This window comes from Callospermophilus lateralis, chromosome 12 (genome assembly GCF_048772815.1).
Source record: "Callospermophilus lateralis isolate mCalLat2 chromosome 12, mCalLat2.hap1, whole genome shotgun sequence".
In the NCBI taxonomy this organism is placed as follows: Eukaryota; Metazoa; Chordata; class Mammalia; order Rodentia; family Sciuridae; genus Callospermophilus; species Callospermophilus lateralis.
This window is the reverse complement of record NC_135316.1, coordinates 85,988,632-86,060,720: the sequence shown is the minus strand read 5'-3', so window position 1 is coordinate 86,060,720 and position 72,089 is coordinate 85,988,632. Positions and strand designations below refer to the sequence as shown.

Here is a 72,089-nt window from a genome sequence, read left to right as displayed (position 1 = left end):
TGGCAAAAAAAAAAAAAAAAAAAAAAAAAATGCGTGATTGTTTCAGAGGCAAGGAAACGTTTCTGTGGTATATTTCAGTGTCATGGGAGCCGAATATTCAAACAAGATCTATAGAAATGCAGATAAAACAATACTTATTTCTCATTTTGCAGTCACATTAAATTTACCTTAAAAATAATGTATGTTATCATTTAAGTGATCAGAATAGGCCACCTTTCATTAAGATGAAAGTAATTTTATGATATCATATAGGTGATTTAAACACACACACACAAACACACACATTTTTTGGTGTGTGTGATGGTGCACACCCATAATCCCAGCTACTCAAGAGGCAGGAGGATCAGAGTTCAAGGCCAGCCTGGGCAACTGAGCCAGACCCTGTCTCGAAAAATAAAAAACAAAAAGGGCCAGAGATGTAACTCAGTGGTAGAACACCTGTAGGTCTATCCCAGGTACCAGGGTGGGGGTTGGGGGGAGGAACAGCAACATGGGAAGAAGTGAAGAATTTCTCTCCAAGGAGCAAGGGTCATACCTGCTTACATGTGTGTTTGTTTTTACAATGTGCATGTTTGTTCTGTATCACGGGACTGCTTAAGGACAGGTACTTCATAAGTGTTTCTGCTGAATTTGATGATTCTCCTTCCCTTATACCCATATCCGATCAGCTCTACCACCCAAGTATATCCTGAATCTAACCATCTCCCATCATCTATATTGCTACAACGTCAAAGTCAGTCTGAACGACCTTCGTCTGTCACATGGACTACTACTATGGATGCTTCACAGTGTCTTCCTTTCCACATAGCATCTAAATTGATCTATGCATTAAACTAATTATGTCCCTATGATTAACCCCTTCAGTGAATTCTCATTAAGAAAAAAACCAAATCTGATGTCCTTACCCTAAACAAGGCTCAAACAGGCTCTGTGACCCTTACCTACCATGCTGCTCCTATCCCTCCCAGTCCCAGCCAGGCCAGAGTTTTTAATCTTCCTATTGTCAAACATAGTCCTGCCTCAGGGCTTTCTTTTCTTTTCAGTTCTTTTCTCAACCTTGAATCTCCTCCACCCATTATTCCCTCTCAACTAAAAAGCCAGTGCAAAGAGGCTTTTCTTGACTACCAGTCACTCTCCACTACATGATTCCATTTTACTTTCTTCAAGGTACTTTTCTGTACATAAAAATCACCTTAGTTGTCTTCCACTGGCTCCTAAAATTTAAGCATTCCTTGAGGGCATGGTCTATTTCACTCCTGCATCAGACCAAAACAGTGCTTGGAACACGGCAGGTACTGAAGAAAAATCTGCTTATGGACTAGCTATGACACAATTCATCTATATATTTTCATTTTATCAAGAAAACCTATACACTTTGAAATTTAATGAAGTTTTGATGTTTTATAGGCATTTTCTAATTATTTAAATAAAATGCTTAACTAAGCATTGTGGCTCACACCTATAATTTCAGTGACTTGGGGGGATTCAGAGGCAGGAGGATTGCAAGTTCTCAGTCAGCCTCAGTGACTGAGCAAGACCCTGGCTTGAAATTAAAAATAAAAAGGATTGGGGATGTAGTTCAGTGGTAAAATGCCCCTGGGTTCCATCCCTAGAACCAAAAGTAGATAAATAAACCATTTTGGCCAACTGTAAGTATTATGTTGGAAAGTGTTTGAGCAATTGAATAGCTTCTAAAAATGCTTCCAATGAACACAAGCTTCTCTAGCAAATTGTACTTATCACTAGACTGATACAGAAAACACTTCCATGAATAAAAACCAATGCTGAAACTTTAAATCCAATATAAAGAAAAGCATACAGATGATACTGTGGGAAGTTTTACAGTATGAATATTTCCTTTAATATCACAAAACCAAAATCTAGCTGGGCACAGTGCTGCACATCCGTAATCCCGGCTACTGGGAAGCTGAGACGGGAGAATCACAACTTCCAGGCCTGTCTGGGCAATTTAGTGAGACCCTGTCGCAAAATAAAAAAAATAAAAAAGGGCTCAGTGGTAAAGTGCCCCTGGGCTCAGTTTTCAGTATCACAGATTCAATCAATCAATCAATCACAAACACACAGGTTGAAGACTGCCTGCTCACTCCATTCCTACCTGAGTAATTAATATGCAAATCTGCTCTGTTTGATCCCCACCTAAGGAAAAAACTGTCCAGTGACTTGTCTCCAACCCTCTGCCCACTTCTCCCCTTTTCATGACAACAAAACCTCTCAAGATAGTTGTGTGTTTCCTTCTGATCCACTCACCTTCTGCTCACTCCAATCTGACGTCAGTTCTCAGTAGCTCTCCACTAAAGCTGCTTTTAGGAAGGCCATCAGTGACGTCTGTGTAGCCAAATCCGGTGGACATCTCCTGTCCTCATCTTACCCACTCTTACACAGAAACATTAGCTAATAATGTCCTCTTTGAAACACTTTCCTCTCCACCTTTCCGATACTCAATTCTGCTATTTTCCTCCTTCTTCCTCCCAGTTCTTCTATTGGCTTCTATTTTCTACTGACTCTATTTTTTTTTTTTTTTAATACTGGGGATTGAACCCAGGGGCACTTAACCAATAAGCCAGCCCTTTTTATTTTTTAATTTTGAAACAGGTTCTTGCTAAGTTGCTGGGGACCTTGCTAAGTTGCTGGGGCTGGCCTCAAACTTGAGATCCTCCTGCCTCAGCCTCCAGAGTATCTGAGATTACAGGTATGCACTACCATGCTTGGCCTGACTTTAAATATTAAGAGTGTTAAGAAGGACTGAAGGGTTGGGGTTGTAGAGCACTTGTATTTCTATTGTAGTTTAGAGCACTTGCCTAGCATGTGTGAGGTACTGGTTTGATCCCCAGCATGACATAAAAATAAATAAAATAAAGGTATTGTGTCCATCTACAACAACGACAAAATATATATATATATATATATATATATATATATATATATATTTTTTTTTTTTTTTTTTTTAAAAAAAGGACTTGGCTCAGTGGCAGAGCACTTGCCTCACACATGTGAGGCACTGGGTTCAATCCTCAGCACCACATTAAAAAAACAAAGACATTGTGTCCATATATAATTTTTAAAAATTTCTTAAAAAAAGGACTAAAATCTAGTTCCTTTTTCTTCACTGTACTGATACTTAATAAAAATATAATCTCTACTTTGTTGAAACTAGGGCGTCCCTTTGTACCCAGTTATGATTCTTCATAAAAATAATAAGCCAAATCAATATTGGTGTCAAAAATAATAATCTTATAACTTTATGAACATGGTATTCCATAAGAGATTTTCCCATCTTATGTTGCAATAAAAATTTTAGCTGGTCCATGGCTGGTGTGAATAATTACATCTCTGACTCCCTTACAAGGAAGTAAAGGCGAGTCATTAAATTCTGGCCAATGACACATAGGCTAACACCCCCAAAAGTCAGATCACATGCATAGTATTGTCTTTTTTTTCTATTCCTTTCTCTATCCTGATGCCTCAAGTGCACATGCCACCAGCTTTAACCATGAGTTGGAGACCTACAACAGCCAAGCAACAAGATGCAAGTTTGGTTCCCTGCCAATTTGGGATGTGATCCTGGTCTTGGATCATGAGCCAGTTGTGTGGTCAGAGGTTTTCTGATACCCAGAACTGAATCTTTTTTATACAATTCATCACAACATCTACCTTCCATGCTCCATGGTGATAGATATCTTCCATATGCATGTCACATAAGCCTAACTGCAACCTCGAGTGAATACACCTTCCCCATTTGATAAAGAAATAATCACTCAGAAGAACATGAACAAGGTCATCCATCCCTAAGGGTAAAACCAATCAATGCCCATACTGTTCATCTACAGGCACTAGACACAACTCTGGTAACCTTCTAGTTATCAATGATTCCAAAAGCAATACTGTAGGAAAACAGCTGATACCAAATTTCCATAATTCTGTCATTCACACCATACTGTTTAATACCTAATGCCTTTGCTAATGCTATCCCCACAGTCTATTCCTCAGCCTTTCCCAGCCGTAACACACCCCCGAACAAGGATGGATGAAGTGTCCTTTCTGTGTACTCCTGGAGAACAACACATACCTCTAGTAATACTCAGGCAGTAGTTTTAGCCCAGTAATTAAAGGCAATAGTTTTGGAGTGAAGAGACTTGATTTTGAAGTCTGTTCTATTACTTAGGGGTTGAGATTTTAGGGAAAGTCAAAATTTTCTAAATCTCAGCTTCTTTACCTATAAAACAGGGATAATATCCTCAGATTTTGAGGATTAAATGAGATCATGAAAAATTTAGTATTTTCCTATAATACTGTATTTGATCTATGAATAGTAACCATTATATGATACAGTGGTTCAGTTAACTACAAATTGCACTAACCAAGTTAGAATTTTAAATATCCAGCTTTCTAAATTTCTTATCTATATGAGACTGGTAGGGTCCTTAAAATTTACACAAATTCACTAATGAGATTCTAGCAATTTATTAAGTAACAGATTCATATCTATCAGAATATTATTTGGAATACAGGTAAATCTTTTATGTCTCCCAATATAGTTCATTACAGTGCTAAGCACTAAGGTATGAAGTTCATATACCACAGAACAGCCAAGAAGATTAACTACTTATTCTTGTAGGGCTATTGCAATGTCAATTTTTACATCACTCTGTCATTATCAATGACAAACTTGATAGGATTTTCTTTTATCTTGAAAAGGAGAGTCTGGAAAAATACTGAGAGAGATTGTGAGGAATAAACTGATAATGAGGGACCTATTGACTGCCCAGTTCAACACTTTTTCTAGAAGCTCAGTAAGGGATGGTAATTTCTCAAAATGATGAAAATGAGACAATAAGAGGCTACTCTGCAATCCATGTAAAATAAGCCAATCAGTGGAGAATAGCATTTATGAGGTAACAAAAATCCTACTAAAATTACCTTCATATGCTGTCATGTATATCTGTCCCTCTACTCATCATAAATACTATTTAATGAACAGATATTCATTAAAGATTTATCATGTGCTCAGCAATGGCAAATACAGAGAAAATACAGTGTAGTATGTTTATTCTTACAGTAATAATATCAACACAAATTAGAGAACAGAAAATAAGAGGCCAGATAATGTTAAAAACATCACACAGCATTATTGAAAGACAACATATGATTACATACACAAAGATAATTGTGAAGTATAGAAAAGTTAGATTCTAAAAACTAATCAGGAAAAGTTTAAGGAAGAGAGGTAATCTGGGTTAGATATATATATTTTTTCTTTCTGGTGCTGGGAATTGAGCACATGCTAGGCAAGTACTCCACTCCTGAGTGGTACTCCCAGCCCCTGGGTTAGATCTTGAAGGACAGGTAGATAGAATAGGTACAAGCAGGGGAAAGCAGTTGCCTATCAGGGATGTAACATAAAGACGAGGAGACAGGATTAGGTACAGCACATTAGTGGGATAGTAAAAAAGTTCTCTCTCTGAGAACTTGAAAAATAATGGGAGGCTGTATGGCTAAAATATTTGACATTTAACACACAGCCAGAACATTAGAAGTCTTGAAGTAAGGCAACAAAAGGGTACACTGAGAACATAAGGAATAGATTAAAAAAAAACAATTAGATAAGGGAGTAACATATTTGTAAAACTGGCATAGAAGATGGATTAAAACAGGGAGAACACAGATTCAGTGAAGACGGTAGAAGGCTGTATAGAATTGTAAGGGCTTGGATTAAGATGATGGCAGCAGATATCCAAGAGCAAATGTCAAGTGGCTGATCATCTTGGCTATGAAGTACTTATATAAGAAAATATTTTGGGGGCCCAGGTTGTGGCTCAGTGGTAGACCACTTGCTTAGCATGTGTGAGGCACTAGGTTCGATTCCTGGCACCACATAAAAATAAAAACAAATAAAATAAAGGTATTAAAAAAAAAGAAGAAGAAAATATTCTGGCCAGTTGTAGTGGCGCACTCTATAATCACAATGATTCAGGAGGCTGGGACAGGAATAGCAAGTTTGAGGCCAGCCTAGGAGATCCTGTCTCAAAGTAACAAACGGAAAAGGGCTGGGGATATAGCACTGTGGTAGAGGACCCCGAGTACAAACCCCAATAAAAATAATCAAAACCATCATCATCATCTATCCTGGGATCATCTTCAGATTGCAAAGGGAGTTTCTCTAGACCCCAAATTTCTTGAGAATCCCTCTTTTCGTGAAACTCAAAAGAACTGAGGAGGTTATCCAGAAGTTTATTAGTTTAATAAAAATTACTTAAAAATAAATCAGAAAGAAGAAAAATATCAGGTTATGTGACTCTGAAAATTATGAGCTTTTCCTTTCTTTGATATAGTTTTATCTTTTAAAAAAACCATTTACTGGGCTGGGGATGTGGCTCAAGCGGTAGCATGCTCGCCTGGCACGCGTGTGGCCCAGGTTCGATCCTCAGCACCACATACAAACAAAGATGTTGTGTTCGCCGAAAACTAAAAAATAAATATTAAAAAAATTCTTTCTCTCTCTCTAAAAAAAAAAAAAAAAAAAAAAAAAAAAAAAAAAACAAAAAAAAACCATTTACTGTTCTTTTCCTATTATGTTTATATAATTTATAATCATTAAGTCAAATGTCTGGTTTACCCTTCCAATACATGAGGAAACAAAACTCATCAAGACTCAAGCTGACAAAGATGGTCAGGATCCCATCTACGTCTGTCCTATTTCTACTATATTTAGAGTGAAGTGAATGAACTGAAATATTTAGAAGGTGACATAAAAGTGCACAGTCCAGAAGGAAAGACATAAATGTAAACTTAAATGGAGGATTCTAATCCAGAAGTTGGGAATGTATAGGATTGGAAGAACTATTTCTTGCATTAAATGACACTTGATATAAATCTTGAGAATAAATTAACTTTAAATAGTAAGAAAGAAAGGTATGGAGGATAAGAGTGGAGACAGAATAAAAGGCTCTAAGGCAACAATATCCAGTAGAACTCTATGATTATGGAAATTATGTCCAATAAAATAGCTACTAGTCACATGTGGCTATTGCATACCTGAAATGTGTCTAGTACAGGTAAGGGACTGAATTACGAACTTAATTTTAGGGGCTGGAGATGTGGCTCAGTGGTAGAGTGCTTTGCATGCACAGGCATGGGTTCAATACCTAGCATTAAAAGAAAAAATAACAAAAGTTTAATTTAAATGAATTTAAACTTAAAATGGCCACATGCAGGTAGTGGCTACCATACTGCACACGATGCAACTCTAAGGTGTGAAAGTTAGATGTAAGCAAGCAAATGACAAGTTGTTCAATGTTAAGAGGATGAAGTTCAAGATTAATATGGTCTGAAAGTTTGTGCCCCCCACCCCACTTTATATGTTGAAATTCTAATCATCAGTATAATGGTATTAGATGTGAGAGGACTTTGGGGAGACATCAGGTCCTAAGGATGGAGCCCTCATGAATGGACTGGCTCTTAATAAGAGGCCTCCCCATGTGAGGACACAGTAAGAAGGTCGCATCTTGGAAGCAGACAAAGCCCTCACTAGAAACAATTCATCTGCTATTTTTTTTTTTTTATCTCAAGACTTCCTATCTTCCAGAACTGTGAGCGATGAATTCTGTTGTTTTATAAATTACTGTTTTGTTATAGTAGCTTGAATGGACTGACACAAAGATGAGGCAAGACAGCAGGCTAGAGATGGAGGTGGAAGCCTTCTTACAAAGAAACCTGTTTAAGATAGAATTGTGAAAATTTCAATATCCAGTTTGAAATAAAAAAGAAACACCTGGCTGGGTGCAGTGGCACATGCTTGTAATCCTAGTGGCTAGGGAGGCTGAGGCAGGAGGATGGCAAGTTCAAAGCCATCCTCAGCAATGGTGAGGGGCTAAGGAACTCAGTGAGACCCTGTCGCTAAATAAAATACGAAATAGGGCTGGGGATGTGGCTCAGTGGTTAAGCACCCCTGGGTTTAATCTCTGGTACTAAAAAGAAAAAAAAAAGAAACACCTGAAATTTTATATAATATAGAAACTTAAAACACATTGTATTCTGCTAAGTTTTGTGCAAATCAACAAGCATTTTCAAATTTAAAACTTAGCTGATTCTTATTTAATATTATATTGAGGAATGAGCTGGGCATGATGGTATAATACCAGAAATTTGGGAGACTGAGGCAGGAAGGTAGCAGTGGGAGGCCAACCTCAGGGACTTGTCAAGACCCTTGGTGAGACTGTTTCCAAAAAAACAAAAACAAAACCAAAAATATAAGAATGAACTTCTGAGCAACATATGTTCATTTATAATCAGATTCAGAGCTTCCTTACACTTTACAATACTATCCTATTGTAGCCCAACTAAGGTAATTCGAAATACTTATTATATTGTATATTATAGTTAACTGCCTTTAATTTTTTTTTTTTTTTTTTTGGTTACTGGGGATCGAACAGTAAGTGAGTCACAACCCCAGTCCTTTTTACTTTTTATTTTGAAACAGAGTCTAAGTTGCTGAGGCTAGTCTTGAACTTGGTGATTGCCCTCTGTCAGCCTCACAAATTGCAGGGATCATAGGGTGCCGAGTCTACAATATAGAATTTAGAAAATTATTACATCATCTTTATTCTTATTTTGTGAATGACATGAGTATTATCAATCTTCCTGGGTAATACAATCTTTAAAAACATCTTCTATAAAATGCAGCCATACCCATTCATCTACATTATGTGAAAAATTAAAATTATATTCAGTGGTACTCTTATTAGAAATTATCTACCTTCAGCACATTAGTATTTTATTTCCAGGCTTAAGTTAAGTATTTCTCGCAGCTCATGTACATTGACATTTCTCAACAGAAATCAGATACACAAAGTGGCTGAGAAGGCATTAGTCTTGGGATGAAATGAATTGCCTAAGATCTTGTCATGGGGAGTCAAGCAATGCCTTGTCTTACAGACTTAAACACACTCTCCATTTTAAAATAATATTTACGAATTCATCTATGATACTGTTGGGAAAATGCATAAACAAACAGACATTGAAAATTCGGTGTTGTTATTTAAAGAAGTGAGTCCCTAGGGCAGATCATATCGTACAAAACTGCAACCATTCAAAAATTCAAGCATTAAAAGAAATAATCTATCTTATCTCTCTGCTTCTGAAAAGAATTTCTTGTACTATTCAATGTAGGTTAGTCATTCTTAATGCACCAGAATAGGTAAAAATGTTAAGCGTCTCATAGGAGCAACAGGGATTGCCCTCTTGGGGCAGAAAGGGGCTTTTAGGCAGTCCCCCTTTTGCACAGTTAGACTATCCCCCAGAGGGAGCTCCTCCAGTCCTCTGCGGGCACATGAACTTCTCTGATGATCTTTTAATACAGAGTCTGTGTTATATTCTCCTTTGTATTCCCAGGGTCCACCCCAATGTCTGGCAGATAATAAGAATTTAATAATGTTTGTTGAATAAATTTAGTGGAAGTTGGAAGAAAATTTTTTGTTTCTTAAAGATACCATTAGTTTTCTAGGAAGCAGAATTCATGATGAAGTAAAATAAAACCACCTAAGATCACTTCAGCACCAAGAGACAATTCTTAATTTTTTATTTTTAATTAATTAATTTTGTTACTGGGGATTAAAACCAAGGGTGCTTTACCACTGAGCCATATATCTATCTCTTTAATTTTTTTATTTTCAGACAGAGTCTTTCTAGGTTGCTGAGGCTGGCCTCAAACTTGGCAATTATACAACTTCAACCTCCCAAGTCGACAGTACTGTGGGTATGTACCACCATGCTCAGCTCTTGATTTTTTAAAATCTAGTTATTAAACCAACCATATACAGTAACTTGAAAGACTGAAAATGATCTTAAATATTTTCTACAGAAATTATTCTATGGCATAGTTTGGTTTTCCATTTTGATTTCTAATAACTCATATACTTTTTTTTTAACCTAAATTTTGTTTTGAATTGATCTTTTGGACAGAATACTATTCTCACATTTTAGACAATTTAAAAGGGAATTTTGTAGATTGTATAATCTGAATCTAATCAGAAGGAAATATCAGCAATATGTGGAACATTCTGCTAAAAAGGGAGAGGCATGGTGTCTTTTTCTTCCCATAACAATGCCATAAAAGACACAGAAAAGCTATGGACATGTTATAGGTTGAAAGAATCCAAAGATACACACATAACTGCATGATCTTAGACCGGATCCTGGACTAGGAAGGGGGGAAATGCCTTAAGGGACATTATTGGATCAACTGACGAAACTGGATTACAAATAACAAAGGATCACTATTAAACTTCAAGTTGTTTATGTAATTCTTAGGAATTACATATGACGTACTGAAGATATGCGTAAATGACTTTAAAATATTACATATGAGTACATATATTCAGGTACATCTATATCTAGAGACACATATTCAGAGAGTGAGCAAGAGTCGTCATGAGCATAAGTAATAAAGCAAATGAGACAAAATTTTAATGACAGGAGAATCTAGGTAAAATGTATATAGGTGTTGTATTTTTTTTTTTTTTACTTATCTGTGTTTGAACTTATTTTAAAATAAGGAACAAAAGCAAGCAGTCAGTTTTTCAAAGATTACCAGCTCCTTCCTTTTTTTTTGGTTCTATTATCTTTCCCATTTGTTTAGATCTTTGTTAAAATTTTGTCTCATGATTAACTATTTTTGTACCACATATTTCAAATACTCTAGATTCTTTTTAAGAAAGCTCTTTTAAAATATTGCCTTTGTTTCTAAATAAAATGGAAGTAATTTTCACCTTTCCAAACAGAAGCAATAGGAGCAACCCAGGTTTAGCCTTGATAGAAGCCAATCACATTCAATTTAAAAAGTATTGATAAAGCACAACAATCACCTCTGTAAGGCTTACAAAAATGAATTAAACACGACCCTGTCTGCCCTTAAGTAGATAAAAATCTAGTGAAATATAGTAATAGTGGTCTGAAAAAAAAGGGGCAGAATCGACAAAGATTATATTATCTATTGTTGCATATTTCTCCCAAATACAGTAGCTTAAAATAATAAACATTTATTATCCCATATAGTTCCTGTGGTCAGGACTCTAGGAGCAGCTTAAGCAGGTGGATCTGGCTTAGGGGCAGACAAGAAGTTGGTTGGGCCTGTAGTCTCTGCAGGCTGGACAAAGTCTTCAAGATCTACTTCCAATGTGGCTCTTTCAGATACCAGGCAAGTTACTGCTCTTTTAGGGGGAGGAGGCCTCAGTTTCGTAACACATGGACTTCCACAAGGCTACTTGAGTATCCTCACGAAATGGGAATTGACTTCCCGAGAGTGATCCAAGAGAGGGAAACGGAAGCCACAATTTTTTTTTTTTTTTTTTTTTTTATCACCTAGCCTCAAAATCACACACCATGTGTGTGTGATAAACACACTACTCCAGTAGTTACACAGTCATTGGGCATGAATTACAAGACAAAAGAATCATTGGGGGCTGGGCTGGGATTGTGGCTCAGCAGTAGAACGCTCGCCTTGCACAGGTGGGACCCGGGTTCGATCCTCAGCACCACATAAAAATAAAGGCATTGTGTTGTGTCCTTCTACACCTAAAAAATAAATAAATAAATATTAAAAAAAAAAAAAAAAAAGAATCATTGCGGGGGCTGGGTGTAGTGGCACTCGCCTTTAATCCCAACAACTCTGGAGGCTAAGGCAAGAGGGTTCCAAATTCAAGGCCAACCTCAGCAGCTTGATGAGATCTTATCTCAAAAAATAAAAAAGAAGTGGGGATGTAGCTCAATGGTAGAACACCCTTGCATTCTATCCCCAGGACCACACACACAAAATTTTAAACATTAAAAAATGCTAAGGGCCATCTTTGTAGCTGGCTATCACAAAAGGCTACATAAAAGACAGAAGATATCAAGGGAGAGCAAATGAGGTGTTCTTAAACCCAAATGCTTGGTATACCAATGGTAGTGAATATTAGGTGATCTCTAAAGTATAACCTTTTAGATTCAGTCCCTCATACATAACCTAGCCAATAATTGTATGGTAGTATCCCTTTATCCACGGGAGGTACCTTCCAAGGCTCCCACAGATAGTTTTGAATCTTGTATGTACTGTTTATTCCTATACACATATACCTATGATAAAGTTTAATTTATAAATTGGCACAGTAAGAGATTAATAATAATAGCTAAGGAATCTGAACAATTACACTGTAATAAGTTATATGATCGCTCAAAATATCTTATTGTCTATATTTGCTCTTCTTGTGATGGTGTGAGCTAATAACAATGCCTACATGCTGAGATGAAGCGAGGTGAATGGCGTAGGCTGTGTAACAGTGTGAGGTTGCTACTGACCTTTTGATGATGCATCATGAGGATCACTTAACCATGGAGGCTGAATGAGGGTAAATGAAACCAGTGAAAGCAAAACCACCTTAACTGGAAATATGCCAACATGGCAATATTACTTTTGTAAACAAGCACACACTAGACTATCTAAAGAGATTTACAAAGCATGAATAACCTGTTTGGTCTATGCTATGCTGTGCATGAAAGCTTAGATTCTCTCTAGCCAACAGCAGACCTTGGTAAATTCCTTTTTAAACTTAACATATGAAGTTCATCTTAACCTAATTCATGGATGATGCACTTAGCCTGTAATGGCAAAGACAGACTCTGATTCATCTTCTTATTGCTCTATGATTAATGAAAGGCCCATGAAAGAAACTGGCATGATGTTAACTAATATAAACAAGTACTATACTTGATTTGAACCTCACCACACTGTAGTTGTGTATTATGGTGTAAACTGTGTAGGTGAATAAATACTAGAGCTGTATTTTAACACTATATATATATATTTTTTTTTTTTTTTTTTCTGTAAAACAAAGGTTTAGAAGATGTGGGTGGAACTGCCTCACTAACAGAGGATTTTGTCCTAACCCCCAATACTTATGTGAATTTAGAAATAGGTTCTTAGCAGGGGATACTAAGATGAGATCATTGAGGTAACCTAATCCCATGTGACTAGTATCCTTATAAAAAAGCAAAATTTGAATACAGACACATACACAGGAGGGACATTACATGAACATAAACACAGAGACTGGCATGATATTTCAATAAGTGAAGGAACGCCAAAGATTGCTAGCGAATCAACAGAAGCAGGAAGAGGCATGGAACAGATTTTCCCCCACAATTCTCAGAAGGAACCAAGCATGTCAACATGTTCTTTTGGACTTCAAGTATCGAGAACTATGAGATAATAAATTTTTGTTGCTCAAGCTACTCAGCTTGTGGCACTTTGACACAGCAGCCCCAGCAAACTAATACAGAACAGATGATCTCTTAATGATAAGGTTTAGAATTGGATAATTCTATGAAACACTACAAATGTTTGGGAAGATTTCTCATATTCATCTGTTTACAGTATAGCTTAGTCTTCCAACTGAAAACACAAACAGGCCGAGTGTGATGGCACATAGCTGTAATCCCAGCACCTTGGGAGGCTAAGACAGGAGGAGTCCCAACTCCAGGCCAGTCTCAGGAACTTAGTGAATTCCTACGAAATTTAGTGAGACCCTAAGACCCTGTCTCAAAGATAAAAGGGCTGGGCATGTAGCTTAGTGGTAGACCTACCTGGGTTCAATCCCTAACACCATTAAGAAAAAAAAAAAAAAAAGAAGAAAACACAAATGGATTCTTTATAATTATAATGCAAAGGATTTCATACTTTTTCTGCAAAGGGTCAGATAAAAATATTTTAGGCTTTGTGGATTTATAAGGTCTTTGTCAAATATTCTTTTATAGTTCTTTAAAAATGTTAAAGCCATTCTCAACCAAGGGATGTATGAAAACAGGCCTCAGTCCAAGCCTAATGATCCACAACCTGATGATCCACAGCCTGAAGATCCCTTTTGTGTCAGACTAACTAGCTCCCTTTCCCTTGGGCTCCTTTTCTTCAGCATTCCAAGCCCAAGAAACTATTTCAAATTCTTTTCACTGTTAGGTGGTACTTACACTAGCCCAGGCATGCTTCCAATGTCCTCAGAGTAGTACCTTCCTCAGAATTATCATCCCACAGTCCAGAAGTTAGAAACTTTTTCCACTTTTCCTTTATTTACTCTTCATTAAGAAGGGAGCAAGCAAGCACATGCAACTTATGACATCAATGACATACCCTCAAACACGCTAGGGCCCCGAGCTGCTCGTGGCCCATTCTAATAGACACATGTCTCCAAAGTACAATGTTTTTACATCACAAATGGTTTACATCTAGAGATTTAAATAATTAAGAGTGCTCTTTCATAATCACCAGATACTGCAGACCCGACAATGGCAGGGCTAAGTACACAGAAACAGAGACTGAAAGTTCTAAAATGATGTTAGACAGCTACCACTGTCATTTTTCCTTCTTTTTCTAAATTGGGCCACTGCTGTTTTCTCAAAGCAGATTTTTTTTTTTAAAATATTTACTTTTTAGTTTAGGTGGACACAATACCTTTATTTATTTATTTTTATGTGGTGCTAAGGATTGAACTCAGGACCCTGCACGTGCTAGGTGAGCCCTCTACCATTGAGCCACAACCTCAACCCTAAAGCAGATGTTTTATACAAAGTGAATAACACAGTACCTACCAAAAAATAGTTGCTCAACGAATGTTAAAACATGTTCCCCTCTTTTCCAGTCCTAGAGATGAAAGCCAGGGCTTCACACATGCCAAGCAAGTGCTCTATCACTGAGCTATCACCTCAGCCCCCTACTTGTATTATTATTATTTTGGGAATACTGGGGATTGAACTCAGGGGTGCCTGAACACTAAGCCACATCCCCAGCACCCTATCATCTTTTGTTTTTCAGACAGGATCTCGCTAAGTTGCTTAGGGTTTCACTAAGTTGTTAAGGCTGATCTCAAAACTTGTGATCCTCCTGGCTCAGCCTCCCAAGTCACTGTGATTATAAAAGGCATGTGCCAACATGTCTAGCCCCTACTTGTATTTTTTTATGAAGCTACAAAACAACACAAACCAAGTGTGGTGGCACATGCCTATAATCCTAGCAACTCAGGAGGCTGAGTCAGGAGAATCGTGAGTTTAAAGTCAGCCTCAGCAACTTAGTGAGACCTTGTCTCAAGATAAAAAGGGTTGGGATGTGGCTCAGTGGTTAATCTCCCCTAGGTTCAATCCCCAGTAAAAGAAAAAAGAAACCCACACATTTTCCTGTTGCTTAGGAAATGATGAAAGCTTGTTAAAAATAAGGAAAGGAAGGTAAAAGAGCCAGCAATAAGAATGCACAGGGTGGATAGGAGGGTAGAGTGAAGAAGAAAGAGAAGAAGAAGGAAATATTTTATGGCCTTGGTGGCAAAATAAAGGATGAGAGGCTCTTCTAATTGGTTCTATTTCAAATACCCTATTGTATAACTTAGTTTGACTATATTATGAGAACAAACAAGCTTCTATAATTCATTCTCAGTTTGCTTTTTTATAATAAAAAATTTTGGTCTTGAAAAAAATAACAATATTAAACATCATGTGTAAAGGTGGATATTGGCCTCTGTATGGATTTGCTAGGGCTGCACTAACAAAATACCTACAAAAACAGATTTTTTTTCACAATTCTTGAGGCTATTAGTCTCAAGGTCTAAGTCTGATATCTGGTTTGATTTCTTCTGAGGCCTCTCTCCTCAGCTTGCAGATGGTTGCCCCTCTGCCTGTTTTGGATGTCTCACTCTGTATCCAAATTTCTTCTTTTTGTAGGGATACTAATAGTATTGGATAAGAGCCCACCCTAAATACCTCACTTTAATTTAATCTCTTTAAAGCCCTATTACCAAACACAGTCACATTCCAGGTACAGAGAATTATGGCTTCAACATATGAACTTTTTTTTGAGGGGGGCAATTCAGCTCATAACAGGCCCAAATCTTAATGTGTCAGCACTGCAGTTGGATTTATAGCAGGGTAACTGCATTTATGCTAATCTAAATGTCACACATCCAAATGAAATAATGTAGCAATGATGATCTGAATTTATTAAAAGGCATCTCTCTTTTTTCCCTACAGAAACCCAAATCTATAAATTATACACAAAATGTGGTGTGACTTGATAACTTGCCAGAGCAGGCCCATGGTGGCAGTCAGACCACAAGGAGCACCACTGAAAGATCCCTTTCCTAATCACAGCTTCCTCATCGGCTTGCCACAAAACCTAAAATTCTTTAGTTCTATTCCTTCTTTGGTACTTTATTTCCTCTGAAAATATAAGTAAATCACTGCAAGAGTAATATATTAAGAGATCATCAGCCACTAACACCTTAGGGTAGAACAGCTCAGATCACAGTCTTAAAATAACTAATTCTGTCAGAATGAAATTTTCTTTATAACTGCTCAGCTATTGGAATGTTAATCACTGTCTCCTTTAATAACAATTCAGTCTAGGTCACTTAGGTTTTGTTTAAGAAAATGAGACAAGTAACATATATGAAAAACATTTTCCCATCGTATAAAAGGAACCTGAGAAGGGTAAAAAGAAGATGTTGATATTAACATTTTTGAGTACCTGCTAGGTATCCAGCATTTAGCTAGGCATTTCAGAAATCATTTCATTCAATCCTAAAAATAATTCTGTGGAGTGGTATAAACTTCCACTTTACAGATGAGGAAATAACTTAGATAAATCAACATACCAGAGCTTGTTGATAGGAAAGGAGTGCCTGAAAGTATCTGGCTCGGTGGCTTGCCTGTCAGTGGACAAACTGATAATAAAGTCCCAAATTTTTATAGCATTGTTGTGAAATTTAAAGGAGTGAATGTGTAATCTTAAGTGTGGTAGAATGCAATAGGACTGACGTGTGGCTTCTGAGACTCGGCCTTAACAGTCCTCGCAGTCTTTCCTTTTGCCCTATTAGAACTCTGTGCTGCCATGTTAAAGCCCTGTGGGGAGACTGTGAGTGAAGAGGATGCCAGCAAAGAGGGAGAAGGAGCTGGCTGACACCCTGTACCACAGCCTCAGACATGTCATTGAAGCCACCTTAAGACTCTGTGGCCCTAAGCCAGCTGCCAACTGATTACAGCTGTGTGAGCAGGCCAAACTGAGACTGGGAGAAAAACTAGCCAGTGACCTACAGGATTAAGAAAGTATACAAATACAATGAAAAAAACTTCATAGTCCTCTTTTTTTACAGTTTTCCTCCAAAGATCTCCAAATTTGAAAGACTAAGTTTTCTGAAGCATAAAAATTAAAATCACCTTAGAACTTGTAAGAGTAGTGCAGTCCGTCAGCTTCATTTGTCTGATGTAATCACCACCTTGGTAATCCCTGAAGAAGAGCAATTATTTATCTTAAACCAGACTAAAGTAATGGGAAGAGTCCCAAAGTACAGAGGACCAAATGACCCACCTTCATTTGCTTTAGAGAAACACAATAAATAGTCTCCCATCTTGCTTCTCATTTTCCCTAATCTTCTCTGTGGCATTGGTTTAGGGAGTTTTTCTCCTCTACCACACTCAACTTCACGGCTTTTCTTGCAATTCTGATATGCAAATATTCTCTCATTTCTGCTTATTTCCAAATTATTCCTAAATCTGTACTTACCATCCAGATGTATACCTTGGGATCAAGTCCTGTCTCTATAACCACACTGACAGAAGGCTCCCCTCCTCGAGGTATTGCAAAATTAGTTCAAAATCAAACCTATCATTTGCTCCACTCCTCCTCTGCTTTAACAGGTTCCAGACTAAGACTTACTTAAGCATCATTTCTTCTGGGAGACCTTTACAGAATTTCTGAAGGTAGGTTAGGTGCTAAGCCTTTTTTTGACATTCTGATGGCATTATGTGCCCTTTAAGTAACTTGTCACTAAATACACATTATAATCCTTAGTTCCCACTTTACCATTCACTCAACAAACATAACATGTAAAGTGGTGACAGATGATGCAATGGAGAAAAGTAAAGCAGGGGAATGGGATGCATCCACTTAACGAAAGGGGTGCCCTTTCCAATTTGCACACACCCAAAAAGCCGTTCTGCAATTGAGTGGGGGAACAAATGTGTGTGTATGTGTGTGTGTGTGTGTGTGTGTGTGTGTGAGAGAGAGAGAAAGAGAGAGAGAGAGAGAGATGATAGAGAAGGAATCTGTAGGCTGCTAGACTGAACTAATGAGTTAGTAAGACACAGGAAGGTTTTAAACAAAGGAATGATATGTTTTAAATGACACACTGGTTGCTAGATGGAAAATAAAGTGAAGGGAGACAAGAAAAAAGCAGGGAGAACAAGGATATTACTATAACTCAGTGGTCCTCAATTGGGGGCAATTTTGCCTCACAGACAATATTTTGGCAATGGCTAGTTGACATTTCTGGTTGTCACAACTGTAGGGATGGGTGACTACATGCACCTAGTGGGTGAAGGCAAAGAATGCACTAAACATCCTACAGGGCACACAGCACAGGAAAGCCTGTTCCCCAGCATTACTGATCCCAAATGTCAATAGTGCCTAAATTGGGAAACTCTGCTATAACCTGTGATGGGATGTGGCTTGGATTAAGATAATAGTGTGACAATTGCAGAACTGCTTAGCTTATGGGTATATTTTAAAAGTAGGGCTGACTACATTTGCTGAGGGATGCAGTGTGAGGTACAAGGGAAAAAGAGGAATTAGAGCTGACCTAAAGATTTGTTGCCTGAGTAATTAGAATGAAGTTCAACACATGAGATGAGGAATAACGTGGGAATAGCAGGCAGAAAGAAGGTGCTTTGTAGAAAAGCAGATGAGATCGATGGGACTCAAGTGTTCTGTTTTGGACACACTGAATTTGAAGTGCATACTTGTCATCAAGAGAGTTTGTCAGGTAGGCAGATGGACACAGTCCCAAGATCAGGGAGAGGCTGATGCTGGAGATATTAACTTAGAAGTTTTAGCAGCCATACAGTGTTTAAAGCTATAAGACAAAATTATTTAGGGAACAAATGGAAACTGAGAAGCCATCTTGGCCCTAGGCATGCCACTGTTCAAAGAGGAGGAACCTGTAAAAGATACTAAGGGGAAGCCAGGAAGTAGGAGAACTTAGAGTACATGAGAGTGATGAATGGTACCAAGTGCTGCTCTGAGGTCAGGGAAAACAGAGACTAAGAAATGACCACCAGAGCTGGCTGCATGACAGTCAATGCTGATGTGGAAATGAGCACTCGCTGGGGAGATAGGAGTGAAGGCCTAACTGGCCTGGATTCACACAAGAATGGAGGGGAAGACAGAAACAACAGCACTAAACAGTGATTCACTTTTTTGGGGGTGGGCCTGGGGCTTTAACACAGAGGCACTCTACCACTGAGCCATATCCCCCAGCCCTTTCTAATTTTTACTTTTGAGATAGGGTCTTGCTACAATGCTGTGGCGGGCCTTGAACTTTCGATCTTCCTGCCTCAGCCCTCCAAGTTGCTGGGTTGACAGGCGTGTACCACCATACCTGGATAACAATGATCCACTTTTTTTCAGATCTTTTCCTACATTTAAAACTGTGAAAAGAGGATTCATTTCTTTTTCTCCCAATTTTTCATTTTATATATTTGAACATACAGAAAAATTAAAAGAACTGTTCGACAACTATCCTTACCATATACCGACCACAGACCCAACATTTAACAGTGTATCATATTTGTTTTACCTATATGTGCTTGGGTATGTATTTAAACTATTTAAAGATAACTTCATCTCTAAATAAACTTCAGGCATGTCTCCTATGTCCATTCATCTACATAAAGCCACCATTAGCACACCTAGGAAAATTAAAAACATGTTCTCCATTATATTCTACAGCTGGGCATCATATCCAAATTTTCCCAGCATGTATTCTACAATCCAGGATCCACAAAGTCCATGCACTGCGTTTGTCTGTCATGTTTCTTTGGTCTCTTAATGCTACTGATTTGCTGAAAAGACGCATCTATAGAAAGGATTTGACTGATTCTTGTCATGCCATTTAACTTGTTCTATTCTGAGAGTTTTTGAGGGTAATAAATATATTTGCTATATCTGGCATGATATTCTGAAATTACTATTTCCCAAATTCCCTATAATCTCTCTGCCCTTTATTTTCAGGAAATTCTCAATTTATTCCAAAAGTTTTTTTTTTTTTTTTTTTTTTTAAATTTAATCTCCACCTATTAGCTCTGAAGACTCAACTGAGTTACTATCCAGGTTTTATATACTCCATATTCAGAAAAAATGTACTAACACCCCTCATTTACAATAAGAATTCAGAGGAGAGCTCATTTTAAAGCTAATCAGTACTTAAGGCAAACATCATTTTATTGATTAATCATGACAAATTATATTTAGAAAGTAAAATGAATTTCCTAAAATTTCTTTCCTGATCAGTAAAATAGTGCCTCCTAATACTTGAGGGTGAAAGTTGCTGTCAACTACACCTGCATGACTGGAAATTATGACATCCAAACAAGTTCCAGGTCTGTGCAGCCACACTGTGTGTGCTCTTCCACATGGGGAACGGATACCCGAGAAAACCTATCATGCTAATAGCTGGGTTTCTGTTACTGGTCTTATGTATAAATTCTTCAAGCAACTTAAAATGCAAAGAAATCCAACAATGCTTACAGTTGGAGTCCCAAAGAACATTTAGACATTATCAGTTTATCTTAAGACACCTTCTGCCTTAATCTTCAAATTATTATCTGTTCCACTGTTGAAAAGCTATAAAATGGAAGGCAAATGAATTATATACTTTTAATTCAAATGAATATTTCAAGTTCCCTCTAACATTGCAATTATTATTTTTTGCTATCTTATGAAACCTAATATTATTTAGCATATTATATTTGTAATCATTTTTTCTTTTCTTTTTGGTACTGGGGATTGACCTGAGTGGTGTGTAACCACTGAGCCATAACCCCATCCCTTTTTATTTTTGAGACAGGGTCTCACTAAGTTGCTTAGGCTGGTCCAAACTTGCTATCCTCCTGCCTCAGACTCCTGAGTTGCTGGGATGACAGACATGCACCACTATGTCCAGCTAAAGGAAGGCATTTCTTTTCAAACTCTAAACTGAGTATTTCGTGCCCGCATGAAATGTGCAGTAAATTTGGGATACAAAGCAAAGACCCTGAAAGGTTATTTAAGAATTACATAATAAATGTAAACTATAATGGGCATGTGACTATTAACAAATAGGTGAGCAATTGTGATTATTAGTAGGAGAAAATTTGATGAAGAAAAATACAGATGATCAATCCCCATTCCATGTTCATGGAATCATGAATGGGACCCACACAATTACAGTTTTAACAAGTTCCCAATGTACTGCCATCCGTATCTATCTAGGAACCCAGGCATATAGGGCAAGCACAACTTTGGAAGGAGAGGCTGCTAAGAACTAGCAACTGAAAGGTTACAGCGAATTTTGAAGGACAGGCAAAGTTTAGATGAGGAGAAACCAACATTTGTTGTGAGGGCTTATTAACTGCCAGACACTGCTGTACATATTACCTCATTTAAGAGAATTTCATTCATATATAGAAAACTGAACTCAAAAGAGGATAAATAATTAGCCTGAAGTCACAAAACTAGTTAAATAACAAAAATAGGACTAGTAGATATTTTCATTTTATAGATGAAACTGAGCCTCAGGGAAGTTAATGTCTAGAGAAACAAATTCAACAGCAGCAGCACCAGAGTTAATAAGTGGCCAAGTTGAAATCAGATCTCTGAATCTATAACCTGTACTTTTTTTGGCATGGTTTTTAAAGAGTAGATGGAGGTCTATATTGCTTAGGAAAACATAGAAGTAAAAATAAACAAGAAATCAGATTAGATCACAAAAACTCAGTCTACATTCTTACTTATTATGTGATTAGAGAATCATACATTAAATACCATCAGTGGTTTTGTTCTTTAAAATATATGAGTCTATTCTTACCATTCCATAGTTGGATTACAAATATTAGCCCCCAAATAACAGTAAGAAAACAATCAATCCAATCATTAGACTGCACTTAGCTACTATTTGGGAACTGCCAACCTAGTCAAACTGATTTTACAGTTAGCCTCAATTTAGAAATATAAAGTTTAAGGCTGGAGTTATTTATTTATTGGTGGTACTGGGGATTCAATCTAGGGCCTTGCACATACTAAGCAAGCACTCCAGTACTGGGCTACATCCCCACGTCTCAGCCCTTATTAATATTTTTGTGGTACTGGGGATTGAACACCTGGGTGCTCTACTACTGAGTTATATCCCCAGCCCTTTTGATTCTGAGACAGGGTCTTGCTAAGCTGCCCATATTATTATCAAACTTGTGGTACTCTTGCCTCAGCTTCCTAAGTAGCCGGGGAACACGGGCATGTGCTAGTGTGCCCAGCTAAGATCAGGGGCCTCTATAACTGAGATTTTAAAAGAACAAATGCTTTGTGGTCAATATTAATATTTCAAGAACTTTTTTTAAAAAGTGAAGTTAAACATTCATTCACCTCTCTTCTCTATTTATGGGTCAGTTCCATTTTCAATGGGTCAAGACCAAAGTAAAAATTCAACTAATTGAGGTTCTGCCTATAATTAATTTTTTCTCCATTGTGCCTATAGAATATTGCTTTGCAACTCTAGTAATTAAAATTTCATTCTGCTTTGTGTGACAGGACAGTCACCTGTTTACATGTTTCAACCCTCTAGAAATAAGGACCATGCATTATTCACCTTGTATTCTCCCTATATTTAGTACAGTGCCTTGCATATTTAAGGGACACTTGTTGACAAATTTAATGTTTTTCTCAATGACATATACACTGAAACTAATACATACAAAAACATAGGGAACTATACTATCGAAAATATTCCATCTTAAGTGGCCAGAGCTGTAGTTCATTTTTAAGAGTGCTTGTTTAACATGCACAAGGCTCTGGGTTCAATCCCCAACACCATCCCCCAAAAAAGAAAACAAAAAAGAAAAGAAAACAAAACAAAACAAAACTGGACAATATTCCATTTTAAAAGTCTACCATTTTAATTGGAAATTGGAAGTTACCAAGATCATCATTCAAGTCCATACTATGTATGTACTGGGCACTATATGAACAAAATAGATGTAGTCCATGTTCTCACAGAACCTAATACAGAGAAAGTAAATATATATGTATTTATTACACATTCATTCCATGAGGAAAACAGCAGTAAGTGGTAATAAAAAATTAGAGTGGGTATAAAGGACAGAGGGCTTCTGTAACAGGGTGGACAACTTGATATAAGATACTGAAGCTGAGATCAAAAGCTTGAGAAGAGCAAGTTCTACAAAGACAAGGAATAGCATTGCCATGTGATGCAATGCCATTACTACAGCACATCTTCCAACCTTCTACTTTTTTTTTTCGATTATTTTTCTATTGTTTCTATTATCTCTCTTCTGGTTATGTTTTTTGTTTGTTTGTTTGTTTGTTTTTATTTTCTTAGTGATTTCTTGTTTTAAGTTTCCTGGCTAAATTAAATGATGGCATGAACTCTGGGGAATTTCAGACTACCCATTTCCAAATAATCCTAAATTCCTTTCAGTCCTTATGACTGATAAATTCATTTTGAATTGACAACTATGTTTCAATTAGGAATGCTTCTCTATATAAGCTTAATTTTTTGATTGGGAGGCTTCCTGATTGCTAATCAGCATGTTGTGTGATTACTTCAAAAAATACTTATAGAATGTCATTTTGTTGCTAGAAAAACGTACTGCTGCTTTCTGAACTCTAGGTTAGCCTAGGGTCCAAGAAGAGAAAAATGTACCTAAAGCAGTCCCTAACCACTGTGCATTCTCAGATGAGGTCTACGGCTGAAGGTACCCACTTAATTACGAAGGTGGATGATATGTTGGAATAATCTGAGATTAGAAATAAATTGTACTCCATATGTGGTGTAATAAAAACCATAATGCATTCCGCTGTTGTGTATTAAAAAAAAAATCAATAAAACTAAAAAAAAAAAAAACCTGAAAAAACAAAAAAAGAAAGAAATCAGAAGGTTTAGGAGTCAGTCCCAGGTCTGCCACTGTGTTGGGTAAGTTTGGGTAAACTGTTTACTTCTTTTAGGTGTTTTCTTATTGGTAAAATGACAATGCACAGCAGTTGCATCATAGACAAATTTAACTACATGTTTAGCCAAATGTATAAGAAAAAATAAGTTTAAATAGCATATGCTTTGGAATAAGCATTGGTTTGGAAGCACAGAAGTCAGTCTGTTTTCATATGTTTCTTGTTGAAAATCTTGCTGTGCTGTATGATTTTAATGTTTAAAGATTTGTGTTTGTCCCTGAACACAAACCACCTATTTCCTCTAGAGATTAAATGTAGAAGCAGTCCTTCAGGTAATGTGACTTCATATATCTAGTCTTACTTCAGGTTATTTATTTATTTATTTTTGGGGTGCTGGGGAATCAAACCCAAGGTCTTGTGCTTACTTTAGAACTAAACAGGACATTGACTTCATTATCTCACTATGACATAGGGGATGCATCTGTGCCACTATTAAGGACACAGATATATTCACATAGGTGGAAAAAGGTGAATATACAATGTAATTCATTGCACAATACTTTTTAATAAAGATTAAAAAAAAAACCCTTCAATATCCAAAAGGGGAGAGGACTGATGAGATAATGAAAAAGCTTAATGGAATATTATGCAGCCATAAAAACAACAGACTCCTTGCTAAGTAACAGAGAACAATAACTAAGATACGTGAACAAAGGTATTTCAGCATGCATACAAAAGAGGGGTAAATAAACACCAATAGTACTTATTTGCTTGTATATGCATAATTAAAAAAATATACAAGAAACTGTTAGCCTTTGTTGCTTCCTAGGCAGGGAACTGGTTAACTGAGGAACAGGTATGGTAGGAAGACTTTACACTGCATACACTTTTGAATTTTGAACCACACGAATATACTACCAACCCAAAACAACACAACAAATTTAGAGTAATAAGATAGCACTTTATGGTGAAATGGGATCATGTCCTGAGTGGGAAACACCTTTTAAAAAGTAAATATCTGCAGGTATATTGGTGGAACTATAAAAGACCTTTCTAAGATGTCCATCTATTTCAGACTTCTCATTTTTTAATCTGTAAACCAAGGCCTTCAGAATTAAGTGACCTGTGTAAGGTCACATAGAAACTCTGGAATAGAAATCAGATATTCCAAAATATGTTGTAAGACTCTTTATCATACTGTCTTCATTTTGTGTGGGCAAAAAGTAAATTTGGGCTACATTATAAGTTGTAAGGTTTTATCTAAATTTTAGAGTTTAAAGTATAAAACAACCTTAAATCCTGGGATTAATAATTTCTTGTTTGGACCACTAAATGGCTACACTTACAGTTTGTGCTTTTCTCTACAATTGCACTTATAGAGCAGAATAAATAAATGCATTTTCCCTTCTAACAAATCAAATCACTGAGGACAAATACTAATATGTCTCAAGTTTTTTTTAAATTTTTTTTTAAAGTTATAACTGGGCACTATACCTTTATTTTGTTTATTTTTATGTGGTGCTGAGGATCAAACCCAGCGTCTCACATGTGCAACCCCAGCCCCTAAAGTTAAAGTTTTGAAATATATAATGCCTAGCACAACTTTACTGACAAGCAATAATTTCAAAATTCCTCAAATGCAAGAGTTAGCTGTATTTCAGAAATTAGATTAGTTAGGTGTGTTAAGAATTTTTGCCTGGTGGCACAGTGGCTCATACCTGTAATGCCAGGGAACTCAGGAAGCTGAGGCAGAAGCAAGATTCCAAGTTCAAGGCCAACCTCAGCAACTCAGCAAAATCCTGTCTCAAAAATAAAAAGGGCTGGAGATGTAGCTCAAGGGTAAAGAGGCCTGGGTGCAAAATTCCCAGAACTGGGGGTGGGGTAGGGGTATACAAAAACAATTTCTTGGAATTAAAAATGTTGCAAGGTACACAAACCATTATTTAACACTCCATAAAACAGTGCCCAAGAACAGAACCCCACAATCAAAATTACTAATATTCTTTTAGAAAAACAAATGGAATAAAAACTTTATGTAATTCTCATTAATGCAGGCTGTATTTTGTGATGAATTGTGTCTAAACTTCAAAAGCTTCTGATTTTCCAAGCTTCCTGAATATTAGATTTACATAAGGGATTAGACACTGAACTTGCAGGGTGCTGCTAAGAAGTATGAATACTTGTCTCTGTCTTTTGGATGAAGCCACACAAGGAATCACAGCAGGAAGCTTTTATATTCCAGAAATGAGATAAAAAAGTTTATTGGTTAAAGAGCCAATCTATTAAGAATTGACATCATGAGAGAAAATGAAGCGCAAAAAAAAAAAAAAGAAAATCCTAATTGTATGGCATTGTACTACTATAGTCGTTCACTATATTAATAAATAATAAAAACAAGCTTCCATGTATTAAACGTGAGATTATAAATGGAAATGAAGAAGTGTAATTTCTGTTCCATGCTGCTGACAAGGGAGTGAAGGCAATAGCTTGAAGCCACTGGAAGGTAACTGCACTCTGCTACTGGAGTACTCAGAGCATTCCAAATACACTGGTTAAGGAATAAGTAGAAATACAAACAATTTTACCAATTTGGGACCATGGCTCTCTAAAACAAACGTAAATGGAGTTTTCTAGACAAATTCTTCTAATCGCCTATGTCTGAATCCTCTCCTTTAAGACTTTCCTGACTTTCTACAAGGAGAAAAGCTCTGGAGTCATTACACAACCAAAACAACTAAAATCTTTTTTCTCCATAACTGAAGCCCCATCTCCATTTTATTCCTGTCATTATTAACATCTTTCCTGGCAAAAAAAAAAAATCAAAATTGCACTTAAAGAATAAAAATCAACTTTGTAAACGTTTACTTTTTGACATAACTTAGTCAATGATGTTGCTTTGCAATCTCAAATTTTTAACTACTTTTGCATTTGGTTTTATTCAATTTGAGTTAACATTCAGCAAGTGTTTATTACTGTATTTCTTTCTAAAAATGGATCTGGCAATGGAGAGCAAGAAAAAAAATCCTATTAGTTTTAGCTATTATTTCAGGAGGAAATACTACTTTTCCAAATTTTCATAGATTCAAAATAATGAATTTTTTTTATTATTAGATCTTACAACGAATGCACCAGTACATTAATAATCTAGTACAACTACAAAAAAAAAAAAAAAAAAAGTAGTAAATAAAACCTAACCAGCCTATTTTAATCTGGAGGAAAAAAACCCAACAATTCTTTGTTGGATTTCTTGGCCACTGACATTCAGAAGTACCACAAACTAAAATCTCTTTTAGTCATCAATTTCCTCGTACACGGGATTTGTTTCCTTCCTATCACCCTATCAAAGGCATCAGCATTATTCCAGAATATAATCATTTCGTCTGAGCACTTGAAAGAAACCCACAGTCCCAAACGCCAAAATGCCAACACGGTGACTATGTAAAGAGATAGCCAGTGAACTACAAATTGTTATCCTAGGACCCAGAAACAATCGACCCCAAAGTACTTCTGAATAGACTGCCCTGAGATTTAGAATGCAGACTCCAGAAACAGCAGACGCGGTCACCACGTCCCGTGCACCACATGACCTCCCTACGAAAGCAGCCTCGCAACTTATCAACTCAATGAGAACTCCCCCTTCCTCGGAAGTTAAAACGAGGCAGGGCAGCTGAGACCAGCGCAGCAGGGACGGGTCGGCTGCTCAGGAGTCACAACGGGTCCTGCAGAGCCACGACCCTGGGCTTTCGCTACTCCTCTTACCGTTAGAAGATCTGAGAGGGAGGAAAGGAGGAGAAACACCCCAGAATCCTGGTGGAAAAGCCCCTGGCCTCGAAGGTGGGGTTTAGGGAGAAGGGAGGGGCAGCTCCGTGTGTGGTGACCCTTTGTGAACACGCACTGTGGCAGCTCGGCTCTCACCGAGGCTGAGCGAGCCGACGAGGGGTGCCCGGCGTGGCCCCGTCGTGGCGACCGTGGCACCAAGGAGACGCGCCAGCCAAGAGCCTCCATGGCGGTCCTCCCCTCTGCTGCGCCACCCCCAGGGTCACTCGGGGGGCCCCGGGGTGGCCAAGCCCGGCTCGCGCGGCCCTGGCAGGGCGCAAAGAGACGCACGCCGCTCTCTTTCCTCAGCAGCGTAATCCCTCCGCTGCGGGCCGCGCACTAGTTTTAATCACGCCCCACCCCCTGGCCGTCGGCGTCACCTCCGCCACTCTAGTGCTTTCCAGCAGTTTCCAGAAACATCGCCTCCCCAAACCCAGCCACTCACACTCGGCGAGCTTGGAAGCCACCCGCCCCGCCCCTCCTCGTCAGTTTTAGCCGCAGCTAAAACTGCGGCTGCGGTTACAGGGAGGACAGCCACGCCTCTGCGGATCCCTTCCGGAAGTGTTCCCATCTTCGCCTTCCCCGCGACGTCGACGTCCTTTCAAGCCCCGCGTGCAGCAGGAAGGGGGACTTTTTTTTTGCCGCGACTCAAACCGGAAGTTGCTTTCCTAGCGGAGATGCCGGTGGGGGAGGAGTAGTCCGAAGGGAACGTGGGTTGAACGTAACAACTAGGTGGTGTGGAGTTCGGACCGATCCGGTACGAAGAGGGGGAGTTCCAATTGCAGGTAAGGGAGAAGAGGGAGTAGTTTCTTTCGGCTTTCGAAATAAGGAAAAAGGAACACCTGAGATGCCCTAAGGGGTAGTGGGCACGCTGAAAGGATGGGCAGGGACGAGGTTCAGGTGGGAAAGGTTGATGGCTAAGGTATAAGAGTTGGAGTTAGAAATTTATTTGGTCACAGAGAGGTAAACGCTGAAGAGAAACCAGAGTTTGTTTCCGTCTCCCGGAAGCTTTGGAGATGGGCAGGGTTAACGGAACACGGCGTCTCTGGGGTTTCCAGGATTGGGGTTTGAAACTCACGTGTCTCGGTCCAGTTCGTCTCTGTTTCAGGACACCTGGGGTTGGGTACCAGGGTGGCCGTTAAAAGCTGATCCCGTTCCTCGCCTTTAAGTCTCTGGTGGCCTTGCCTTTGAGAGTTCACGTACTGAGCCCACTTGGTCCCAAGGGCAAGTTCAAATGGGTGCAAGCTCCTTTGAGCACAGTTTCTCTGGGTTTTACCATTTCTCACATAGCACTGTGAATTAAGTTTAATTGGGTGCTTTTTGCCATCCCCATGGTCAGCTTCACTGACACATTCATGGCGCTGTAACTGGGTGCATACTGAGGACCTTTGGAACATCAGTGGCTTACAGAAGTATTGAAAAGGGATGTATGAAGAAAGGGGCCAAGAGTGAAGTGGAGGGAGACCCTAAAGCTAGGCTGGTTTCGCCATGCAATGAGGTCATAGTACTTAGTATCTTTAGGTCGTTCTGATGGACTTTCCTATAATCAGGCTGCAGTAAGTAGGCGATTTTTAAGCTGAGCAGTGCCAAAATCAGACTTGTTTTATAGGAGCATCACTTTGACAGAGATGGGTGGAGTAAAGATTGGAATAGAAAGGTAAGAATTTGAAACATATCCAAAGAACTGTCCACAGAGTTTGGTGACATTTACTACATGAAGAAAAGAAAAACAAAAGCAGAGAACAATTCACACTTTCTAGTCTATATTTAGGAGGCTGGAGATGGCAAAATTTGGTTGAGATTGGGGAGGAGGAACACGTTATTTCTGAATAGAAGACAGTGAAGGGACATATTAAGTTGTAATTAGCCACTCCTGGATTGCATATAAGAGTAAATTGTATTTGAAAGAAGACTTGAAGAACCTATCTCTGGTATTTTTTAATAACGATTTTTTTGGGGGGAGATTTTGAATATTATTTCTTTCCACAACCTACCAGCTGTTCCCATTGAAATGTTGGGTGGTAGTGTCAGAGAGAAGATTTGAAGGCTCCTTGTGTTTTGTGTCTGTAATTGAGAGAGAGAACAATCTGAAATGGTTTCCTAGATCCCTCAGTCAGATGGAGATTTTCATTTAAAAAAAATCTATTGAAGATACTTAACCTATCAGTATCTCTTGAGAATGCTGCAGAATGATAGAAAGTACACTGCACAGTTTCTGCATAGTTAAGTGTAAAGTTAGGACCAGAGCTGGGGATGTGGCTCAGTGGTAAAGCATTTGCCTGGCATGTGTGAGGCCCTGGATTCGATTTCTAGCACCACCAAAAATAAATAAATAAATAAATACAATTAGGAAATTAGGACTAGGAGTAGTTATAAATTTCTTATGTGTCAAGTATTAAGCATTTGACATGCATTATTTCATTTAATCCTTATAATGATACAGTTTAACAAGTTTCTAGCCCAGATCAGCAGGTGCAAAACTGGTGCTGATAGTCACTCTGGACCGTACACGTTTGACTCTTTCCTGTATCCTATAATTCTTTTTTTTTTTCCCCCAGTTGTTGGTGGACATAATACCTTTATCTATCTATTTATTTATTTATTTTTAAAAGAGAGAGAGAGAGAATTTTAATATTTATTTTTTAGTTTTTCAGCGGACACAACATCTTTGTATGTGGTGCTGAGGATTGAACCCCGGCCGCATGCATGCCAGGCGAGCGTGCTACTGCTTGAGCCACATCCACAGCCCTGTTTATTTATTTTTAATGTAGTGCTGAGGATTGAACCCAGTGCCTCGCACATGATAGGTAGGCACTCTACCACTAAGCTACAACCCCAGCCCCTGAATTCCTTTTTTCTTTTTTAAATATTTATTTTTTAGATGTAGTTGGACACAATACCTTTATTGTATTTATTTATTTATGTATTTTAATGTGATGCTGAGGATCAAATCCAGGGCCTTGCATGTGCTAGGTGAGCACTCTACCACTCAGCCACAACCCCAGCCCCCTGAAATTCTTTTTTGTAAATAGATTATAGCTAGCCAGAGGCCATAAGTTGGTGTTGTCCATAAAGAGCCTGAAAATAACAAGCATCCACCTTATAGTAACTTTCATGGCAGTACTTCTCAATGGGACACTTTTATCTCTTTGTGTACATTTTGGCAGTATTTGGAGACATTTTTGGTTGTCTCATGGGTAGAGATCAGTGATCCTGCTAAATATTCTACAATATACAGGATAGCACCTACAATAAAGAATTAATCTGGTCCAAAAAGTGTGGTGCTGTAGTTAAAAGAAACCCTGTCTGTGGTTTAGGAATAGGAAATTGAGATTCACTGATACTTAATTTTTTTTTAATCTTTGAAATTATTCCTTGGCTTGAAGGTGTGTGAAATTTATACAGTTAGAACAGAATAGTATAACCAGTTTTCAAAGTGAATCTGTGAGCCACTGATTCCCAGAAGATGGTGGTTGTAGAATTGTAGTTTCTTAGACTTTGTAGCCAAGTGGTAATTTGCCTTACTTAAAAGTTTCTTATATCTGATTTCTCTATATTTTTAGCTGCTTTTAATAACTTTGCCTTATTTTGAGCTGGGTGTCATAATTTTTTACTGAATATAGTTCTGTTTCATGGGACTACATTCAACAAGCTTGTTGTAATTTGTACTATGGCAATGTTTATATTTTAGTTCTGGTACAGATTGTTTACAAATAACATGAATTTTGTATTTGTTGGTAATTTTTAAAAGGTAGCATTCTCAATTGGTGAGGTATTGGGGGTTGAAAACAGTAGGAATGTATGTGGTTCATTGGTTCTTTTTTCCCTGTCAAGTAATAACACAGTGAATCTGGGGGGTTTTAGAGACTTTCTCATTATAATGCTGGCTTATTTGTTTTAACTTGTGCATAGGCTCTTAAAAACTTAAATTTTCAAATTCTGGTGAATATAGGGTGCTTTAAATAGTGTCTACGTCTACAACAAATTTTGTTTAATTTGCTTACAAGTGAGTCTGCTAAGAAAATAAATCCTATTGCTGTTCTCTGCCCTCTCCTCACACATTTGCTTAATATATAAATAAATTTATATATGTTCAACTTCATGATCACAATTTTAGAATATGTTTATCCTAGAATATAGATCTCTCAACATATACTTAAAAATATGTATCTTTTGTAAAATATCATAGCTCTTTTTTAGAATAAGAATTTTTATTTAATTGTCTATTGACTTTTTTTTTCCAGGGTTCATTGAAAAATCCTTAGTGATATTGACATGTTTCAAGTGACATAAATTAGCCAATGACTCGGAATGATGGATTCTCCGAAGATTGGAAATGGTTTGCCAGTGATTGGACCAGGGGCTGATATAGGGGTATCTTCACTCCCCATGGTGGGGTATTTGGGAAAAGTTAGTGAACTTATTTTTTGGCTCAGTACAAAGTTGTTCTTTTTTTTTTCCCCCTTCTATTTTTGACACTTAAATTCAGTTTTAATTTTACCAATTAACTTCTAAAATGGTGTATCTTCCACGGAAATCTTACAGCAATGGCGAAAGATTATTTTAATGTGTTTACCTCTCTGTGTTTATTGATATATGAACAGACCTTATAGTTTATTATTCTTTGAAAATATGGAACATACATTTTTCCCTGGCAGTTGATGCTACTTTTTTTCTTCCTGCAAATAAAATGGATGCTGTTTTTAACACTTAAAGTTTAATTCTTATGATATTCTTTTTTCAGTAATAGTTAAATTTAAGACCTTATGCATTTCTTTTATTTGCCGTGTTTAATCTTGCCAGGACACTTCTAATTGAACTTTCTGTAATTTGATATGATTTAAAAATATTTTCATTTTAATTGCTTTATTTCTCTTTTAGAATTATAATTCAGCTAAAGCTACCTCAGATGGGTATTGCCCCGCTTGTAGAGAGAAGGGAAAAGTAAAAGCCTTAAAGACTTACCGAATTAGTTTTCAAGAATCTATCTCTTTGTGTGAGGATCTGCAGGTAAAGTATTAATCTAATATAGCACATAAGTTTTAGTCTTTTGATTTTTTTTTTCCTTCATTATTTATATTATTACTCAATTTGTTTTTGATACTGGGTATAGAACTCAGGAGTGTTTAAGTACTGAGCCACATTCCTGGCCCTTTTTAAATTTTTTATTTTGATATAATAGGGTATTGCTAAGTTGCAGAGACTGGCTTTGAACTTGGATCCTCTTGCCTTATCCTCCCAAGTTATAGGGACATAGGCATGCGCTATCATACCCGGTTTTGATTTGTATTTTTAGAATGTAGATTTTTTTAAAAAATTTATTTATTTTTTGTAGTTGTACATAATAACTTGGTTTTAATTGTTTATTTTTATGTGGTGCTGAGGATCGAACCTAGGCCTTGCATGTTCGAGGCGAGTGCTCTACCACTGAGCCATAACCCCAGCCCCTAGAATGTAGCTTTTTAACACATAGATAATCTGAGTTTCTAAATCTGTTTAGTTCTTTATGTCATTTTTCCATTTGGATTCCTTAGTTGTTGCATACGTTATTTTTTAACTTTGGTGGGGGGAGTTCTTGTTAGTTATTAGCATGTAGTAGTTATTCTCTTTGGTTTATGAACTTTTAGACTGGAAAAGTCATTACCTTCTAATTTACCTGGAAAAGTATTTTGGAAATCATTAGTCCCAAAACAGTATTATTCTATGTGCTAAATAGTTTGTACTTAAAAATTTTAAAAGGCTCTAAATATGTTTTAATTATAGTAATTGTATCCACCAGTGCAACATTTATATAGGAGCTTATTAATTCCGTAATATTCTACATTTTACTGTACTTGACACTTTATGTAACTTTTTTGTACATGTTTTAATTCTCAAAGCTTTGCAAGATAAGTATTCCCATTTTTTTAAGAAAAGATATTCAGGGTTGGAATGTGCCTCAGTGGTAGCACACTGTCTAGCATGAGTCAGTCTCTGGATTCCATTCCCAGCACTGTGCAAAACAAAACAAGCACCCTAGATTCAGAGGGTTTGGGGAATAGAAGATCTTTATAGAGTGCCAGAGCTGTGATTGGATTGTGGTTTTCTTAATTTCAGGTCTGTTGGCTAGGTGACGTGGCTCAGCTGGAGAGCACTCACCTGACATGTGTGAGGGCCCTGGGCTTAATCCACAGTACAGAAAGAAAGGAAAATGTAATGAGCTAATTTCAGACCTGTTTATTCCAGCTCAACTAGCAGTTCATCTGAATCATCTGGAATGTTATTAAAATATTTCTGGTTCTCACCTCTAGACACTGTTCATTAAAGTTGGCCCATATTTCTATAGTTTTATAATTTTTGAGAATGAATCTAATGAACAGCCCAGTTTGGGAATACAAGGCAACATCACACAGTTGGCAGTAGATATTTTGCTTGGTGTAATTTGAGGGAAAACAATCCCAGGCGTGTTTACAAATAGAAACAAATTTCCTTATGCATTTATTTAGCAAATGAGTGTCACTGAGTTGGCACTTTTTCCAATACAATGCTAGGATACAGGGATGAATAAAGCAACAACAAAAATTTTACCCTTGAGGAGATTATGTTCTAGATTTGGAAAGACAATAACAAGTGAAGTATGATTTTTTTATGTCAGATGATGAAAAGTGCTACTAAGAAACATAAAACTGGAGTGTTGGGAGGAGTTGTTCACAGTTTTAAAGAGTGGTGGGGAGAATGCTTCATTGAAAAAGTGGAATTTGAGCAAAGGTCTGAGGGGGTGGGGTGGAGAGTATTGAGCCATCCTAGGCACTAGGAGAAGCAAGCACTAGAAGGGCCATGAGAGAGGAGAGGTTTATGCTATTGCACTGAAACCAGCTGAGATGCATTTGAGTGAGAGGCAGAGTGATAGAAGATGAGTTAGAAAAATAATTGGGGATTGAACCATGTAGGGTCTTATAATCCATGATAAGCTCTTGACTTTTATTCTGGTTGAAGTGAGGAACTGTAGCAAGAATGTTGGCAGAAGAGTAACATATTCTGATTTATGTGTTAAAAGGATCGCTGTGACTGTTGGGTTGAAAAATAAATGTAATGGGCAAGAACTGAATCCAGGAGACTAGTTAGTTTTGTTCCCAGTTCTCACACAAAGCTTAAACCCCTGAGAGATCAGAATAATCAAGGTTGAGACTTATAACATCTGTGGTGTAAGTAATTGGAGCTGTATGTGGAGAGTTTGGGATTAGAGAAGAAGACTTGGTAATCCTGAGCATGTGGCTAACTGAATCATAAAGTTAGAAGAGTTCCCCTAGGAGTGGATAAAAGAGGTCTAAATAACAGCCCTGAACCACTCCAACATTAAGAAGTTGGGAAGATGAAATGGACCACAGTAGAGTCTGAGAAGTTTGTAGCAGTAAAACCAGGTAAGAGAGTGCATTGTGCAGGAAGTCCAGTGAAAAATTGAAGGGGGGAACGTGTTATTGTCAGATGTTGCTGAGAGCTTAGGGAAGAGGACAACCCAATTCATCTTTGACTAGAGTGACCTGGAGGTCCTTGGACACCTCAGGAAGAATAGATTGGGTGAAGCAGTGGTGATAAAAGCCTGAGTGGAGCGGACAGAAGGAGAAGCATAGATGTGAAAGAATTTTTTAAAATTTTAAGTAGAAAAAGTTTTTAAGTATTCTGGGAAAAAGACCAGCATACTAGTTGTATTCATTGAGGGACAGTTTGGGAAAATAGCTAGAGGCAAATCCCTGGAGCAGGAGGTAGACTTTGTTGCCCACAGTGAGAGGTAATGATTGTAGGAGCTTTTCACGGGCTCATTCTTAATAACAGGCTGTATTCAGAGTGTTTGCTAGTTAACTTGAAGTTGTGGAATTGTGACCATTGGAAAGAGAAAATCTTATTGATTTTAGATGAAAGTGCTTTTGCCCTCCTGGAACAATACATAAGTGATATTCAGTAGAGCTCTTTAACCAAGGAGAATAACAATAGAGCAGTTCCTGTCTTCAGGAAGTAGGTTTTAGCTATTAAGATTGGATATGTTATTTGCACTTTTAGTATTTTAAGCATTCTTTTTTAGGTGATAAGGAGAAAATATATGGTCAAGAATTTTAAGTATATACAGTGCAGATGTTTAAAAAAAAAAAAAAAAACTGGAGTTGAGCCAGGCATGTGGGTGCATGCCTATATAAACCTAGCAGCTTGGGAGGTGAGGCAGGAGGATCATAGGTTCAAGGCCAACTTCAGCAACTAAATAAGAACCTGTCTCAAAATAAAAAGATCTAGGGGTGTAGCTCAGTGATTGAGCACCCCTGGGTACAACTTTTAGTAACTCTTTTTCTCTCACACAGAACCGGAGTAGTTTATTGATCTAATTTAATTTTTTTGTTTTTTACCTAATCAACAATATGAGCCTAGTGTACTTTGTGAAGTAGATTGGTTTACAGCAGGGGTCAGCAAACTCTTTTTGTATGATAGAAAGCTAGAGTGAGTTTCCTGTTTTAAAATGGTTGGGGAAAATCAAAATCAAAAGAAATCTCTTTGATAACACATGAAAATCATGAAATTCAAATTTCATGTGTATAAATAGTTTTATTGGAATATAGCTATGCTCAGTCATTTTTATAACATCTGTGGCTGCTTTTGCACTATAATAGCAGAATTGAATATTTTTGACAGAGACTGTGTAGCTCACAAAGCATAAAATGTTTATTTTTTAGTCTTTTATAGATAAAGTTTGCTGGTCCATAGTCCATAAGACCCCTGAATTGCATTAACAATATGTAGAGTTCTACAAAACTTGGAGCCCGCCGAGCATTTTGCATGTATTGCATGGTGCAATATTTGCTCTAAATTGGAAGAAGCATGTGGGAACCCCTTTTAATTGCTTATTTATGTATTTATTTTTTAGTTGTGAGTGGACACAATACCTTTGTTTTATTTTTATGTGGTGCTGAGGTTTGAACCCAATGCCTCACGCATGCTAGGCAAGTGCTCTACCTCTGAACCACAACGCCAGCCCAGTTGCTTATTTATGTTAAAATGTTTCTTAATTTGAAAAAATATTAATATTCTAAACTAATTTAGAATTAATACCAAATTGGAACTTTTCAAGTATTTTTAAAATGTTTTAACTTTTCTTTCTTTTTTTTTTGAGTAGTTCATTATTTTGGAGGATTTTATTATTCAGTCCTTTTTTTTTTTTTCCAAAAGAAAAAGATTTATAATGAAAAGGATTTTGCATACTTTGTTTTTCTTTCTTTCTTTCTTTCTTTCTTTCTTTCTTTCTTTTTTTTTTTTTTTTTGAGATCTTGCTTTTAGGCAAGCCTTGAATTTGTGATTTTCCTGCTTCAGCCTCCTAAGTAGCTGAGATTACAGATGTGTGCCACTTTGTTCAGCTATAAAGAGATTTTTAAATAGTGTTAAATCATCAAAGAAAATACTTGTTCATATGTGAAATGGGCATAAGTAGCTGGGAATGGTTGCAGACACCTGTAATCCTGTCCACTTGGGAGACCCAGACAGGAGGATAATAAGTTTGAGACCACTTGAGCAATTTATCAAGCCCTTAAGCAATGTAGACCCTGTCTCAAAACAAAAAGGGCAGGCACAGTGGTACACATGTTTAATCTCAGCAATTAGGGAGGCTAAGGCAGGAGGATTACAAGTTGGAGGCCAGCCAGTCTCAGCAAGTAAGTGAGGACCTAAGCAACTTAGGGAGACCCTGTTCTGTCTCAAAATAAAAAATAAAAAGGACTGGGATGTAGCTCAGTGATTAAGTGCCCCTGGGTTCAGTTCCCAGTACCTAAAAAATAGAAAATAGTCCCAGTGACACCAAAAAAAAAAAAAAAAAGAAAAGAAAGAAAGAAAAAAGAAGGAAAGGGCATGAAATATTTATAAATTATTTTTATAATTTCTTTGGCTGCAGCTTAATTAATTTCCAAATAAAATGGTAGCTGGTGATGTAGCTCAGGATAAAGCACTTGTCTAGCATGTGAAAAGCTCTAGGATTGATCCCTTGCACTGCACATAAAGACAGCAACAATAGGGGCTGGGGTTGTGGCTCAGAGGTAGAGCACTCGCCTAGCACATGGGAGGCCCTGGGTTTGATCCTCATCATCATATAAAAATAAATAAATAAAGGTATTGTGTCCAACTACAACTAAAAAAAAAAAAAAGCGACAACAACAACAAAACCAACAACAACAAAACAAAACATGTTTTTTCTTATTACTGTCTTTCAGGAATAAAAATAGGAAATTACTTAAGCTGCTCCAAAAAAAAAAAAAATCATTGAGAAACAGCATTAGGTTTAAGTTAAAAAGCTTTATTCTAGTTGTTACATTTACATTTTAAATAAAATGCTAACTAATGTCAGATGCAAAGAGATAATATAAAAGTATTAATTTATAAAAGGGAAAACTTATGGTAAAAACAAATTATAATTTTGGTTGCCCTAGTGATGGGAGTAGAGATTATAGGAAAAAAAGTCTGTGAAAACATTTGTAAAGCAAGTGTGGAAACCATCCAGGCCACTAAGTTTTGTAGCCCAAGACCCTCATAGTTTATTATTTTTCATTAAAAATAGGGATACAAGCAGTATGTATATACACCAAGATCTTGACTGCTTGAGATTGGTGAAGGACTTTTGTTTTGGTATTTGGGTAGTTTTTTAAAAAAATTATTTTGTTTCTGTTTTTTAAAATTGTGACAGAAAATTATAGAATCTAACATCTTAGCCATTTTTAAGTGTATAGTTCAGGAGTACTATGTGTACTCACATGGTCATGCAGTATATCTCTAGAACTTTCTTTAGCTTGCACAACTGAATTGTACACAGATACCCTAGTTACCCTTCACTCTAGCTCTTGGCAGCCACTGATCTATTTCAATAAATCTTATTACTCTTTTTTTTTTAAATTTTTATTATTGGTTGTTCAAAACATTACATAGTTCTTGACATATCATATTTCATACATCTTATTACTCTTAAGTACTTCATATAAATAGAATCATTACAGTATATGGGTTTTTTGTGGCTGATTAATTTCACTTAATATGATGTCATTAAAGTTCATCTGTGTTGTAGCATGTGACATGTGGTTTCCTTTTTTTTTTTTTAAGGCTGAATAGTATTCTATTGAATGGATAATACCCCATTTTCTTTATCAGTTCATATATGTCATCACACATTTGGGTTGTTTTCCTACCTTTGGATATTGTGAATAAGTGCTACAGTGAACATGGGTGTGCAAACATCTCTTTGAGATCCTGCTTTCAATATTTTTTAATGTAATCTTTTATGACTCTGAAAATGCAATTATTGCTATTGATTTTTGTTTTAGTTTGTGTGTGATACTGGGGATCGCACCCAGAAGTGCTCTCCCACTGAACTACATCCCTGCCCTTTTTATTTTTTATTTTGAGAGAGGGTCTAAGTTACCCAGGCTGTCCTCAAATTTGTAATCCTCCTGTCAACAGTGTTCCAGGTTGCTGGGATTACAGATGTATGCCACCACATCTGGCATTGTTATTGATTTTAAAGTGTTTTTGGTTTCCTGGCATAGGGTAGGGTTTGAGAAATCTCAAGATATAAAATTGTTAGTCAAGTTAGTATTCCTTCATCCCTACCCTGATCCCCAAGTTTTGTGGATTGAATCCAGGGCATCCACTTTCTAGGCAAGTGCTTCCCCACTAAGCTATATCCCTAGCCCATCCTTTTTTATTAAACTGTGTCGCTAATTCATCCCAGTTGGTTTTGAACTTGTGATCTTCCTACCTTGGCCTCCAGAGTTAGCTGGGGTTGCAGGCCTATGCAAATGTAGGATTTTAAATATAGTATTCACTGTATAGAAGAAGCTGGATGAGGGATTTCAGTGCATTTCACTTATCTGTTGCTATGAAGTGAATTACCTCAAAATTAAATAATTGCATGGCTTTATTTTCATGATTCTGTGGGTTCTCTAGGCAGTTCTTATCCTTGTATGTACAATATCTGCTGTGATGAGTGAAAATGCTTGCATGTCTGACTGTAAGTGTTGTTTGGGAGCTCAGCTTAGGGAGCCAGCTGGGAATCTCAGTTCTTTTTCTTGAGACTAATTGGGCTTCTTACTGCATGATAGCTGGGACTAAAGAAGGGCCTCCAAGAATACAAGAATGGGCCAGTGCTTATCAGACCTTCATGTGAATCTTGTGTCCAAATGTCCCATCAAAGGTAGTAAATGCCTAAGCCCAGTCTGTGTAGAGGACTTGACAATATGAGGACATCAGTTACCAGAAGGTATGGTTCTTCAGTTCACTGAAGGCCACCGAAGTGTAGCGGTCTACCAAACTTGTATAGAAAAAGGCATGTTTTGTTTATTTATTCATTCAATTTTTTTATCATAGAAATAATTTTATTATGTCAGAGTTGTGACAGATTGAACATCATTAAATAACATCCATCCAAAATATATATTTATTTTTAATTTTGATTTGTTGTATATGACAACAATGCATTATAATTCATATTACAAATATAGAGCACAATTTTTTATATCTGGTTGTACACAAAGTAAAGTAGATTCACATCTTTCATGTTTTCTTACATAGGGTAATAATGACCATCAAATTCCACCATCTTTCCTACCCCTATACCCCTTCCCTTCTACTCCCTCCCCTTTTCCCCTTTGCCCTATCTAGAGTTCATTTAATCCTCCCTATACCTGCCCCACAGCATATGATGAATCAGCATCCTTAAATCAGAAATCATTTGGCATTTGGTTTTTTGGGATTGGCTAATTTCACTTAGCATTATATTCTCCAGCTTCATCCATTTACCTGCAAATGCCTTGATTTGTACTCTCTTAATGCTGAATAATATTCCGTTGTGTATACCACATTTTCTTTATCCATTCATTTACAAAACGGCATTAGGTTGATTCCACAATTTAGATATTGTGAATTGTGCTGCTGTAAACATTGATGTGGCTGTATCCCTGTAGTATGCTATTTATTCATTTAATTTTTTAAATTACTTTTTCTCAGTGCTAGGGATTGAATTAGCCTTTTGCATACTATACTAGGCAAGTGCTTTATCACTGAACTACAGTATCTCTTTCCAAAAGATATATTTTAAATGAGGGCATTTAGTGTATAGGTTCTTGAATTTATCTTATAGAATGTTTTGGTGGTCTTGAAAATTAAGAAAAATTCACTGATTAATGATGTATTTACATTTTGGAATTTGGTTGAAATTGTGTTAATGCCCAGTTAGATTTGATGAGTCGTTAAAATTGAGCAATTTTTCTCTCAACCCATTAGATATGAACTAAAATAGCATGTTTTTAGATTTATACTCAGTGTTAAAATATAGGAAACACAGAAATTAATCCATGCAGTTTTTTAACTTTGAAAATACTTTTCCAAGTTAGGTGTGGTGGTACATGTCTGCAAGACCCTGTCTCAAAAAGGGCTGGAGATATGATTCAGTGGTAGAGTACTAATGGGTGGTGGTTCAGTCCCAGTCCCACCACCACCAAAAAAAAAAAAAGAAACATATTTTTCCAATTTTTAAAATGTTACACTGTTTGTTCCAAAAGAGTAGTGGTCCTCAGTCTTCTTTACAATGTTGAAATTTTTTAATATTCTTGAAATTAGATTTTTTTATTAACATAAAAATATGTTTTCTTTGTTATCTTACCCTAGTTATAACTCAGATTAAACCTTAGATTTAATTCATTAGGAAAATTTTTTCTTTGGGGGGGGTCCACATTTTGATTAAATATGTTTTTCATAGTGTAGAAACTAGAAACTGTAAAGTAAAACTTTTACTTATTTGAATTTTTGAAATTGTATGATTTTATTTTTCTTTTCTAGTGCATCTATCCTTTGGGCTCTAAATCACTTAATAATTTAATTTCTCCTGATTTGGAAGATTGTCACATTCCAAATAAGCCTCAAAAAAGAAAGATCTTAGAAACCAGCTGTAATGATTCACCTTTTTTAGCAAATTCCAAAAAGACTAGAAATCATCTTGTTACTGATGGAGAACAAGTTTTGAACCGCAAATATGATGAAATCTTGTCAAACTTACCCAATAGTAGCAGTCAACAGAATTCAGTTAGAACTGCTCATTCCTTGGATCATAATGAGACCTTGGACGCTGATAATGTTGATATGGCTGAAGAAGATCCTATTACTGTTGATGTCTCTGAAACTGGGGAAATTTCCCCTCAGAATGAAGGATATACATCTGAACTGGAAATGCCATTGGAGATCAAATGTTCGTCATTTCTCCAGACTCTCTGTGTCCAGTGGAAAAATACTAATGCTCTCTGTTGGTTAGACTGTCTCTTGTCAGCTTTGGTACACTTGGAAGAGTTAAAGAACACTGTGACTAAATTGTGTTCTAAGGAAGAATCTGTGTTTTGGAGGTTGTTTGAAAAATATGATCAAGCAAGTAAGCTTCTGTATAACAATCATTTGGATGGAGTTAAAGGTTGGTAGTAATACATTATTTCTCCTTGATTTTTAAAGATGTTATTGAGTGTTGTCTCAAAGCATGTGGAAAAGATGCCATCAGTAGGGTTTTGTACTGTATAAAGACCTAGGAGAGCAGGAAACTCAAAGATAGTGTCATGAAGATGAGATAACACCGGCTACAGCATCATGAGTGCCACAAAGGTCATCTTTCAAAAACTAATTATGAGGGGGAAAGAAGCAGTGGTTGTCAGGGTAGTAGTCGTCATCATAGTCCATCAAAGTAAAATAACTTTTAAGTTTTTAAACTACTGAAAGATAGAATAAAGGAGCAAGTAAAAATCACCTGTAATCCTACAGCCCTCCAAAATCTTTACAGGGAGGGATATATATATTTTTTTAATTTTCTACAAGTTGATAGGATACTCAGAAACCTACTTTTCAACCCAAGAAGAATTAAAACATTGTTTTATACTCAATCTACCTATGTGTTCCTCCCATCCTGCCCTTCATTTCCCCCAAAGGTAATCATTATCCTGAATTGTGTTTTGTCACTACTACTTAATAATTTTTCTTAAAATTGCCAAATTTAGTTTATTTTGAATGTTTTAAAAAAGATATGGTGTGTCCTCTGGAACCTTTTTTTAAGGGTTTAAGAAGCTGCCTGGATTTGCAGTTTGTTGATTTTCATTGATGTATGGTATTTTTCATTTTGGAAATATATCAATGTACTCTTCCCTCAATATTTGTGGAGAATCGATTCTAGGACCTCCTACAGATTACAAAATCCAAGGATGCTAATTCCCTTATTTAAAATGGTTTAATTTTTACATAGAACCCATGCACATCTTCCCATATACTTGAAATCATGTTTAGATTACTTAATATTGCTTAATATAACAAATGTGATGCAAACAGTGGCTGTACTATGTTGTTTAGGGAATAATGGCAAGGGAACAAGAGGCTGTACATGTACAGTCAGTACAGATGCAATCTCCCCCCCCCCCCCCCCCCCGCAAATATTTTCAGTCCATGGTTGGTTGAGTCTGAAGGTACTAAGGACCAGCTGTGATTTGCTTACTTGTCAGTGGACAGTGGGTTCTTGTTTTGCCATTATAAATACTGTTGTTGTGACCATTTTGGATAATTTTCCAGGAGTATAGATAGTAGGAGAGTTTCTCTTGCATATTCCATAGGAATGCATTTACCATATCTGAGTCCAGACATTCAGATAATGGTAGTTGTTTTCCAAAGTAGTTGTATCAGTCAGGAACTCCCAATAGCAATTTATAAGACATCTTCTCTTAGTGATTTTCACACTGAGATTTTTGCTATTTGAGTGTCATGAAGTGGTCTGTGGTCTTGGTTTGCATTTCCAGATTTCAGGAACTTGGTCTGACCCTTCATGTGTACATTGACCATATATGTTCACTCTTCTGTGAAGTGTTTAATAGTGTCTTATCCCTATTTGTTCTGTTGGTCCTTGTGTTCTTACTGATTTGTATGAATTTTTGAATATCCTTGTTGCTATTTTTATGTTAGATATTTGTTGCTGAATCTTCTCTCAGATGCATCTTTTTTTCTACTTTTTTTTCTTTGGTACAGGGGATTGAACTCAGGGACACTTGACCACTGAGCCACATCCCCAGCCCTATTTTGTATTTTATTTAGAGACAGGGTCTCAGTGAGTTGCTTAGCATCTCATTTTTGCTGAGGCTGGCTTTGAACTCGCAATCCTCCTACATCAGCCTCCCGAGCCACTGGTGTGCACCACCACGCACGGCTTGTTTTTCCACTTTTTAAAAGCTGTCTTGATATACAGGAAAGTATTCAGCTTTTCTTTTGGAGTTAGTGTTGTGGCAAAGAAGCCTTTCTTTTCCTGAGAACAGGAAGTTGGACATTGATCAGTGTTGTCACTGAAAAAATCATAAAGTTTGGTTTCGACAGTGAAATTATTAATTCAGCAGAAGTTAGTATTTGTGTATGGTATGGAGTAAAGATCCATTTTTCTCTCATTTGTGTAGCCTGTTTTTCTAGCTTTCCTCCTTTTGTCAGTTGATCCTGCCATACCATGTTTGTCTTATGTATATGCAACTGTTTCTTAACTCCCAGTTTTGTCTATCTGTCCCTGTACCCACACTGTTTTGACTTTTAAAGTCTTGCTGTCTGGAAGGACAAGATCTTCATTTTTATTGAACTTCTTTTGAAGTGTCTTGGTATATTTTTTTCCTGATCTTATTTATGCATGTATTTTCTTTGACAGATTTAACATCATACCATGCTTTCTTCACTTGACATTGTAGGTATTTTCATATTCATTAATATATTAAAAAATGTGACTTTGGTTGTGCAGTCCTTTGTATGGATCCTGTACATTGCTTTCTGACTGTGGACCATTTAGGTTGCTTACTGTTTTTTGCTATTTCAGATTCACATTATGACAAATATGTATATATTCTTTTGAATGCATTGCTCATTGATGTCAAGAGGGATGTTAAAATATGAATATTACGGTTCTTATTCCAGAAGAGTTATACTAATATAGTTCTATTTTCATTATGTGGAAGAAAATATCTCAGTACTCTAGCCATCTTTGGCTTTGAGCTAGACGGCACATGCCTGTGATAGTAGCCACTCTAGAGCTAAGACAAGAGGATCCCAAGTTTGAGACCAGCCTGGGCAATTTACTGAAACCCCCAGTCTCAAAATAAAATCTAAGGGCTGGGGATGTAGTTCATGGTAGACTATTTGCCTAGTATGTGGAAGGCTCTGGGTTTAATCCCAAGGTTAAAAAAAAAATTATGATGTTGTAAAGAGTATTTTTGTTTCGATTCAAGTTTCCCTGAAACTAAATTTTTTCATGCATCATTCATTTGCAATTTTTTTTTTTGCAATTTTTAAAATTTAAAAAAAAATTTTTACTCCTAGAACTAGGCATAAAACTAGGACCCTCACAGTTGCTAAGCAAGTGCTCGACCACTGTACTACATACCAACCCTTCTGAAATTTTTTTTGCGGTCCTCTGCCTCATCCTCTTGAGTAGCTGGGATTATAGGTGTGTACCATCCTGCCCAGCTTTCATAAGCATTTTTGCCTTTGGCTTTTTCTTCTATTTCTGTTTTATGTAATTACAGAAGTCTCAGAGTCTTCTCCACATGCTTTGAGACAGTTGTTCAGTCAATTATTGCTGAAAAGCAATAATTAAATACCAGAATTAATTTCATATTTGTTATACTCTATAGAATAACTGTATTTTCACAATCTGTATGTTAATTATATTCGACTTCTTTTTTTTGCATTATAAATTTTCTTTTTTGCCATCATCAAATAACTAAAAATTTGGGTTAATGCTTACTTTTTTTATTAAGGACAATCGAGATATTTTCATTAGTGAAACACTTAAGCAGAGAGTGGTCAAGCTGTATGTATCATTTGTAAGAGTTTCAAGAGAAGATCCATTTGTTGCTTAAGAGTAACCAGAGTCTCAGATGTATATGGAGGCTTATATTCAAAATAATTTATTAATCTTGGCTAGTTTCTTGTCACAGTAATTCCATTTTGAGGACTTTAACCCTAAAGAGATCAAAAATATGGATATATATGTACCAAAGATGTTATTACTATAAATTTATGATATTGAAAAAAGAAATGTCCAGCATTAGGGGAATGATTGTTGGTTACAGTGGGTGCAGCTAGCCCACTGTGTTTTTTTTTTTTTTAATTAGTTCTAATTAGTTATACATGACAGTAGAATGCATTTTTGTCACATTTTTCACAAATGAAGCACAACTTCTCCTTCCTCTGGCTAAACATGGTGTTGAGTCTCCCTGTGCTTAATGAAGCAAATTTGTATGAACAAAGGAGGATGTGGAATTGCATAAAAACTGTAATGCTATTGAGGACCCTCTCTACCTGCCCCAAAAGGAGGATTTGGAAGAAGGGAAATATGCTAGATATCAGGAAAATAATCATAACTTAATCATTAAGACTTAGGTAGGTTCAAGAAAAGTTATACAAAGTGGAGTAAATGATTAGAAGTTGTGTCTAGTGTAAGTAATAATTGCATATAAAGAGAGCTTCAGCTGTTTCAGAGATAGACAAAAATATCTTAAAGGTTAAATATTCTTAATCCAAAAATCTGAATCTAAAATGCCCTCAAACTGAAACTTTTGAGTACCAACATGATGCCAAAGTAGGAACATTTCATACCTGACCTCATGTGACAGGTCATAGTCAAAACACAATATTTTAGAATTAACTTCAGGCTCTGTGTAAAAATAAATGAATTTCATGGTTAGATTTAGCTCTTCTCCCCAAAATGTATATGCATATATTCCAAAATCTTAAAACAAAAAATTCAACCTGAAATGTGAAACACTAATGATCCCAACCTATGTTTTACTAGACCTCTGATTATTTGGGTGGGTGATATATTTATTCAGGTAGTAAATGCTAATGATACTGTGCTGATAACAAATAAAAAGGGAATTATATATTATACTGTAGAGAAGGAAGGATTGAAATTTTATATTTGCCTTTTTTCTGTTTGCACAAATTAATAAACTTCCATTTTATTAATGTCTTAAATTTTATGTAGAAAGATATACATTGATGAGAAATTTTTTGATGATAATGTTCTAAATGTATTTCTAGATGGAGAGTATAAAATTACTTCAAAAATATTCACAGAGATAGAGACCTGTCTGAATGAAGTCAGAGGCGAAATTTTTACTGAACTGCAGCCCCAGCTTAGATGCACATTGGGTAAGTAATTGATGTACCTTAACTCATCTATCATAGAAATGTGTACATCATAAGGAGGTATAATATTGGTTTAGTACTTTGGATGTTCGGATTCTTTGGGAGCAGGAATCTGGCTAGTTTATCTTATAAGTCTACCACTGATTGAATCTTTGGTGTGTACAGCTGTTTAGATAAATCTGCAGGTTGGTGTTCTACCTTTTGAGAGTGGATGCAGTGCTCAGAGCCAGGTGAATATTTAGAGGGCACACCCTTGGTTGCTTCTCCAGTTCTTACCCCAATAGGCTAATTCAAGATTTTCAAACTTGACTGTGCATTATGGAATATGTAGGGAATTTAAAAGTAAATACCAGTGCTGGGGCTCATATATGTGGGTAGGGTTAAGAATCAGATCTAAACCAGTCTAGTAATTCTTCTCTTACCAGTGGATTCTAAGAATGGACATGTGGTACAGTGTTGGCCAGTGGGATAGTAGGAGAACTATGCTGAAGACCTTTCAGGAAAGCTTTTTCATCTTTAAAAAGGGTATAAGAGTGGAACTTGCTTTGTCCTCTGTTAATTGATTTTTGGCCTTGTGGGAGCAGAGTGAAGCAAGGAAACCAGAGTCTCCATCCAGATCTTTCTACATGCCTTTAGTATTACAAGAAGGAGCCACTGGTGTTTGGTGTTTTGTTTTGTTTTGTTTTTTTTGCGAGGAGTGCCTTTTTATTTCCCTTTTTATTTTTGTGTATTAACTCTTCCATTAATAATGTATGGTGCTTTGTATTAGTATTTACCTATACTTAATTATGCAAAATATCGGTGCCTTCTATTTTTTCCTCTCAGTGAATGGCATTTATTTCATCAGGCCTAGAGAAGGTATCTAGAAGCAATGTCTTTTGTCCATACCTGACAACTTTTGACCTACTTGTTTGTCTCACAGTCTACCCCCTAGTTTTCTTTAATTTTTCATGGACTTTTACATATGAGTTTGCCTTCCACTTAAAATACACAGGTTTTCTATATGCCAGTCTCTGGCATAACCTCCTTTTGGTTTAAAGAACGGTTCTCATTTATCATCAGGTGGGATCTCCAGTGGGATAGATCTATCACCCTAAAACTTCACCAGGCTCCTTTGTAATCCACCCTATTCCTCACAAAGAAGTTTTGCATGAATACCTATTTCAAACGAGCCTTTTCCAAAGCATCTCTGAATACAAATTGAGGGGCTCCGCATCCCATCTCCCCACAAAGGGTAACCTGAGGTGTGACTAAAAGAGGTGTTTCTGCCCTAATCAGAATCACCACCCTTCTTATCACTGATAATTGTATTTGAAGCAAATTGCATTTCTTGTGCCCCCTTGGCCTTGGGGGTTTTCTATGAAGAAAAAAAAAATTAAATATTATTGTGTGCAATCATGATAACTGAGCAGGTGTAGCTTTTCTAGAATGGTAAAGTCCTCTCTTATTTATACTCTACCTACTCAGTAGTGGTAGGTGCTACATTAAAACTTAAAACCTTACTAATGAAACCTAATCTGCTTCAGAGAGCACTTTAAAATCTTGCCATCTGTGTCTTGTCATTCCAAATATTAGCATTTATTTCAAAGTAATAAAGACAAGTAGAATCTGTACTGACCCTGAATGTTGGTTAACTTTTTCCAGATCAGCTCCTTTATCATCCTAATTGTTGTTTTAAAAGAACACATTGTATACTGTTCTCTTTGCTTTCCCTCCCTGAAGTTTAAGAAATATAATGTTGCAAATACAACTGTAGTCCCCTTTGTATACTTCCCCAGTTCTTCCTTATCTCTGCACAAAGATAACTTTCTTTAATTCGGTGTTTTCCCCCTCCAGTGTCCATTTCTTCATCATCACTTTTAAAATTCTTTTTTAAAAAGTAGAAGCTACTATTGTTAAAGTTTCTGCTTATTTATGTCAGTGTAAAGAGTAATTTTGATTCCTGATACAGGAGGACCATTGGGTCTCTACTTCACAGCATAGTTGGAAAGAAACTTCAGCATATTTAAAGACCAAAGTGTAAAAAATCAGGGTTCTAAAACTTTGGACAGAAATAAATAAATATATATATATTTATTACTTCAGAGAGGGGAAAAATTATAAAATCATAAATAAGATGGGAGGGGGGCGTGGCCTGCTATTATCAATGAGCAATTAACAAGAAAACTCGAATAGCTGTACAGAAAGAGTCATTGAAAGGATTGCATCTTGGCAAGTGTGGAGGTATTTTAGGGACATATGGAAACTAGGTTAAGAGTTGGGTTGAGGAACTGGTGTTTGATTCTAGAGAAAAAGACACCACTTAACTAATTTAGGCAGAAAGTTATAAGATTTAAGCTGAGGTTTTGGTATTATATATTCTGTAGTAAAATTTGTAATCTGAGGAAAAATAAAAATCAACTTAGGGGCTATTTAAGTTATCTCAAATGATCTGCCATCATGTAACTAATTAACAGTTTTGAGCTCTTTTATGATGTTTTGATTCACTGATAATTTTATTTTAAATTTGAGGATTTTATGTTGTCATGAAGTATAAATGGTTTGCTTTTTCAGTAATACTTAGTTTTGATAAGGTAAGCATTTAAAGCTTGATAACTTCTTACAGACTTTTACTGTTCTCAAGTTTGCATTTCTCAAGGTGTTACATTTTTCATTTCTAGGAGATTTATTTGTATTTCTACTTACAAAAATATTTTGTTTTGATTTTATATGTTTTTGTACAAAAATAGCAGTGGAACTATTACAAAGATGACTATTAAAATAGCTTTTGTACCTACTGATATTTATAGAACATGCTCACGTAATAGCACTTACCCTCTGCCTTGTGGCCCTGCCAAGGTGACTGTTCCTGGCCATGTTCTAGACAGCTATAGTCGCAGGCTTGGGGGAGAACTAGATGGTGAAAGAGGGCTCTTTTGGGGAGGGAGGGAGGGCCATCTAAGCTCCCTGAGGAAGGAAAACAAGTGGTACATGAATGTGAGAACAGTGTGAGTCTTCCTGTTAACTGACTTGCTGATCTCAAAGCTGGAAGCTAGCATTGACTAGTTTTTGTCTTTTTATTTTTTATTTTTATTTTTGTAGATGGACAGAATGCCTTTATTTATTTTTATGTGGTGCTGAGGATCAAACCCACACCTAGACAAGCACTATGCCACTGAGCTGCAGCCCCAGCCCCTAGTTTTTGTCTTAATGACAACAAAATTCAGATCTCTAGTCTTAACGTTACTGGAGTTTAAGGAAAGGACTTGAATAAAAGATTGGAAAGAATGGTAAATGAAGAGTAGGGAGAATTGAGTCTCATCATTTAGCCCTTGTGTGTGGGTCCTCTTATGTAGAAAAAGAGGGTCAGAATAGAAATGGTGTTTTAGTGATTTTTGTCAAATTCATATATTATTCTGTACTATCTTCACCAGTTAAATTTTAATTGTTTTTTTTTTCATGAGAAATAATAGAAAGATGTGAGAAGACAGTATGGATCTTTTGTTTTTGTCTCAAGTTTTCATAAATGTTACCACCAAGAAAAACAAAAACAACTGAGGTGATAATTAAATTTGTGCTGGGCATTTTTTAGGAAAAAAAAATGGTTTTAAAACTCCCCTCCAACTATCAGACTGTATACATGTATATTCATACTATAAATGCAGTGAGAAAAGATAACAGTTCATTATTTGAGTTTGCTTTTTGCAGTTTTAAAGTAAGAGTAATATATATATATATTTTTATTGTTCTTGAAAGGTGATATGGAAAGCCCTGTGTTCGCATTTCCCTTGCTCTTAAAAATAGAACCCCACATTGAAAAGCTCTTCACATATTCTTTTTCTTGGGACTTTGAATGTTCACAGTGTGGGCACCGGTATCAAAACAGGTTAGTTTTTTTTTTTTTTTCTTCCTTAAATGAATTCATTCTATTGAAATGGTTCTGAGTAATATAATTTGAATAAAACTTTGGCCCCTAAACCAGCACTTGCTCTCTATAGTTCTACCCTTGACAAAATTTCCCACCACATGTTAAGGTCTCTCTCTACTACTAAGGTTAAAAGGACACGTTTTAGCAAGAAACTGCAGTTTGCTTGCTGCTTTAAACTGGAAGGGTTAAAAATTTACGATTTGAGAGATTACTAATAGGCTTTTTCTTTTTTCTTTTTTCTTTTTATATAGTCCAGGGGCGCTTTACCACTGAACTATATATTCCCAGTTTTTATTTTATTTAGAGAGTTCTAACTAAGTTGCTGAAGGTCTTGCTAAGTTCCTGAGGCTGGCCTCGAACTAGTGATCCTTCCTCCTCTCCTGAGTCACTGGGATTCCAGGCATGCGCCACTGTGCCCAGCTAATAGGAATTTTCTCAAGAATTTATTTAGAATGACATGGGGAAAACTGAGAAGCACTTCAGATTCCCAGCTAAGAATACCACTCAGAATTCTTTGAAACTGTGTTTTCTTTACTCCTCTGTTGGAAGCTAGGGCATTTTTTTTTTTTTTCATTAACTTTAGTCTTTTAATCATATAAACAGATCTCAGGCTCTTAGAGTCTGGCAGCATCTTACAGATAACCTACACTTCCCACTTCCCTGTTCCTTCTCTTAGTTCTATGAGAGTCCTCCTGCACCTGAACTGTCTCAGCCATACTTTCTGCATCCCTGAGTCCTCTAGGTGAGAATTAGGAGCCTTAGTGACATTCTGGGCCCTAAGATTGGCACTTGGGAGGAAGCATGGAGAAGAAAAAAGTTGCAAATTTCTTCTGCTGTCATATACTTGCCACACAAGGAGAAGAGTCAGGGTGGGTGTTCATTTGACATGATACTCTTGCTCCATTGATACCTGGATAAAGTATTGCAGGCTGGAATTAAAAAGAATACCAAACTGGTCCTGTTGGTCATTTATTCGGATTATTACAATAGAGATAAATTCTTTTCCTCTTTTTTTAACTCACTAGTAAGTTATTAAATAAATAAAGATGTGGGAGTAGAATATTGCTTAGATATTCATTTATTTAAACATGAGGCTCTCTGTAGGCATTTAAGGAGCAATCCAAGAGATCTGTGGCTGAGAGAATGCTCTGGAGAGGACAGGCAACAGAAAGTTTTTATTTTTTTTTTTTAAAAACAGCTAAAAACTAGAACAGGGTGAAAATTAATGTGTTATTCATATTAGGACTTGAATAATTTTGTATAAGCAAGTGCTGATGAAGGCAAATACCAGTTTCCAAGTTTTTTGGCATTGAATTGTATAAACCATCTGGTTTTCTCACAAAAACTCTGAGATTAAGATCATAGCATCTTCTTTGACAGTTATAGACATTCAAGCCTGAAACAAGTTAGGTGGTACCCAAAGGGACACACTAGTAAAGTGACGTAACTAGGAGTCACACTCAGGCCTTTCTGACCTGTAAAGATTTTTTTTGCTTACTGGAGTAAGCTCCTGTAATCACTCCCTAAGTTAAAAATAATATATAAACAATTTTAACGATTAGAATCAGCTTAATCATAGCTTTCCTAGAATGTGCATCTTCATAATATTTTGACAGTTTTTCATTATGTTCTGTGTGCTAGGAACTCACCTAGTCACTAGAAATAATTTCTATCCTGGCTAAATTCAGATTACTAGTTAGAGAGATGATATATATACACATAAGAAAGGGTCAGTTAGTTGGGTCTTTTTGCAACTTTTATGATATCTTTGCATACATCCTGACTGAGCTCAAGAACTTCAAGGGAAGAATCCACCAGACACTTTGCAATTTGTTTTTAAAATAATCTCTCAAAGTGAAAGCAAGTATAATAGAAAAACAAAAGTCAAGTAACGATTCATTAAATGTTTTACAGTTAGAACTTACTTTCATGTAAGCTGAAGGAAGACTGTGATCCATTCATTTTGTGCTGCTGGTTTTTGTGTCAGTTAAGGGCTTTGGTTTAGAAAAACGCAGTTAAAAAACTGGTCTTTGCAGTCATCTGCTGATTGCCTGGATTTGGAACTCCAGACTCATGTTTATCAATACCCTCTGAATTGCAGTTTTCATCCTCTGTAAAATGGGGTAAGGGCAGCATTGACTGCTTAAAGAGTTGTTTGGAAGAAAACTATGTAGTAATGTGCCTTGCCTTGCACATAGTGAGTGCTCAGAAATGGCAGCTGTCATGGCAAGCATTAACACTTATTTGTTTAGACAAACTATCTTTTACAAATTAAAAATAGGAGCCTTTGGCCAGGCACAGTAGTGTATGCCTCTGATCCCAGTGGCTCAGGAGGCTGAGGTAGGAGGATTAGGAGTTCAAACCCAGCCTCAGCAGCTAGCAAGGCCCTAAGCAACTCAGGGAGACCCTATCTGTAGATAAAATACAAAAGAGGCTGGTGATGTAGCTCAGTGGTTAAGTGCCCCTCTGTTCAATTCCCATTACCAAAAGGGGGGAAAAAAAAAAAGGAGGCTTTGCTTAAACAGTACCTTAAGAATTTAGCAGAACATGGTTGATGTATTTGTTAATACTTCTCTGTTGCTTTGCATTTAAAATATTAGCTTCTCTGAGAATTTATCTTTTGTTAACAGCCATTGCTTTTTGGTAATAAGTAACTTTTTTTTTTTTTTTATTCGCTTATTAAAGTGGATACAAGCTGGTCTTGGTGGTGTAAGCTACTCAGGAGGCTGAGGCAGGAGGGTCACAAGTTTGAGGCTAGCCTCAGCAATTTAGCTAGACTGTCTCCACAAAATAAAAAAAAATTTAAAAAGGGTTGGGAATATTGCTTGGTGGTAGAGCGTCCTTGAGTTCGATCTCCAGTAAAACACTCACACTCACTCACACACACACACACACACACACGCGCGCACACAAAGAAAGAAGACACCCTTTTTCATTTTGGGTTGTCAATAACATATAGCTAGATTGAGTTTAATAAGCGGCGAGTTCTTTATATTCGACAGCCCAGGAATGGTGGTTTTCAACAAGGGGCTCTGTTGCCCACCCACCAGTAGGGCATTTAGCAGTGTCTGGAGACATTGGCTGCTGTAGCTGGGGGCTACACTGACATCTGGGGAATAGAGAGCCAGGATGATGCTAAACATTCTCGATGCCTTACAACAAAGAATAGGGAGGAAAATTACCACACTAATACATGATTCAGGAAAACAAGAAAGTATGACTAAACAAATGAAGTTATTTTAGACATTGGTGTAGATTAATGTAAATGAATTTAACATAAATGAATTTGTCTTTTTTTTTTTTTTTTTCATAGGTGTATGAAGAGTTTGGTCACTTTTACAAATGTCATCTCTGAGTGGCACCCACTTAATGCTGCCCATTTTGGCCCATGTAATGCTTGCAACAGTAAATCACAAATAAGAAAAATGGTATTGGAAAAGTGAGTTAAAATTACCTCATTTAAAAAATAAGATGAAAGTAGATAATGCGGGTTTTTTGTGTTTGTAGAGTGCAAAATGGCAACTAAACCTGTCTCTCAGAAGTTTGAGTTAATAGATCTTTATGAATTGCCAAATGCCTGTCTTTATAGGAACACTGGTATTTCACCTGGACCAGCTGTTTAAATGGGTATAAGCAGCTGTGAAATACCATGTACTGCTGGCTTAGGGTGATTGACCCCGCTCTCCTAGTTTCTTTCCTTCTCTTTGCCTTTTTTCTCCCTTTATGGATATTGAACATTAGTTTTTTTTCTCCTGCTAATTTTCTTAAGTCACTAGAATTCCGGGATTTTTAAAATATAATTTCAAGAACCAAGATGTTTCAAAGGTAAGCCACAGGCTCATCTGTTTAAATTTCTATCTTGGCCTGCTAATTCTTCATCATCATGTAAGTTTTCTCCTGCCCCTTAGCAGATGTGCCTTCATTATATTGTGCCAATTTTTCAATTTGTCCTGAGCAGGAAAGTTGGTCAGAATTCTCTTTTCCTGTGTTACCAGAATCACTCTCTTTAAGCTCAGAGGTTAGTTTCATTTTAGGCAGTGTCTTTCTTTGTTAATCTGCTCACACAATGTACACATCCTCTTTAGCCTTCATTTTCACAGTAACTGTATGTTAATAAAGAATCAGTGCCAGGCACGGTGATGCACACCTGTAATCCCAATGGCTTGGGAGGCTGAGGCAGGAGTATCACAAGCTCAAAAGCCAGCCACAGCAACTTACCGAGGCCCTAAGCAACTTAGCAAGACCCTGTCTTGAGATAAAATATAAAAAGGGCTAGGAATATGGCTCAGTGGTTGAGTGCCCCCCAAGTTCAATCCCTGGTACCTCCCGTCCCCACACCAAAAAAGAAAATCAATAACCTTTGATGCTGTTGAATCTACCAGAAACTCCTCAGAATTGTTCCTAAAGGTTGATTGTCACCAAATCAAATCAATCAGTTCTCAGTTAATAGTACCAAAAGGCTTAGAAGGCACACAGGGAAATCCCCTTCCTCACTCCCTCTCTCAGTTTCTGCTTCAGATCTTCAAATTAAGATGGTAGTTACTTTGACATTTTAAAATGATGGCTGCTTCTGCTGCAGTGGGGACTGTTCACCTTTTAAGTAGTTGAGAGCGAGAGTTCCTGCATCAGCACCTGGGCCCTCTCTCTCTGTTTTGCCTTTCTTGGTTCCTCCAAGTGTTTGTATTTGGTTAAACCAGTATTCGGTGTTGCATTATTACTAATACACATATATTATTCCCTCTCCAGCCAAGCAGTATACATGGTTATATTTTATTTCTCTTATAATTCTTTATTCAACATTTTCATTTACTTTATCGTATATTGTGGGTCTCCCTCCCCAAATACTTCAAATAATAAATTTCCAGCACTCAATACTTTAAAATTTTTGAATCCTTCCCTTTTTTCCCCTCCTGGAAGCCTCTCTCCTGCTGCCTTCCATTCTTTGCTCCAGACTGTACTGGCTCTCTCCGGGCCTTGTGCATAGGAATGCTCTTTATACTTCCTGTTTTTTTACTCCCTGTTCCAGTTTTTAGCCTAGGCCTCATCCCCATATTCCACAGTATCTGTTGCCTGTGGATATCAATTGGGAGTTGAGCAGGACGGATAAGCTCTTCTCATCAGCATGCCTGCTCTGTAGTGCTGTGTCATCACTTTACCCATTCTGCTATATAAGAGGCTATTTCTCTGTATGCTGTCCCCTGAATATTTATTGGCTTGTTTGTTCAGTGCCCTTTCTCTTCTTTTGCCCTTTTGGATTATTACCGGTTTTTGTCCTTTGCTGTCATTTGAGAGCTTCTGAGTGGGACGCAAAACAAGGAAACAAGGAGCTGTCTTCAACCAGAAGTCAGTAACCTATTTTGCCTTTCTGGTGGCCAAGTTTTGAGATCTAAGTGTTGAGGAATCCTCTATGTAAACCCTTTCGTTGGATGATAAGATGGGTAGAAAGGCAGCAGAGCATGACTGTCTGCGTCCTGCATTGGTTCACTGGGCTGCTTAAGGCATCTTGGTGTATGTAGTTTTTTTCTAATATTTATATCTACTTTTTCTTAAGCCTCAGGATTGAGGATAGACTCATTCTGTTCTTTGTTTAATCTGTTAATTGGTTACTTTGCAACGTACACTTTTAATTATATACATAAATTGCTTTACTTAAGCATTCATGTTCTGATCTGGAAAGATATCCTTTAGGTAAAAACGTATTCCAGTGTAAAATGTGTTTTTTTGAGTTCCACTGAGCTGATTTATAAGCAAAATTTTGTAATGTGGACATTTCCTGTATTCAAAAGTAAATCGAACACATGTAAAATTTCACTTAAATTATAAATGACAAGATCTTTATACAAATCCTTTGTAGCATTTTTACTTTGTATAACTCGGTTTGTTGGTGTCTAATGGAATTTAGAAACAAATTTAATATAGTTGTTAGAGGTAACTTAAAAATAATTAAGTCCATCAGGATACTGTGAATAATTTAATCATACAGCATTCCAAAGATTGATAGTCTTGTAAATTCCTCAGATATCTTACCTTAGATAATCCACATCTGTAATGTGATGTCTCCATTAGGAAAAGAATCCATTGATAAATCAGGTGAATAATGTCTGTCTGATCCACATCTGCTATTTTTTTCTAAGTAAATTATTTAGAATTATATTCAGAGCACACTGACATGGAACCACCAAGATCTTAGAATCAGATTTCATTTTACTTCTCAAGCTTTTGAAATGAATTTCCTTTAAGAGTCTAGTTCTCCTTGGTTGGCATTTTAAAAACTATTTACATGAACTTCAGTCTTAATGGTTTTGTTTGTTTTTAGCAACTATTTGTCAAGATTGGTGGAGTGGTAGGAAGAGAAGTAAGATATTTCTGTTCTGTGCTTACTGAACTTATTCAGGTCTAATAAAATGATTTAACATTTCTTTTTATAAGTAACTGCAGGTTCCCCTACAAAATTTTGAATGGAATATAGAAAATAGATTTTCTAAAGTCTTCATTGTTTGAAAGAAAATGTTTATTTATTAATTTGTAAGATCCTTGAATAACTCCAAAGAACAGTTTATAAACTTAGTTTAGCAGATTTTTTTCTCTCTTTTTTTTTTTGTGCTGGGAATTGGACTCAGGGGCACTTTGTCACTGAGCTACATCCCCAGTTGTTTTTGTTTTTTATTTTGAGATAAGTTGCTGAGGGTTTCACTAAGTTGCCAAGGCCCACCTCAGATTTGCAATCCTTCCTGAGCTGCTCAGATTGCTAGGACTTTACATGTGCACCTCTGTGCCCAACCCAGTTAAATTTTTCTGAAGATGTATTTACTTAGTACAGTGAATATGATCTGGTTCTAATTATTTGAATTGCAACTGACTTTATTAATATTTTTTATCAGATTCTAAAATAGTTGAAATAATATAGTAGACCTAAAATGTAATGAGATTATATATATATGTATATATATTTTACATATATACATATATATATATATATATTGCCTAAAGCCTACATTATTACATTTCAGATATACATATATGCACATTTTTAATTGGTATTTTTTAACTTTTTTTTTTTTTAATTGGGGTCTTGCTATATTCCTAGGCTGGTCTCGAACTCATGTGCTCATACTCAAGTGATTCTCCTGCCTCCTGAAAAACTGGCATGTACCATGACACCCAGCTTAGATTTGCATTTTATAAAATATGAATTACTTCATTAGTTGGGTTGAAAATAAAAAAAAAAAAAAACAACTTTTACTCTAGGCCATTAGTGCAAGATGTGGCTGCTCTCTGCGTAATGGAGATTTGCATTTCCCTTGCTGTCTTTGGGTACAGTGGTTAACACAATCCTTTTGTGCTTTTTTTCTTAAAAGAAAAAAGGTCCTCATAAGAAGAGGAAATCAGCCCCATGTTAGGTGAAGGCAAATGTGTCTTAGCTTGAAATTTCTTGTTGACTTTTGATTCCAGTTCTGTTAATCCATGCCATCCAGTTTTTTCATGGTTCAGGCAGAACCTTAACTTGTTCTCTACAGCTCTGAGCATCATCTCTGAGATGCTGTATCATTGAGTGTAGGAAGAAGCTTGAGAACAAAACATGGAGGCAGAGTTCTGCCCTCACCTGAGAGGCTGGAAATGTAAACAAACTGGAGTTGTGTGTAGGAGAATACAGTGACTTTTAGGGAACCCACTGAGAAAAATGAATAAGAGGAGGAGGAGGAGGAAGCATATTACTTGATTGATTCCAAGATTTCAGTGTTTATAAATTGTACTATCTTTTCAAATGCCATTATGAAAGAAATGCTGCCTGTTTAGCTGTGCCATCAATGATAAGATGCATCCCAGTCTCAGACATGTTAAAATACAGAGGGAAGGGCTGGGGATATAGCTCAGCTGGTAGAGTGCTTGCCTCCCATGCACAAGGCCCTGGGTTCAATCCTCTGTATACCCACCTCCACACACAGACACACAGAAACACATACAAAGAAAATTGTAATTGATTTGGTATTGGAGTTTACGCAGTTTTATAGTTACAGAAAGTAATTTGAAGGGCATGGGGATATAGCTCAGTGAAAGATCCTATGCTTAGCATGTGTGAGGCCCTGCATTTGATCCCCACAACTAAAAAATAGGAACGAGAAAATAATATGGAGGATATTCTGAGGGGTTTGCCTCTGTTCAGGTGAAATGGTAATAAAACTGATTCTAACCAAGCGTGGTGGCACATGCTTGCAATCCCACTGGTAGGAGGCTGAGACAGAAGGATCACAAGTTCAAGACCAGTCTCAGCAGCTTAGCAAGTCCCCATCTCAAAAAATAAAAGGACTGTGGATGTAACTGAGTGGTAAAGCATCCTGGGTTTAATTCCCAGTACTGCCAAAAAAAAAAAGAATAATATTTCTGCTTGGCATTATTGCATTATTGCAGTCTCTGTTAGGCCCTGGATAACTTTGGTGCAGTAATTCCAGAGAGAATAGTATATAAAAAGATGTTTTAAAATTTGTTTCATCACTCCGATCCCCACCCCCACCCCCGCCCGGATAAGAAAATCAAATTTCTGCCTTGTAGAACCCTAGATCGCAAAGCTGACTTTACTATATCTAAGGAAGCTCACTAAGAGGGGGGTTAGTCTTTTTTTTAAAGTGGTACTGGCAATTGAACCTAGTACCTCATGCATGCTAGGCAAGCACTCTACCAGAGCCACATCCCCATCCATTTTAAAATTTTTATTTTGAAATAGGGTCTTGCTGAGTTGCTCATGCTGACCTTAAATTGCAATCCTCCTGCCTCAGCTTCTTTTGTTGCTGGGATTACAGGTGTGTACCATTGTACCCAGCTACAATTTATTTTTCGTGTTGTATTGGGGATTGAACCCAAGGCCTCTTGAATACTGGTCTTGGCAGTTTTTACTTTTACTAACTTACAAAAGAGTAGTTTAGAATGTTTAAAATGTATAAAAAGCATAAAAATCTGGCAAGTGGTCATGTATACATTATCTTAAAACATTTTCCATGTGTAAATCACACAAAGGCAGGAAACTGGTGAGATTTCCTAGTCTAGGATTATAAAGAGATTGCTATAGTAACTAGCCTCAGAAGATATTTTCACAGATATTGTATGAGTCCAAGGGAACCAAATATTAGTAATTTTAAAATTTTTTAATAGTAATAAAAGAGACAGGTGCTTCAAGCCTGCATTTGTAGCTTTGTGAACACATCTGTGTGGTTTTACTGTGATGTATTAGTTCAAAGACATATACTTCATATTTTAACATGTGAAATAAAAGTATGTTTAAAAATTGATGGCATGCCCAGCAGCTTTGGAGGCTGAGGCAGGAGTATTGCAAGTTCAAAGCCAGCCTCAGCAATTCATTGAGGCCCTAAGCAACTCTAGTGAGACCCTGTCTCAAAATTAAAGTATAAAAGGGCTGGGATGTGGCTCATTGGTTAAGCGCCCCCTGGGTTCAATCCCTGGTTCCCCTGCACGCTCCCCACCCAAAATTGATGGCGTGTTATAATTTAGTGGTATACTTTATAATCATTGATGTCTTGGATTCAGTGAAAATAGTTATGATTTTAAAAACAGTGGGAAAGGGTTCAGTGTTACAGTTTTCAGGACTTTGTATTTCTAAGGTTCTTAAATTTTGAGGACTTGATTATTCTTTAACAAAATGACTGACAAGGGATAATTTGCAAATTATCCCTTGTCAGTATGAATAATCTTACATTTTGGACATTGCTTCAAGTTCATTTCAGCTGAATAAATTTTGATAAGCTAAGTAAGTCTTGACAGCTGTTTAAATATTAGGAAAAAGGATATTCAACATTTTTCTTAAAATCCTGATAGCTTTGTTAGATTTAGTTATTTGAGGCCCATCTGTGGGTTCTGTTTTCTAGTTTGACATGTTGCAGTATAACAAAAATGTATTTTTGAAAGTTTTGAATATCTTGAAGTTTACAATAAATTAACCAGTTATGTTTTAAGTCAAATTTAAATTTTTTTTCTAAGTAGAAATTGTAATTTGATAGATTGCTTCCTGAGATGATAGAAAGAAATAGGCCAAATTAACATTTATTTGACTGTCTTAGGTTTAATTACCTTATTTTCATGTGTTGCCTATTCACCTAACAAAAGTAAATAATTTGGGCACTTGATGCCAAAGAAAATTTTCTCTCCCCTTGGATTTTAATTTTTCTGCCTTTTTTTCCCTTCTGTTAAATGATCTGGACTTTTTCCTTTGAATTTTACAAAGTAGCGACCATGAGATTTTCTTTAAGCCAAAGCAACGTTGCTGCTCACAGAGCAATTTTTGTTTAATGGTCTGTGTTGCTCTTATTGCATGATGGCTTCCAACTGTCAGTGATAGCAATCTGAAAAGGGTTTAGTGTTACATACTTCTTAGAGCAAGTTCTTCATTTCTAATTAAGGCACACATCTGGAGGTGCTCAAGAAAAATCAGTTTAGTTAGCCTTGAAAGTGTTATGCGTAACTGACTAGTTCACTTTAGACTCTTGCATAAGCAGACACATGGCATTAACTTTGTTTGACTTCTCTTGCCTTCTTCCCCACAGAGTGTCTCCCATATTCATGCTGCACTTCGTAGAAGGCTTACCACAGAATGACTTGGAGCACTATGCATTTCATTTTGAAGGCTGTCTTTATCAAGCAACATCCGTAATTCAGTACCAAGCAAAGAATCATTTTATAACTTGGATTTTAGATGCTGATGGTAAGTACTGAAATGTTTTCTTTTATGATAGTAGGCATGCAAACTAAACTCTGATGGTTTTTTTATTTTTTAAAAGGCAACTTATGCTTTGACTTTTTTTCTCTCCCCTTGGATTTTAATTTTTCTGCCTTTTTTTTCCCTTCTGTTAAAAGTTTGGTTTTAGTGTTCTTCCTAACTCTTCTTTCACATATCTATATGATGCACATTCTTATTTCTTTCTTACATAGAGAATCGGATACTATTGTTGGTTTGAAGTTTGCTTTTTTTCTGTTTAATATTCTTGCTTTTATTTTTTAAATTACATGTATTACATGTAATCGAAAAATGAATGGTGGGAATTTTAACTTTTTAGATACTTTGTACTTCTAAAAAGAAAGTATAATCATACTGAAGATTTTTACTAATGGTAAAAATATTCCTTATATTTTGCTATAATTGTTTGTATAAACAAAATAAAAGTGAATGTCTATTTCTAAAACTATTAAACATAATACTGTGTAGCCCTTCTGTTGCTGAAATAGCCATCTGAAGTCCATAGTTGGCCAACAGCTAAAATGTGAAGCCTTTACTTAAATGACTAAATTTCTCAATGGAAAACCAAATAAATACAGTTCACAAATTTTGGAAGTTCACCCCCTTCTATTTGTTCAGTGTGTTTTACTGCTAGGTGTGTTTTCCTCAAAATGTTCACTTTTGTCTTAAAACAAGATAATTCAATCCCATTAAAGTGTTTTCAGGCCCTTGGTGAGGAATTACTTTATTATAGCTGTTTTCTATTATTTGGGCAATTTTCTTATTTGATATTTTTCTTGGAGGTGGTTTGGAAGGATGATCACAAAAGCACTTTGCAAACAAAAAATCACATTATACGTGTAATTATTACCTTGAAGTTTTACCCTGCATCAGGCTTTGGATGGAAGTACTGTAACTTTTGGTGTATTCCAGGAAATGAGAAATCCACTTTTGGTACAGTGTGGTTTCCAACTCTGGTGACATATAAGAATCATTTGGTTAACGTATAAAAATTGCCATGCTGTACCCTATATCAACAAATGAGTCTTGGGCATTGGACCCAAATGTCAGTATTGTTTTAAAAGTTCCCCCAGGTGAGTGCTTGCTTTGGCAACACGTATACTAAAAAAGTTCCCCAGGTAATTTTGGTATGCATATGGTAGAAAATCATTGATGTAGGCAAGCTGAAGAGTCTCAAAGTTTAATTGGTAGAGAATAAAAAGTATTCAGGTAGTTTATAGTGTATATCCACATAAACCACATATTTAGGTGAATGATTTTGTTTTTGTTTATTTGAGAGGTTAGCAGATCTGAGTATATTTTGCTTTCTTTTTGGTAAATCAGAGAATTCATATTTCCGTTCTGTGACTTATCACTCATTTTACTTTGTATCAGATATTATATTTTAATAAGCATTTTAATCTTGTGTTTAATTCTTCTCTTTGGGGAATTTTTTTAATATGTTGGATCTTAGACCTTGTTGATCGTAGACATTTATAGTCACAAATGTCTAATGACATTTTGTAGTTGCTAAATGATATATCTTAGAAATTGGCCAGTGTATTAGCAACTAAATTGGCCTAAAGTGGTAGTTGCTGAAAGATCTCTTTATGCTTTCTTAACTTTCCCTTTTCCTCATAATTTGAAATTTTTGTTGCAAAAATGATAAATGCATATGTTTAAAGAACAGGGAAAGGAAACAGTGCACTTTCTGTGTTTGTCTCTGAACATATTTTTGCAGTGTTAATACTGTGTTGTTATTTCTGCTGCTAAAATAATATTTTCTAAAATAATGTGCTCCCTTGAAGAAATATAGGGTGGTGGTTTGGGTGCTTACAGTTAGTTATATTTCTCAAACGTTTTTATACTACATATTGTGGTGTTTGACATCATGCTTTAATACCATGTTTGAGTTTGAAGAAATAGAGTAAGCTACATACTTGGTATGTCAGAATTCCCACACCATTTTACTTTTTGTGTCTGTTTTCATTTCATATAGATGTATGGGTATTGAGATACAGAGTGGGAAGTCAATAATAAAAGCATAAATAAGTAATTGTTGACTATTGAAAAGCTGTTACTTATCCAAACCTGTGGTTAGCTTTTCTCAGATCATTATGTGTGTAGTATGTAAACTATAAATGAATAAACACACCTTCCTGTAACCTTCATCACCTGTCACCATCTGGTCATCTTTATTACTTCTCAGCCATGCTTTGTATTTGTTTATTGTGGTAAAATATAACATAAAATTGACCATTCTAACATTTTTAAAGTTTACAGTTCATTGGCATTAAGTACATTTACAGTTTTGTAGAGCCATCACCACCATCCACTTCCAGAACTTCTTCCTCATCCTAAACCAAAACTCTTAACTCATGAAACATTAACCCCCATCCTCCCTGCATCCCCAGCTCTGGGTAACTACTGTTCTACTCTGTGTTTCTAGGAATTCGACACTCAAGGTACCACATGTAAGTGGAACCACACAGTATTTGTCATTCTGTGTATGATCTGTTTCATTTAGCTTGTTGTTAAGGTTCATCATGTAGCGTGCCAGGTTTCTTTTATAAGGCTGAACATTAAATTTGTTTCTTCCTTTTAACTTATGAAATGGCTGCTATGACCACTGGTGAACAGGTATTTGACTCCCTGTTTTCAGTTTTGGGGGGTATATTCCTACCAATGGTATTGCCAAGTCTTACGATAATTCTGTTTAACTTTTGGAGGAATAACTGGTTGTTTCCACAGCAGCTTCACTATTTTATATTCCCACCAGCAATACACGAAGGTTCCAGTTTCTCCATGTCTCTGACAGCATTTGCTATTTTCCATTTATTTATTTATTTGTTTGTTGGTAATAGCTCTTCTAATAGTTGACCTTTTTTCCCTTTCTTTTCTGAGGAGTAGTTTAAACTTATTCCTTATTTACACTTTAGTCCACTGCATAATGACTTTTTTTCCTGTCATACCACTAGTTGTGCTGAAAAGCAATGAACTCTTTTTTTTTAAATTGGTTTTATTTTTTAACTACGCAATGAACTCTTGACAAGGATTTGTGTTTGTTATTGTAGACTACTCACAGCCCTTAAACTCTTTTGTCATACATTAAATACACTCACAGTTTTGTATAGCCATTAGTATTGATATTAATGATATTGATATCAATTCTCACTTGATAAAAGACTCAAATGAGAATCGAAGCAAATGTTGCTACTGGAGGTAATAAACTTTATTAATTTGAAAATTCATATTATGAAATAACTTATGCTATTTTCTGATTTTCTTGGGTAAATTAGGCAATACTATATTCTAAGCCCCCAAGTTAAATATAAAGCTGTCTTGATTTTATTTATTTTTTTGTTTATTTTTAGTATTTTAGGAGAGAGTGAACTATTCCAGAAAACTATCCGAGGTTTTCAGTTTTCTGCTTATATTAGTAACTTTTGTCATCCAAATAAGGACTTAAAAATTTGACAGAGAAGACTGGTAACAAGGATAAGGCATTGTATTAGAGTGATCTCCTTTAGTGGGTGGATATTCAGTGATAATAGCAGTTTAAAAGGCCAGAAGAAAGTCAGCCTAGGCTAGTGGTTTGTGACTGTCTAATGACTGGCTTTCTTTCCCATTTCACAGGAAGTTGGCTAGAGTGTGATGACTTAAAAGGTCCGTGTGCTGAAAGGCATGAGAAATTTGAAGTTCCTGCTTCAGAGATACATATTGTTATTTGGGAAAGAAAATCATCCCATGTGACAGATAAGGAAGCTACCCACCTTCGCCTTCCGAAGACTAATGACAAGCACACTTTTGGTGAGAAGAAACCAGCATCTCCAGCATGGTGTTCTGTGGGTGAGGCTGCCTCAGCAGAAGCATCCTCAGCGACTCGCCCTATACATGTATCATCAGCTGTTTCCCATGCTATTCCACAGGACAAAGCTATAGCTCATGAAAATCGGGATGAAAAAACTTTGATTGACGGTATTATTTTACCTTTGACACTTAAAGGAACTATCCAGAAAACTGCCCCAGATTTCCCCATTAACTCCAAAGTTCTCCCATCAGAAAACAAATCTGTGACAGAAAATATAGGGCTTGGCAAAGCAAATACTTTGCCATCTCAAGAATCACTAACGGCTTCTTCAGCATCTAGTTCACGTAAAGAAAAGCTTACCCAAGCCCAATTTGTGGATTTAAGCTTTCCATCACAAGTTGTAAATGTGAACACACAGTCAGTGCAGCCAAATTCAGGAGATACATCAATTACCACATCTATGAACAGTATTCATTCTACTAGTCATGTACAGGGAATGAAGTCAGTAGAAATTGAGAAGGAGACTGAGTTAAAACAGTTTCTTCCACCAAAAATTGAGAAATTAAAACCGGAACAACTTGCTACATCTCAGGTATCTAATTTGAAGAGAAACATTGCAGCAGATTCTCAAACCATAATAGCCAAGTCATCACAGAATCAGCCTCCAAAAGAAAACCAGAAGAAACCATTTGTGGGAAGTTGGGTTAAAGGCCTGTTAAGCAGAGGTGCTTCTTTTATGCCACCTTGTGTTTCAGCTCATAATAGGAACACCGTAACTGATTTGCAGCCGTCAGTTAAAGGGGCAAATAATTTTGGTGGATTTAAAACTAAAGGTCTAAACCAAAAAGCTAACCGGTTATTTAAGAAAGCTCGAAAGAGTGCAGATAAGTCTCCTCCAGTCTGCAGTCCTCCACCAGGTCCTCTGCCATCAGGTACCACAGCTGTTCATCCGCACACTAGTGGGAACAGCACTTCAGAACTTCTGAAGAAGTGTGAAAGTGCCTCCCAGGGAGTTCACCTCAGCCATGATTCTCACAGAAATGAGAATGGTGTTTCTTCAGCAAACCATGGAGACTCAGTTGAAGGTCAGATTCATAAACTTCGTCTCAAACTTCTTAAAAAGCTAAAGGCAAAAAAGAGGAAATTAGCTGCTCTTACGTCTTCCCTTCAAAGTGAAACACTTCCAAGTGAAAATTTAGAACCCGTGCCCCATTGTGGGTCTCCAAATGACTGTGAATCAATAGAAGACTTGTTAAATGAACTACAGTATCAAATTGATATTGCAGATAATAAATCTGGATGTACCACTATTCCTGTTTCCTCCTATAGTGGTCAAACTCAAGAAGAAATTTTGGCAGAATTATTGTCCCCTACAACTATTTCAACAGAGCTCTCAGAAAATGGGGAAACTGACTTCAGATATTTGGAAATGGGAGATAACCCTTTCCCAGTACCCAGTGAATTAAATGATGTTCCCCAGAACACACATCTGAAACAGGACCATAATTATTGCAGCCCCACCAAGGGAAATCAATGTGAAGTTCATCCAGACTCACTAACAAATAATGCCTCCCTAAGAACCTCAAACTTGGAGAGCCCCATGAAGACTGATATTTTCGATGAATTTTTTTCCACTTCAGCATTAAATTCTTTAGCAAATGACACATTAGACTTACCTCATTTTGATGAATATCTGTTTGAGAATTGATGAGTGCTTGTTAACTCTTTAGTGTAATATTTATTGCTCTTAGAAATGCATAACTGTATTTTCAGGTAGTGTTTATACACTGACCTTGTGTTATAACTTTGAATAAAATGTAAGCTGATGAAGGTTTTACCTTTGATTCTTCCCATGAGTCATAGAATCAGTTTTACAAATAAAAATGATCAGGAAGTGTGTTTTTGTTGTTGGTTTCATTTTGTACTTGTGGGAGAATGAGGATTTCAGAACATTAAAGATGAAAAGTATTGTTTAGTTCCTGAAGATTTATACAGTTGGGTGCATTAAATTTCTAGATTTTAAGTTTTGGTTAGATTCAGTACAAACACGGCTTATACAGACTGAAGCTGTCATGTGGAGTGAATGAGATTCCTCGGAAGGCCTGTGCCTGTCTCTTAGAGGAAGAGAACATGACTGCCTCAATGCTACTCATCTCTTCTGCCTCTCCTCACAATGGATGGCAGGAAACCTGACTAGAACAGTGAGTAATGTTATGTGAGCAGTAAATGACCTGTAACAGGGCAGAGGTAGTCTTTATTTGTGATGTGTGGAATGTTTACATGTTATTGTAAATATACCATCTTTATTCCCAATACATTTATTTCTGTAACCAGAGTGGGACACCAGCTAACAGTTCTGTTTGGGGGGAGAGTAATAACCGATAATTATGAGGCTTACTATATGTTGGATTCTAGAATATATGAAGTGTTATTTCATTAAAATTCACCATTCCTGTGAGTGAGACAACTTGTGTCACATTTTACAGAAAATAGTATATAGTCAATGAGTTCTGTGGGGCAGGGATTGAGTGGTTATCACAGGGGTTAGAAGTGTTAGAGCTTCTCTCTCCAGGGTTCACTTCTCAGGTTTCGTTTAAAAGTTTGAATGCCTGCGCAGTGTTCCTGCTGTAGTGATTGGAGTTGAACTCAGGTTGAAAGTGGCACACAGTTTAGGGCTGGCAGGACTTTGCCAGAGACTCAGAACTTTGTAATTTATTTGCCAAATTTACTCTCTAAGCTTTCTCTCTTTTTTTTTTCTGATTATAAAAGTAATGCATATTTTTCATAAGGAAAAACTAGGTCATTTTAATATCTAGTGCTAATAACCAAATTTTCATATTTTTATGCACAGAAACAATAAAAATTAGATCCTACGGGCTGGGGATGTAGCTCCATGGTAGACTGCTGACTCACATGTACAGGACCCTGGGATCAATCCCCCATATCCCCCAATCCTATCAGACTTGTTTGTATAATGGACGTTTTTCCATATCACATAGTTTTGAACAACCTTTTTAATAACTACATATTACATTGGGTGGACAACTATTGTTTTGCTCATCCTTTTTAGATTCTGAGGTGATCTCTACTGTTTTGGTGCTGTTAATTTTGCCACATCAGTTACTATTGCTGATAAATTTTTGCACAGATCCAAGTTTTATTTCTTGGTCAATAGGTATCCACATTTAAAAGTCTTAATAATTGCTTAAAGGGGGCAACCCTGGCTGTTTTGTTTACATTTCCTTGATTACTACTGAGGTTGAATATTTTCTCTAACTATTGGCCAGTGAGTTTCAGGAATTGCTCATTCATCTTTCACTTGTATTACCCACTTTATATATTTTCAGATTACTGGTGAGTGCAGTACAAGGTTGTAAATTTGTATTAAGATCGTATCGTAGATAATATGTTCCTAGGGGAAGTACAGGGTTAAATTCCTGACCCTCTGGTCATGTTCTTTTTAGCCAATCAGTGATCATGGTTTTGTATGTTTCTGTTCACAGATAACCTTATTTAATTTTAGTACTGATTCATTAACATGGTGCTCATGACCAATGGCACTGTAAATTAAGGCTGAACAAAGTTACCTAACATGGATTTTCTGTCAAGCATATCACAGCTGCCTTATGCTTGGGAATTCTAGACAGCACTTCAGCATTGTGCTAGGGGCCATTTCAAACAGGGAAGTCACAAAAATGTGAAAACCAGGGCACTAAGTAGACCTCAAAATTACTTGGTTACAGTATGAAAGCTGAAACACAAAGGCACAGTGTTGAATTTGAGCTGGGAATGTGTGCATTCAGCAGCTGAACATGTCTACAAGTAACCATGGGAAGCACCACAAGTACTGATTTTAGGGTTGCAAATTTTAGCAAGTAGGTGAATTCACAAATATGGAATTTACAAATAATTAGGATTGGCAGTCAGCGGCACTGAATACTATGGAGAAGAAAAGTGCATGAGTTGGAGAACTATTTTGGACTGGGTGGACTTGGGAGGTTTGTTGAAGCTGGTGACATTGGAACTGAGACCAAGGGAGGTTAGGGAATTAGTCATGTGACTGGAGCAAGTGTGTGGGGGCAGACTAATACAACAAAATGTCTTGGAAATTCATAAATAATAGAAACACATTTCTCAGTTCTGGAGGTTGGGTGGCCCAAGCTCCAGGCACCAGCATATTGGTTGCCTGATGAAGGTACACCATCTCTTTCAGAGATGGCATCTCTTGCAGTATCCTCATATGGTTTAGGGGACCAGAGTAGGTAGGGGCAGTCCCTTCAAGCTCTTTTATAAGAGCAGTAATCTTTTTTGACCTAATCATCTTTTGAAAGAAGACCCCACTTTTTAATACTATTATATTGGAAATTTCAACATGATTTTGTGGAGGGCACACTTTTAACAGAAATGGGGAAGGTGGTATACAGAGTGCGCAGAGGAAGGAAAATCTGAGCATGAGATTAAAGGAGTTGGTAGCACAAGATTTCCTAGGACTTTATGGGCCACTGTGAGGACCTTGACTTCATTGAGATTAGGGAGCCATTGGAAGTTTTCAGGCGCGAGAGTAACATGATCTGGTCTGAGTTTAAAATGATCATTGAAGTGTAGAGAAATACTACAGTGGTCAGAATAGAAATCCTTGTCAATTACAGTCTCCTTAGGATTTAGAGTAGGGTGATAATTGTGGAGGTATTAAAAGTGGTTGGATATAGCTGGAGATGTAAATCAGTGGCAGAGCTCTTGCCTAGCACGTTTGAAGCCCTTAGTTCAATCCCTATCTGTGGAAAAAAGAAGGAAATAAAAAGTCATGGGATAGCTGTTCAATTTCAAAGGTAAAACCAATAGAATGTGATGATAGGTTGGATTTGGGTTGGAAAGAGGAGTCAAAGATGAATCTCAGGTTTTGTTGCTAAGTGAATGGTTGTGCCATTTACTGAGATGAGAGTCCTGGGAAGGAACGGATTTAAAGGGGGTGAGTTAAGTGTGAGATTCCTAATTAGACTCCAAGTGGAGATAATTTAGCAGGAAGTTGGCTGTAGAATGGTGGAGCTCAGGAGAGAAGCAGACACTGGGGGTACTCGCTGTGGAGTTAATGCATGATCATATTCAATGCCATGATATAGGATGGGCTCCCTTAGGGAGTCAGCAGCTCTGGGGAACTTTTAGGGCAGTTGGAGGAAAATCTGATGAGTTTGTTACCTGAAGAATGCTTTTTTTTTTTTTTTTTTTTTCTTTTTAACTAAAAGGAAGGGGTGATTATTTATTTGTCAGATGCTGCTGAAAAGTAGAGTGATATGAGGCCTGGGACTGTTGGTTTTGGCCTTAGAGGAGTCCCTGGTAACTTAATAAGGACAATTCAGTGGAGTTGTGAAACCAGAGTGGTTGGGCCCACAAGGAAAGGGATGAGAAAGTGGAGGTATAGATCCAATTTTTGTAACATTTCCTGGTACCTGGTCGGGGAATGTGAGGTCAAGGTTCTTTGTTATTGTCTGTAAGATGGAAGATATCAAATATGCTTCTAGGTGGGCCTGAATGTTCCCTAGAGAGAATTGTCAAGGGATGTTACAGGTAAAAACAAGCAGTCATGGCAGCAGATTTCTCCAGGGATGGGATTCAGTGTAGAAGAGGCAAGTGTGACCTGAAGAGCCAGAAGAATTTATCATTTTACTACTAGGGAAGACAGATACGTGGAGACAAACATTAGGAGACTATGATGAGAAAAAAATGAGGAAGGTCTCTTCTGATGATTTTCTCAGGGAAATGATTAGTTGCTGGGGGTGTGAAGCAAGTAATAGTTGAATATTGAAGAGGAGATGTTTGAAATATTCAGTCTCTGGGAGAGGAGAGCTAATCTAGCTAGTTCATTCGGTGGTCTTGCTAGGCTGTGTGGAGAGCCCACTGGGGATTTACAGTCTTAAATTTAACTGAGACCAGCTAAGATGATGGTGGGGAGCTTTTTGTTTGTCTTTGGGTTTTTGTTTGTTTTTTTTCTCAGTTGTTTAGCTGCTCAGGTGTGGGTTGTAGTATGTGAAAATTTGGATTTAGCCAAATGAGAAGAATTGTCAGGCAAAGGGAGCAGAGATGGAGGAATTAAGGTTTCATGCTTGGGTAAAGCCGAAGTGTGGATCTGGAATGTCTCCAAAGCTAATGTCTTTAGCATGTGCTAAAGGCTTGGTCTCCAGGTTAGCCCTATTGGGAGGTACTAGAACCTGTAAGGGATAGGTCCTGATGGGAGGTCTTCAGGTCACTTCGGGTGTGCCCTTGAAGGGGTAGTGGGACCATGCCCCTTCTTTTTCCTCTCTCTGCTCCCTGGCCATGAAGGAAACAACTTTGCTCTGCCTCAGACTTCCAACGGGATGTACTGCCTCATCACAGGCCCAAAGAAATGGGGCCAATCATCACAGAACTGAAACCTCTAAAATTTTGAGCCAAAATAAACTTTTTTCTCTTTGTAAGTTGATTATCTCAGGTATTTCATACAATAACAAAGCCAGCAGACATAGGTAATGATTATTACTATGATTAGGAGGCAATAGATTGAAAGGGTAGCAAATCTTGATGGATAGGAGAGTTCAAGAATGCCAAGGCAGAACTAGTAGGTAATTGGATTAGA

At 36.8% G+C, this 72,089-nt stretch overlaps 1 protein-coding gene and 1 long non-coding RNA gene across 6 annotated transcripts; one reads left to right on the top strand and one right to left on the bottom strand.

Annotated features, from left to right (window-relative positions):
• Nucleotides 1-11,354: 11,354 nt before the first annotated feature.
• On the bottom strand, nucleotides 11,355-28,167 carry LOC143411644 (uncharacterized). Of its 3 annotated transcripts, none has more exons than XR_013092879.1 (4): nucleotides 27,918-28,167; nucleotides 25,741-25,821; nucleotides 17,245-17,314; nucleotides 11,355-11,589 (listed from the first exon to the last, which is right to left on the bottom strand). It is a non-coding gene; the product is annotated as an uncharacterized LOC143411644 (long non-coding RNA). The 3 variants fall into 3 exon arrangements; XR_013092881.1 differs by having other exon boundaries at nucleotides 27,938-28,167; XR_013092880.1 differs by lacking the exon at nucleotides 17,245-17,314.
• Nucleotides 28,134-67,355, top strand: Uspl1 (ubiquitin specific peptidase like 1). Of its 3 annotated transcripts, none has more exons than XM_076872493.1 (9): nucleotides 28,134-28,623; nucleotides 32,083-32,212; nucleotides 32,720-32,848; nucleotides 41,675-42,296; nucleotides 46,931-47,041; nucleotides 50,774-50,903; nucleotides 54,259-54,384; nucleotides 61,499-61,656; nucleotides 65,305-67,355. In XM_076872493.1, exons 2-9 carry the CDS (start codon nucleotides 32,150-32,152, stop codon nucleotides 67,185-67,187), a joined length of 3,222 nt encoding a protein of 1,073 aa, XP_076728608.1. In that variant the 5' UTR covers nucleotides 28,134-28,623; nucleotides 32,083-32,149; the 3' UTR covers nucleotides 67,188-67,355. The 3 variants fall into 3 exon arrangements, with proteins under 3 accessions (XP_076728608.1, XP_076728607.1, XP_076728609.1); XM_076872492.1 differs by having other exon boundaries at nucleotides 32,083-32,248; XM_076872494.1 differs by having other exon boundaries at nucleotides 28,136-28,623; nucleotides 32,083-32,177.
• The last annotated feature ends 4,734 nt before the right edge of the window (nucleotides 67,356-72,089 follow it).

Excerpts from the sequence above, each read along its gene's own strand:
- Uspl1 (XM_076872492.1), top strand. The coding sequence starts at position 32,150 with ATGATGGATTCTCCGAAGATTGGAAATGGTTTGCCAGTGATTGGACCA. Across the intron at positions 32,849-41,674 it reads CTTTGTGTGAGGATCTGCAG|TGCATCTATCCTTTGGGCTC; the intron begins GTAAAGTATTAA and ends TTTCTTTTCTAG. Across the intron at positions 50,904-54,258 it reads GGGCACCGGTATCAAAACAG|GTGTATGAAGAGTTTGGTCA; the intron begins GTTAGTTTTTTT and ends TTTTTTTCATAG.